The sequence below is a fragment of the Sipha flava genome, unplaced genomic scaffold (genome assembly GCF_003268045.1).
Source record: "Sipha flava isolate LNK unplaced genomic scaffold, YSA_version1 237_pilon_pilon, whole genome shotgun sequence".
Taxonomy (NCBI): Eukaryota; Metazoa; Arthropoda; class Insecta; order Hemiptera; family Aphididae; genus Sipha; species Sipha flava.
In genome coordinates this window covers 1,208,838-1,280,926 of record NW_020272879.1, presented here as the reverse complement: position 1 = coordinate 1,280,926, position 72,089 = coordinate 1,208,838, and the positions used below count along the sequence as shown (strand labels likewise).

The following is a 72,089-nucleotide window of genomic DNA, read 5'->3' as shown; positions in this document are numbered from 1 at the left end:
ATGTTTACCAATGATACAATGGTTGTTCCAAAAGAAAGTGAGTGGTTTGCTTTCTATACACCAGGTCAAGATAAAGAAATTATGCCACTGGAACAATCTGCAATATATCTTATTGTAAATAAAAGTAATAGTTAATTAAATTATAGGTGTGCTTATTAAATTTCTGTAGGTATAATTTCATGAATATTATTGAATTTCTTACTAGATGTATTTATAATTATCTGTAGTAATTTTTTTTTATTTTTTTTTGTAAAAGTTGTACTGCAAGTTTTTGGTTATCAAATTTATATTTTATGATTTCTTCATTGGTGTCTACATTTTCCTTAGCATTTTTTTCTCATGATTTTAGGTTATATGCTTTTGTAATTTGAAACATTTTCCATGCTTGGTACTTAAAAATTCTTCATACCAATTTTAAGTCCTAATAGCATAAGTAAATTTTAATGGTTTATTATTCAAATATCTATACCTGAAGACTTAAATTTTTGTTTTTAAACATTAATAATTATATATAAATGATTAGTTGTTGGATCATCACAGGGGCAAATCCAGACATTTTTCACAGGGGGCTTATAATCAATATATATACAAATAAGATGTATGTGGTATGCTGTAAAGATGGGTCGGTGCGAACGTTGCTATCCCGGCTTTCCAACAGTTCTTTTTGTCGTAGTGGGAGAAAATCGTGGCAGCCGTCATATTGACATGCAGGTGGCAGCACACAACGGCAATATAAATTAAAAATTACAACTTAAAACATACCTACGCAAAATTACGATTACTCGTTTCCTAGTGATTTAAGAGAAAAAACACCTATTATAAAATCTAAAGTAGACAACATTTTGGAGAAAATGTCATATCCGATTATTAATTAACTTAATATTTTGAACACAATCTAACATTTGGAAATAATTTTTTTTACTTTTTTAAACGATTGTAACTTTGTTATTTATTTGTTATATGTTATTTAAAAAAAAGGATATGTCATTTTCTTCAAAATGTTGTTAATTTTAGATCTTATAATAGGTGTTTTTGCTCTTAAATTACTAGAAAACGAGTAATTGTAATTTTGCGTAGGTATGTTTTAATACTAAAAATTGGAGGGAATCACGTCCTCTTAACTAGTTAAAAAGTTAAGTTAAAAAATTAATTTTTTTTTAACAATCTAAATTAACTAGTTAGTTTATTTTCTAATAAAATTTTTAACTTAATTAGTTAATATGGTAGTTGAAATAACTTAGCTTTTCACAGTTGATTTAAAAATGATCTATCAAGTTAAAAAATTTTGAAATTTTTTGTTTGTACTAAAAATATTAATATAAAAATTAAATAAACATGTAAAGTAAAATGGTTGCATACACTATATAATCAGAGGTCATATTAGATTTTGTAGGTTGGGGGCTCACCTTTGGGTATTGAGTTCTGGCCGTGGATATAGAATGTTATGTATAAAGAATTTTAACTATAAATTTAAATAAATACGGTAGTGAGTTGCTCCTTACTAAGACAGTCACTTTTAATTTGATCTACATACTAATTAAAAAAAGTAGATTAACTTTTTTTAAACTGAGTTAAGTTAATATTTTTTTCTTTATTGACTTTTAACTTATAGATCTTGTGTTCTCTTAATTTAACTTAACTCGAGTTAATTATTTTCATTAACTTTCTCACCTTTGTTAAGTTGTATCATCAGTGGCGTAGTTACGGGCAGGGTGTAAGGGGTTTCCACCCCCCCACAGATTTTTTTTTTATTGATATTTGATTATTATTTATTAATATTTATATATTATAGTAAAATATTTTGATTTTACTATGATTAGGTATATATTAAAAATTGAATAACAAAATAATTTTCATTAATACGGGACATAATAACACTATTTTAAATGTAATATTATATATGATCTCGTTTTAAGATATACTACGAACACTTAAAAACTTACTCTTAAACACCCCCCCCCCCCCAGAAAAGAATTGTATCTACGCTACTGTGTATCATTAGGAATAAAGTTAAATTTTATAAACATTTAAGGAATGAAATCACATAATATTATGGTATTACAAATTATTAGTATACTTTATTTTTATAATGCAAAGTCAAATTTTCACTGTTTTTCTTTAGAATATCTGTTAATTTTTATGTTATTTTCTCTGTCAATATTTATATCTTTATTGGTATTGCATAAGAATCAATCTTGTCAACATTTCTTTTCCTATTCTTGCCTTCAACCAAGTTTTAAACAACCCTAAATAAGAAAAACTTCTTTTTACTTTTCCGATAGAAATTGATAATATAACTTAATTTTTAAGAAATTATTCATGTATTGGATAGTAATTTTAATCTAAATGATTTAATTGCTCATGAACAGAATTTATATTTTTAAACTTAGAATTTACTAATAAAGAACTATTTTTTCCTTCACGGAAATTACTTAGACAAAGTGTGATGCATAATGGTTAATGATTTCCTGCAGTTATGAAGAAAATGTTTTGATAACTTTTATTACAGTAAACTGGATCATATTATCTATTGATATAAAATACAATACAATTATTGAAATGTGACTTGTTTGTACAATTAATTAAAATTGGATCTGTATGACTTAAATTGTTTTTATTATTCTATTAGTAGACAAAAAGTTTAGGATTCTTCAATTATCAATAAAAAATAATTAAATAGCTTTTTTTGTCATATATGTCAAAAACTTTTTTGAAGGATTAAGCGCTATGCGTCCTCTTTGCCTTGCTCCTCTCCTTGAATTTATGCTTGGATCATCATTTGATTATTTGTAAGAATTTAATATTAATTAGTAGGTAGGTATTTTTAGATTTATATTTTTCATGGAAAGCTTGATAGTATATTTTATATTTACCTTAGGTTGGTTTTTAACTGAAAACTTTTTGGAGCAGCACTGTTATCTTAGTCTTTTTAATCACTTTATTCTTCAAATCATGATTGAATTTATATGTTTAAAATAATTATATTACTTCTCTACAAATGTAGTAATTTTTCAAAATAACAATCTACATATATGCATATGCACTATAATAGCTTATCTACTATTGACAAATATTTAACATAGTTGCATACCTATAATTTTATTTTTTTTACTCTGTAAATTTTTATTTATATTTTAGGATCGGCTTGGCTTAAAAATTTTAGAAGAAAGTGGTAGATTACATTTTCTATCTGTTCCTGGTGATCACCTTCAGTTTTCCGAAGATTGGTTTTTGAATGAAATCATTAAAAAATATCTTTAAGTAGTCTGATAATGTTAACTTTTGTTGGTTGTTTTATAGTCAACATTTTAGATGATTCATAATTTTTATAAAATAACATTTTGTACACATTTTTTTTATAAAATAATAAAAATGTATAACAATTATTTATATTTTATATTTTTGGATTACTTATTTATGTGATTGTAATTTTACATTAACTATAATTTTTATAATTAATAATTACTTATCATTATTTTACAAATTAATATTGTATATTTTTTCATTTAGTTTAATATAGAATAAGAAATTAAACAAAGTTATGATTTATGGACTTAGAAATGTCTCAGTATAGATGGTATATAGGTATAGTAGAAATATGGTAAAATTTATTGCTGAATTCACAGTAAATTATTATTTAAATTAAATCATTATGTTTACCGTAATAAAATAATATTGGTGGTATGGAAAAAATAGAATAGCAGGATACAAGAGGTGTAACATTTATTAGAGAGACTATATTGACTATTATTTGAATGTCAAAGTGTAACCAAGTAAATGTTTAACAGTATTAGTTTGATATAACAGGAACATGGTATAAGTCGGTAACGATCCAATATGCGACCTACAAATGTTACTCGACCTACCGATAAGATTGTGTTGATCAACTTACCGCGGTTAATGTCGTTTTGGGGATTTAATTCTATTTATGGGAATATTATTTATGTATTTTGGGACCGAGAAACTATTAAAATAAAAAAATAAATAGTGGAACGATAATTGATAGTGACCAATGGAAAGCGTACTCAACATTAAATCATCATGGATATATTCATCAAACAGTTAAGAATTAAGAATTTTTATTGACCCGGAAACAGGAGTACACACTCAACAAATCGTCACTTAAGAAGTAACACCGCCTATCTAAGTTTTATCAATTTTACAGGAGAACAAAAAAACTAAATTCTGTGTAATTTTAATCTTAAAATTTTAGATATGTTGTGTTATCATTTTATCGATTAGTTCGTTATCTATTGACTTTATTCTAAATCTGATATCACCAGTGAATTCCGCGCAAAATTTTCAATAAGACAGTATTGCTAACACAATTTATCCAAAAAGTGAGATAGGCGGTGTTACTTCTTAAGTGACGAAATTGAAGGCTTATGGAGAATTACAAAATCCAAATATAATATTAAAAATAATGGGGTGTCTCCTTTACTAGATAAACAACTCCGAGAAAAGTGGTGAAGATTGTATCAAAATCAAAAAACTATATTTGATAACTTTTTGATCGATATGAAAAAGACATTTCATAAAAATATGGACTGGAACAATACATTTATTGACGACACTGAGAAGTGGAATAAAAAAAGGTTAGTTAAAATTATTTGTATTTTACATTTATGATGTAGGTCGCATATTGGACCATTACCTATAAGTCTATAGCTATTATTATGACACTAGCATCTTACGCAGTATTAGAAATTAATTATATCATGTTTTTTAAAAATATTTGGTCATTGTTGTTCTATTTTAGAGTCTAACCTTACTTGCATTGTGTATAATTTTATAAATGCTGTGATAAAGTGACTGGACTAAGTAAGGCTTAGTAATGACCACTATCAAGATAATAAGACATTTTTATACATAAAGTCGATCCTGAATTATATCGAGTATTCAGCGACTATTCGCCACCCCCTCCCCATGCGGTGCAAACCATCTGCGTCCATCACACCTTTTTTACAATGCATTTGCGCCCGAAATATTTTTAATAAAAATATATTAAACCCGTACAACGTTGCCAAACTGCACTCTGGAATACAAGCAATACTAATTAGTATTAAATACCTTTTAAAGTTAATATTATTGTACATATTATTTATCAGTTTTAATTATTTTTAATTTTTATGTCACACTCTCTTGTATGCGTAGTGCAACTTTACAAACTACAAATCCATAACTAGAATATGATACGTGAGTTGCGAGTGTATAAAAATGAATTTTAATATAATAAATCAGGGTTTGAAACCCCTCCCGGAAAAATTGGTTATCCGGTTTAGAGAACCCGAAAATTTTTTCGGAACCAATTGCCGGTCTTCGTGGTTTTTAGAAGTAGCGGTAATCAATTCCCGGTTACCAAAATAACTTTAACAAATGGGACTACTACAATATCATCAAACTTACCGATAACCACTTTTAAACCGGGTTTTCGTTTTTTCTCAACAGCCGATTTTCTTTTATTGAACTTAAATCTTAAATACTCTTAACAAACCATTTATGCATGTTGGTGTGGTGTGACTGTAGGTAAGAATAGGCATACAATAAAAGAAAATACTACATAAGTAAGTATACTTATATCTCTTTTTTCTTTAAGATACATAAAAACTTAAGAATATAAAATAAATGATAATAGTTTGATAAACATGAAAAAAATTTAAATACAAAGCATTCTATTCTAATCAAAGTTCAATCTTAACACTTGAAAAATTTAATATAACTACCAAAAAAATTAATCTGTGTATTCCATAGTGTATCATTCAATAATGTATATTTATAAAAATATAAAATATTAAACTTAAAAAAATATATTAATTTTCCATACCCATCTTATTTGCCCTTATAATAATGATTTCATTGAGCAAATCAGATGGTAATGATGATCTTAGGTCACTACATATAAACTTGACCCCAGAAAATGTACGTTCTACGGTAACAGTTCAATCATAAATAATTATATAATAATTAATTATACGAGTACAGCTAAATGCCTATTAATAATTACTATAATAGAATAATATACTAATCTACTTAATTTAAGTATTTATCATGATAAAAATAATCTATATTATGAATCACAATGGCAACGTTATAAGTGAAATGGGCGCATATGGGCTATAAATCGGCAGGTAGTACCTTATCTTTCGGGCGCATCTGTCCACATTCCTCGGGGCGTAAATGTACTACTCTGGGGTGCAAATAGGCTATAGCCTCTAGATCAGTAGAATATTTTCGAAACTATTTTAAATATGATTTTTAAAATTATTAAGTATCAAATATTTATAGAACATTTGTAAATGTTATCATTATGATAAATGGTACCATAATGATTGAATAATTATTAATTATATAATTTTCAAACATATTTTTATGATTTCTTTTATTGCGAAGAATTAATTATCTACCTTTATTAATTCAAATTAACTTTAAATTATATAGATAATATATCTAGTAAATATGTTTTGTAATGCATAATATTTATATACTTAAAATAATATAATTAAATATAATACTTATATAATATATACTTTATACTGTAAAGTATAGTATAGTAAAGTATAATAGTAAAGACGTTTTATTGGTGACATTTTTTTCGGTCAATGGTAATCAACATATAGATAAAATGAACATTCTACCAACTTGATTAATAATTAATTTACTAAATTCGCGACATTATAAACATATTTAGTAAATTAATTATTACGTATTACGTAAAAATAAAAAATGTAATGATTTAAATCTTATGCATTTAGAAGTTGAGATTCTGTGGTAATTTTTATTCGTATAATAAACGGTTGTAAATCTTTTTCATTTTCGACTGTAATATTCTGTTATATTAAACTATCGATGCGCGTATAATAATAAAATATTCATTGTTATGAAAAGTTTATTTACACAATTTTTTAGACATATAAATATATTTGTGTTCATTTACAAAAATAAAACTTAATATATTTACTGACTATATTAATACTTGATTTATATTATTACGATTGGTATAAGAAAGTAATTGAAATAAGACAAAAAAAAAAGTTGTAAGTAAATAGTTTTTGTAGAAAGTATTATGAAACGTAGTGTTATCCACTTTATTAATTTATAATGGGAAAACTTCACTGGAACAAATTCAATATTTTATGGGTGAACTACTTTAAAACATTAATGCCTATTATAATTTATAATACGTGTAGTGTGTATAATATTGGCACCGAAGTTTATGATGTATTTTTTAATATTTAAAATTGAAAAATAATAAATTTGAATTTATTTTAAGAGAGATGTGGCATGTCCGTTTCTAAAGAGTTGTATAGATACATATGATTCAACCTAACAATGTATCCACTATATTGTATATGTACAGTACTCGTTCGAAAGAACTCGTTCGACAGGAACGGTAAAGAATTTGGTTAAAATTATACCTAACAATCATATTATCTATGTCTACTAAAATATTATATTTTATTAATTGTATTAATCAATCATTTTCAACTTTTCTGGTGCACTAAAAGCTTTTATCTGACGATTTTAGTGCTATAGTTATAACTAACTATAGTTAGTTCAAACGTGTCTATTTAAATATAATTGGTGTTTAATTCATTTATTTAAGTATAAAATATATGTGTCGTACTTAATTATTTAGTAATTAACGCTGATTTGATTAGCATTTAAGTATATAATACAGTAAAGGTAACTGGATCCCCATACAGTATACAACCGTATACTATTTAAAGTTCTTGCCTCTTAATTTGTGTGTGGTTTGATCATGTTGAACATTGATCGTTCATCATCCACGGCAGCAAATGAAAATTGAACAAATCCTATGAATTACGAATAGGTTTTGTTTCGTTCATGTCGCTCTTAAATGTTACCTCTCTCTCATTTCCTGACAATTATAACGTGATTGACTTACGTGTCGTGCTTAGCATAATTAGCACCCGGTGCCGAGAATCATTTTTAACGCTCCCACCATATCTACCAAATATTTTTATACCTATAGGCTATAAGGAGACTACATAAGAATAGGGGGTTCTATATAAATACTTAATTTATATTTATTAAATTAATAAAATAAATAATGACTAAAAACTGTATAAGTAATATAACTCAAACTGTATAAGTATAACAAAATATGTAGATAATAAATAACCTATCATACTAAACCAGTATAATTTATTTACAAATCAATGTATTTGATTGCACAAAAAATAACTTACCTTTAAATAATTGCCGCTGAAAAATAATTAGGTACCTATGCAATTTCGGCGTTCTTGAACTATGGTTTGAACCAGTGGTTGCTTAAATTTTTTTTTCTTGAATCACATTTAATATTTTTACACTATTCACCCTAAACAAATTTTCACTGCTCTCCAAAAGGTGATTTCATAGGTTTTTAGTGAATAAAAGTGATGGGTATTTAATAGTAATGTAATGTATATTCGATGCTATAATACCTAATTTGTTTTATCCGTTTTTCCATGACAAGCTTTTTAAACAATTTATTATTAATAAGTAAGCCATATCTACACAACTAAAGATATTGTATGTCAATGATTATTCGACTTCAATACGAAAATAGTTCTTATCTTGCAGGTACTTGTTCGTAGTTAACTTTATTTTACTCGTTGTAGCCGATAACTCGTAATAACCATACTCGTTGTAAACGTATATTTTAACATACAATCATATGTACCGTGTCGGAACCTAACGTTTTGTTTGTTGTAAGCAGTATTTCGTTCTAAGCGATGCTTGCTATAGTGATTTATAGTTTTACTGTATTAATAATAATTTAATTATGATATTCGAGTATTTTGCACAATCTTTATTTTTGTATTTTAATTGCCCTGTCAAATAGTAAATATCGCTGGCTTCGAATCAGAGCCCAACTTAGAGGGGGGCTAGGGGGGCTACAGCTCCGGGCCCCGGTATTATTTGGAGCCCCAGCCCACTGTTGTCAATTAAATATTTAAGTGGTATTGTAAAATTTTAAGATATTTCTTATGTTTAACATTTACAAAACAAATTAGTCATGTTTCGTAATGGAATTTAAAATTATTATCTAATCGATAAAATAAAGCTATTAAATTTTGAGATAAAGTTGGCCAAAAACACTTTACCATTTATATTTACCCATTCTGTCACCTAATCATTAACGTGTATACCTATAGGCCAAGTTTAAACACTTGTATGATAACACGAATCGCAACATTTGTAAGCCGCGCATTATTTAAAAATATCTCGGGTTTTTGCGAACGCTCAGTTTATCTAAACGTGGGTATACACTATATAGTCTACTGTTTACCTCTACCAAATCGTTAAGGTATTTTCTATTACATACATTTTGTTGGTTAGTTTTACATCGTTAATACAATCGATACGTTAGTTAGTATTCTGTTGACTGTTGTAACTTGTGATTTTAAATTGGTTTTAAGTAGAGTTCGTGAGTTTTGTTCGTTATTAGTGTATAATAAAAACTATTAAAATTTGAAAATATCAGACAAAAAAAGGATTTATCTCAGTGGTTATGCAAAACGAAAATTAAAGAAGGAGGCTGAAGATGCAGTAAGCAAATTACCTAAATTAACAAATTTCTTTAAAACTGTCAAAAACGAAGTAGAAGTAGAAGCCAGTGGCGTAGCCAAGGGGGGGGGGCTAAGGGGGCTAAAGCCCCCCCCATGAGCCGTGTTTATATGTATAATGTATCTTGACTATTTAATAGAATCAATGGATGCTCGTTTTAATCAAAGGCTTATTGATGTTATGCCACTTGAAGGACTTATTCCGGCCAATTTAAATATGTATGACGATAAAAATATTATAAAAACTGCTAAAATATATGTCCAAGATCTCCATGATGATATCTCATCTACAATCAGAGCTAACCTGTTCATATGAAGGCAACAATGGAGTCAAAATACTATTCCAAAACCGAATTCTGCTCTTGATTCACTCTCTCATCAAACCAATCTTCGACCTAACATTAAAAACTTTTACAATTATTCGCCACGTTACCAGTTACCTCTTTCACTCCGGAAAGAACGTTTTCAGCACTTAATCACTTAAAAATTTTTTTAAGAAGCACCATGTCGGAAAACAGACTGAATGGGTTAGCTATGGCTAATATAAATAAAAAAGAGCAATTCGATGAAAGTGAAATAATAACTGAATTTGCCAGAAATTCGCCTAAGAGGATGCAACTGTCAGAGTGGAGTAAGTGACTGAACACTGAAACTAAAATTATTATTATTATTATTATTATTATTATAAATTATATATTAATAAATATTTTTAAGACTATACTAAAATGCTTGAATTACGTTTAGAAACTTGGTGGTAGATGGTGAGGGGGGGTAAGGCTGAATTCTCATATCCTCTCTTACCTTACTTATCCAAAAAAGTTTTGAGCCCCCCCCCCCCCCCATTTAAAAATCCTGGCTACGCCACTGGTAGAAGCTAATGCAAATAATAAAGATGATTTGGTTTTAAATAATAGTTATCTTGATGTTGAAAACATAAATAACGATAGTAATAATATGTCTAATACAATAATCACTTCAAACTATGATGCTTTAAATTTTTTTGAAAATGAATCTGACAATTGTTCTGCAGTAGAAAATTCAGTGATTGCTACTAATTTTAATTAGGATTTTCATAACTTTGAAATTGATATTGAATCATATCAAGATCCGGGAATGTGGCCTTTAGTGTTAAACAACACTTTTATAGAATTATGCTGCTTAAAAGGACCAGCATTTTTCAGAATATCGACCCAAAAAAATTTCATTCTTCCGAAAAAAAATTTAAAAATTATAATCGCTCATTAAATATTTCATTATTAGAATTAAAATTGCCTATTGGTGAAATACACTTACGTAAATGGCTTATGTTTTCTGAACACACTAGCAAAGTTTACTGTTTTGTTTGTAAATTATTTAATAAATCAAATAATTTAAGTTTTATTAATCCTGGTTTTAACAATTGAAAAAAATCTTACGAAAAAGTTAAAGAACATGAAAATAGTGCAAACTATCGTGAATCAATGTTAACTTGGTTAGATTGTGTAAACACTAAACATCGTATAGACAAAACTATGGCCTAAAAAATATTGAATGACCGTGTAGTATCTGTTGTTAAATTTTTGGCTGTTCGTGGGTTAACATTTGAGGGTAATGACTCGCAGTTGGGTTCTCCGAGTAATGTAAATTTTCTTGGAATTCTTGAAGTTATTTTCGAATTTGATCCCTTTTTAAAACAACATATGAATGAACGCGCTAATAAAGGATCAGGCAATGTAACTTATTTTTCGATTTGAATTTGTAACGAAATAATTGACATAATGGCAAATGAAGTTTTATTTAGAAATAACTAAATAGTTACAAGAAATTAAATATTTCGGTCTAATTTTAGATTCTACTCTAGATAGAGCACATAGAGATCAATTTGCTGTTGTTATTAGATACTGTTATAAAGGGTTAGTTGTTGAGCGATTTTTAACATACATTCATATATTAAGCCATACTGGTATTTCAATGGCCGAAGAAGTAATACATTTTTTGGAAAATAATAATATTAATTTGCAATATTGTAGAAGTCAATCATACGACAATGCTAATAATATGACTGATATATATATATATGAGGGTTTACAGGCTCAAATAAAAAAAAATGTAGTGTTGCTTTATTTGCACCTTGTTTTGCTCATTCCCTAAATTTAGTAGGGTCACATGCAGTGAAAAGTTGTTTAGAAGTAATCAATTTTTTTGATGTTGTTCAAAAATTGTATGCATTTTTTGCGACCTCAACACATAGATGGAATTTGCTTTTGACTGGTCTAAAATCAGAAGAGATAAATAAAATAATCGTTTTGAAAACTAAGTAATACTAGGTGGGAGTATCACGCGGAGTCTTGTAAAGCTATTATCTTAAATTATGACTAAATAATATGTATATTAACAGATATTTTTGAAAATTGTAATGAAAAACAAGAAAATAGTCATGAAGCTAAATCAATGAAAAATAAAATTATAAAATTTAAATCAACTTTTATGGCAGTTATGTGGAGTGAAAATTTATGGTAGTTTAACTGTGTTAGTAAATACCTTTAAAAACCGGGAATAGATTTATTTACAGCCGTAAATTTATTGAAATGATTAAAAACTTATGTTAGTTCATTAAGAGAGAAGTTTATAAATTTTGAAAACAAAGCAAGGTTATTATCAACAAATATTCTGTCCTGTGTTGAAAAAAGTGTAAGAAAAAAAAATTACCACTTTTGTGGTATAAGAAAGTTAGAGATTGATACTTTTTACGTTATTATTGATCGTTTAGTTATTGAAATTGATAAAAGATTAAACACATATGATAATATTTGTAATATTTTTGGGTTTATTACAAAATTTGATTCAGAATTATTATCAGAGACTTCTGCCGACATATTCATTAGCACATTTAAAGATGATATTGATATAACTAATATAAAACAAGAGATTGTGCACTTTTCAAATTATGTAATGCAGTTAAATTTACCAATAATTACTCCTCAAAATCTTTTCTTATATATGTACATGAAAATAATTTAAAAAAAGTCTTTCCAAATGTGTGCATTTCTCTACGAATTTATTTAACTTTGCTAATTTCTAATCGTGAAGCAGAAAGAACAAATTCAAAATTAGAACTTATTGAAAACGCCAGAAGAACGTTCATTCAAAAAAAATTAAACTCACTCGTTCGTCTATCTGCTGAAAGGGAAATAACTGACATATTGGATTTTTCAGATCTAATTCAGAAGTTTAGTGTACTGAAATCTCGAAAGAAACTATTGACTTAAATTTTTATTTATGTAATTTAGTAAATATTAATAAATAATTAATATTTTTCATTTTTACCGGTACTTAATAATTATTTTTAAATATAATACGAGTATTAACAATTCATTTTTGGTCTGTAAATAAAACTTTTGTTCACTAATGCAATAATGTTATTTTAATGTTGACTGTAATTTTTAAATTACATTAAACAAATATTAAAGGCCCCTAAGATTATATTGCCCCGGGCCTATATTTCTTAAGTTGGGCTCTGCTTTGAATCCACTTCTCGCAGGCCATTATGCACCATAAGCCATATAATATTATTATTAAACGTTTTGTGTAGCGCGAAAACTTAAACGAATAATTTTCGTTACGTATTGTATTGCAGCATCGAATACTGATATTCGAATAATTCCCATCACTAGTGTTCAATTAGTATATACAGTAAATACATACAGTATATACAGGCTTGAATTATTTAATTTTTTTTCACACACTTTAGGTAAATATAAATAGTTAAATAAACGGCGTGGTATTTATTTTTCATGTTTGTTTAATCGAATATAATGAGAACAAACAAGTTATATTTTACAGTTACATTCTGATTATTTAAGTATTAAAATTATATCTCCTAGTTATAACTTAAATGCGTTGGTTGTGTTGGAGACAGATTTAACATAAATTTAATAATACAATATAAACATAAAGATATTTTGGATATTTTTAAGAAATGGCTTGGCAAATAATTACAAGGTCTGAGTACCCCTAATATTCATCCATATTAAGGGGTAATACTTAGCAAATGGCTAGAGAGTGTGCTTGATCGTATTTTGATTTGTTTCTTAATGTTTTGGTACTCAAATGCTGATGGGGTTGTACAGGTAACTGTTTGGTCATATAGGTCATATAGGTAAGTACCGGTGTGGTGCTTGTAAAATATCTCAGTCCTGATTATCTCTAAGGCATCATATTTAACACATTTTTATTACACAAAGATATTATATACTCAAGAAAGTTAAGTAATGTTTTTTTATCTCTGTCAGCAGAAAATTATTTATACAATAGGGGAAATAACTCTTTCCTGAGCGTATCGAAATGAGATAATATCATAATATATTATAATTCGATAAGTAAAATTTTAAGCAGATGCAAAATTATTCTTAAATAATTAAACTGTAAATATTGTTTAAGCAGGATTTTTCGTTTAACGAAAAAAAAAAAATATATATATATATATATATTCATGGCCTCAGTTGCATCCGTTGCTCCGGTCAGGACCACTCTGGATAATATTGTGTGTCAACACCGCCTGCCAACACCTGTATACGAATAGCAGTAGGAGGAATACCAACTCGATTCATATTGACGGAGAAATTGATTTTTTTTTTTTTTAACAAAACGCGACTAGCTTAACCTTTCCTATAACATTTAGAATAATATTATATAGGTGAGTTATAGGCGCACGTGCAATATTATTGTCGAAGCAAAAGAAATATTGTCCATAAACGGCACACGCGAAATGTACCTATGTACAGAAAAATAATATACGGTTCATGCGGCTAAAATTGATTTAGTCCCTCAGCTCGTTGCTGTTGTCACTATTCTCTGCCCGGCTTGTGTACCTATCAATATCTATTCGCATGAAAAATAAATATCGCAAGGGTTGGTGTGGTATGAAATGGTGGTGGTGACGGAGATAGGAGGTCCGTAGGTAAATTTCTCGGTTTTAATATTCTGGCCGATTTATCAACAATAATACATAGTTTGCAACTGTTCCAAAATCTTAATTCACTCGTGTGCCTATATACAGTACATAGATGTCCTACGAAGATTTACCAACTGCAATAATATTTCCTATGATAAAAAATATGCACTATTTTGAATTTTTTCATAAGAAATAATTCGCCATGAAATATAGTAGTTATTATCCGTTAAATGAAATTCCCGATTGAAATGGCGTATATTTCGGGACTATTTATTGTTAATTATAATTCCAAGAGCGTATAAAAATAAAACGAAAAATTATAAGTTAACAAACTTTATTAATATTATTAATCAAATAGATAAAAAAAAAATTAGTATAGGCATACATACCTATATTAGTTACATAAATCATAAACAAATATATATAAACATATCCGTCACATGTTTTATCTCAACTTTGACGTTTACATAGATCTATCTTGGTTGTGCATCACATAATTGATATATTTTACCATTGGCCCGATAATTGTTCGGCACATCATCCTGTATTTGTAATTTATGAATACAATATGGCGTTAATATAGTGAATATATTTTAAATTTTGATCTAATAATATACAAAATGCTGTACATAGTAGTATAATGTACTATTATTTTACTTCTATGTGCTTATTGTCGTATAAAAAAAACTGTGCATTAATGCCTATTAAATTACCCGATTTCGTTTATGTTCTTGTAATTATCCAAGGTTATTTCGACAGTCCATATTGTAATTTTAGAAAATAGTGGTTTAACGTGTACTCCTATACCATTTATATCAGCTATAACATTTGAAAATTTGTCACCAATTACTTGTAGTACCTGTAAAGTACAGCATAAAAACATTTGTGTCATTTTAATAATATTGTATTTATTCATTAATCATTAAGAGCCCATATTATAATTATATATATTATGTATGATTTCGTATATTAAATTTACTCGTATATTAAAAAAATAGCTAATTATTACAATACAGTATAAAGTTATTTTATTAGCAGTGCTAAAGATTCTCATAGAAGTAGGAAATATTCAAAAGTTATTGATATTTAAGTTTTTACTTTTGATAATATACTTTATTACAGTGGCGTGTTTTCGCAGTAGGGGAGGTTCCCGGGTCTCAACTCCCTCAGAAAAAAGAAAAAGGTTCGAAAGTCATGACTTGCTACTAAGGTATAGAAAAAGAGAACATTAATTTATGTTATGTGGTTGTAATGATTGTATAAAACTGAACTTACTTGTATGTATATTATTATTGGTATTATATTATATTTTTTATTACTCGTATATTATATAATCGTTTATTGTTAAGAAAAATTTCAAACCCCCTCAAAAATTTGAAAATATGCAACTCTTCTTATATTATACTTAAATGAAAAAAAAAAAATTATATTTCTTCTTAATTTCTTATCATAGTATATTTTTAATTCATTTTAAACGCATAGTGTTAATATCTGTTATATCTATTTACCTATTGTTAATTTACCTGTGAATAAAATTATAATGGACCTGGCAGAATCACTAAGCCCCAAACCAGACAATATCGTCAAGCTCTGCCAATTCCTCACAAATACACACCTCATCAACCTCCTGTAACCAACCTGCACCAATCTATTTGTTTATTTTATGTATTAAGTTAAAAAAAAATTGTAACGTCCAATGGCCATAGAAGCCGCGGATATATTATATAATAAAAAAAAAAAAAAAAATTATAATGGATTTATTGATCTTACAAGCTATAACACGATTTAGTATAAAATGCTATTTTTAAGACACAATTGATAAAATTTATCGGCATAACAAAGGATATAGAATTATAAAAGAAATCTATACGATTGAGCATAAAAAACTAGAGCTTTGCACCCGAATCAACCTGAACCCGTAACACCCCTAAAATCCCTTAAAAAATAAAACACCCAAAACCCATATAACCCGTATGATTTTTTTTTTAAACACCCGAATTAACCAAAACGAATAAAATATTGGTTTTAACCCGAAACTCAAATAATTTTTTATTTTACAATCTTTATGTGATATATCATTTTGTATGTATTTTTGTGGTTATTTTAATTATGTCATTAGTTGTTTAATAGTAAAATTATTATTCACAGGAATAATTTCACAAATAATATACAAAATTGTTAATTAATATAAATTTATCTAAATAAAGACAATAGCAATACATCATATTGACAGTTGTGCATGAATCGTATGAATGGTATGTTGAATGTTCAAGTGTAAACAACTGGGTTACTATTTTTAAAATGATCCAAAGCGGATACGTTGTATTATTATAATTTAATAGTTAATAGGTCTTCTACGAATCACCAAGTCGTTATTTATTGCAATACTGTAAGTTTGAAATAGAAATGATGTCTGCGTATGATTACCTAAATTGCTGTTCACGTTATTCGTATTTGTTTACTGTATGGCGTGTAGTACTATGTCTGTGGCGTGTATTGTCAATTTTTGTTGGTGTAATAATTTCATCGTAAAATTCATAAGTACAAATTATTATTATTTTTGTATTATGCTATGTCTTAGCTAGTGCGTTTTTAGTGTGAGCACGCACCACAAAACATAAGCGGAAATTTGGTGAAATTTGTAGGGGGGGGGGGAGCTGAGCGTTATTTGCTTATTATACCTATAGATTCCACTGTGCGCAATTATTTATTTCAACAAGGCAATTTACAAAGTTTGATAATTTAACATTTTTAATCAACAATTTAAACAAAAAAACAATTAGGTGCCTTACCTTAAACATTTTTGGAATAGTTATTCTAAACAGAAATTATTAATTAATGAAATTAAACAACCTTATACGGGTATTATTACATATTATTAATATTACATTAATTGCGATCGTTCTAAGTCATGAAAAAAAGTTTGTAAAATTTTACAAATTTGATTTAATTTTTATCATAGAATATTTTTTTTACTTCAGTTATTAAAAATGCATTTTACAATTATAATAATTATTGTATTTTTAGTCACTTAACAATTTTTAGAGGTAGGGGGGCTAAGACCTGTTCTTTATATTTTTGGGGGGCTTAGTCCCCTTAACCCTCCTCCCCTCCCCTCACGATTTCCCCCTATGCCACAAACACAAACGCAGAATACAAAATTGTTTTTTGTCGCATGCGATATGCCCGCATTAACTATGAGTAGAACATAATGTTAGTATTTTTAATCTTAATATATATTATAATTTATAAGCTTCATACATATATAAAATAACCCCCTCTTCACCGAAAATAAATCGTAGTTACACCATTGCTACACATAATTATAGTTTGGTCTAAAAAACTGTTACATAGTTGTATAAGAAATTTATATTTTATTACATAGGTAGGTAACAAAAAATATAAATATTTCATTAGTGGAGGGGGGCTCAGCCTCCCCACCAACCTCCAACAATGAAAAATAATATTTTTCCTTGACTACTCAACACACGTATTAACTAATATTAACCCGAATAATAACGGTTATTAACACCCAAACGTTTGTTTAAATGTTGTATTACGGTGTTTGAACACCCAAATATATTCAATACCCGAAACCCGAAAGAATTATTCGGGTGCAAAGCCTTGTAAAAAACTGCGATGTTGCCAATTTCAAATTTGAACTACATTATACAAAAAATATTTAATTAAATAATTTATTTATTATTTATTATTTAATTTAATTTATAATTTATAATAATTCAAAATATAGTACAAATTATGAAAATAGATAATTTTTATAGGCTAGTTTTAATAATAAAAAATAAAATAATAAAAAATTAATAATGAAAATATTTGAAAAACCATTAAGGTTGAAATTGATAATAATAACGAATTAAATTGAAATATATTGATATCTGTTTTTAAGTTTATTTAAATATAATAATAAAGATTCTGTATTTTATGATTTAAATATTGTTTATAAGCTTTTACTCTCTTTTATTCTAGTTTTTTAACTTCTTTAGTGGATTCTACTCGTAATTGTGTGTGTTTATTTAGAATTAAAGAAATGCTAGTTAACATTTCTACTTGTGTTTCGAGCAATACCCTTTTCAACAAGAAAAAAAGTCACTTAAGAAAACACGTATATGTGGTATAATTTTTTAAAATAGGTATCTATAAATCGATTTTCTAGTATCTAGGTTATTTCTTAGTTAAATATTATCCGGCCAATATTACCAATAAGTTTTATAATTAAAGCTATGATATATTGAACACTAACTACTTTACTTAAGTAACATTAACCATGTTAATGTGAAACATATCTTTAGAAAATGTCAAAGTTTTATACATACCATATTATTCCATACATTATGCAAATTTTGGTTATCATTCAATGTGATTACCCAACGTCCTGCATTTTCATTGCTTTTATGTTCCCACGCGGGTATGCTCTTTTCATTGAAAATAAATAGACTTCTGTGTAGCGATTTTAATGACGGTTGAATGACGTGATTAAGAACCCTAGGCATGTATGAATATATATGTACACGTACAGAGTGTAACAAAAGGATGTGACAAATCCCATATTAAATGTCAGTAATAAAAGTGTCTGAACTACCCTGTTACATCTTGTGTATGTGTATAGATATATTTATATATATAATAGGTTGGTACTTCAATTTTTGGTTGTAGGCTAAACTATAATAAAGTTTGATAAAAACGAATGAATATACATTTGAATTTAAAATTATTTAGGGATAACACAGCGTGGTGTATACCAACGAAAGTTCGATAATTTATAATCAGAACTTTAATTTGAATTAAGGAGAAAAAAAGGGAATATATTTTAATATTATTAAAGAAATTTTATTCTAGAAAGTATTTGGATGACCATGAATGTCTTTATCTTCGTGAAACTTTATAATATATAATGCATATATACATTGACTTCTATTTGTTTAGGTTAATTTATAGAAAAATGGGAAAACTGGTGGTCCACCCCATACTTATCGTATTAAGTATCTATACAATAGGTCGATAGTTTGTTATTAATAATAACATTTATAATAATAATTAATAATAATAAATTGAATCCATACAGCTAACTATGATAAATTTGTATGTTGCACAATAATATTATTGAATATATTTACTCACTTCCATAAGTGAGTCACATCACGAATAGTTTCTATTTTGGTCAAAGATTCTTCCCAAGGATTTTTTCCATGCATTTTTGTTGGATCTCTATACCAAAATATCCAAGTGCTGTTTATTGGATATATTATTGCGGTATCTGGGCGTGGTGATTTATTAGAACTAAAAGTGTTCTCTTTAACATATACACATTTTATCAATTTTTGACATTTGTCAATTATACTTGGTTCTGATTGAACAGTTGGTTTTTTTTTGTGAGGATCGGGGATAATCTGAGAGTACTTTTTCTGTAAAAAATATACCAATAATTATGATAAATATGATAACTAGTATTTAAGATTTAAAATAATAATGAAGGTGTATATTTAATTCGTTATAACTTTATACGGCTGGTATTAAAAATATTAATTTTAGCCCATTGGATTAATCAATTTTGAACAGGCATAGTCTACAGAGTAAGTAAGTTATTATTAAGTAGTATACAGATCATTTGCGCATTAAGTTAGGAACATATAATTTACGTGAATTTACATACTTCTTCCCGAAAATTGATTCTCTAGTAATTTTTAGTTTCTCGTTTCTGGTATAGAATATTAAAACCAGTTACTCTGTTTAGCGATTGAAGACATAAGGGGTGGATCGGAAGCTTGTTTAAAGGAGGGGGCGAATAGGAATATTATTATATTATATATAATACTATTTTCTATTTATATCATGAAGCTACCTATTCAAAGATATACAAAGTATTTGATAGTAAATATCTATAATTATTTATTATGGATATCTTTATGAACGTATAACTATATTAAACATATTAAATAAATCTGTGATAAAAAAAGCTCAAAGTAGGGAGAGGCAAATAGTTGTTTAGTTTTTACTGCGAATAAGGCTAAGAAAGAAAAATACGAAGAAGGAAGTAAATCAGCTTCTTGTGTAGGTCCCATTTTTATCCATGTTGTTGCTACAGGTATATAAAAAGGTTTTGAGATGACAGATGGTATAAGATGATATGAAACTACGATTAATCGAATTTCAAGTATAATAGATATAAGATCTAACATTTTATTTTAATTAGTCTAAATTCGCTTTGTTAGTTAAAAAAAGAATCAATATTGATTTCTAAACAGATAAATTAGTTTAAATTATACCTGATCGTGTTTTTCTAGAGGAGTATGTTCCATTTTAATTTGTAATATGAATTCAGTTTAAATTATTACTGGTACATAAATTATCTAATAAAAAGTTACGAACAAAAATACTAACAATATTTTTAATCTTTATGGAAGTCAAGGAAACATAATATGCGTACCAATAATATACAGCGCGTTCATGCTTAAAGATATTATTAAATATTTTAGTTGAATATCTTATACAGGAGTAAATTTAAATGTTCTAACGCTGTCAGTATGCACATGCGCAATAAAGCAATAAGCTAGCTGCTTGTCGAGAACTACGGTTATATACGCCAAAAATCAAAATAAGTTCGACTTAGTCACTGTTCATTTCAATATTTTTTTTTACATTGATTTTCACAAGACTAATTTAAAATTATCTTATATTTATTACTGGCCAGGGAGAATAATTTAACAACATTTATTTGTAAAATAAATTTATCATGAGTTGGAATATTTACTATCTTAATTATTGGCGAATGTCGCTGAAGTTCTCAAATAGGTAAATTGCTAAAACAAATAAATGTTTTTTTATGTTTTATCTGTCTACAAACAAGTATTTAACAATAACGAAGATAATATTTCGATTTTCGAGTGTTAGGTTAGAATTACACGGGCATTATTTTATAGCGCGACATATTTACCGTACCGTGATTTCACGGCGCGTTTTGTTAAAGTACATTAAAATTAATAAAACTAAACACGAGTGTCGCGCTGTAAAATTAACGCACGACATTTCGGAAACTGTCATGTGCACAGTGCCGCAATAATCAAAAGTGTTGCGCGTGTCAAACACTAACCTAACGTGGCCCCAGTATGCAATAGGACCCAATAATAATAATAATAATATTATTTGAAAAATATGTAGATAGCAAGAAAATAAAACCATTTTGTAATAATTATTAATGGAAATTGAATAATAATTAATTGTTTTGTTTGGTACACATTATCGTACATCAACCTTTCTTTTGCGGCCTGTGCAATCGAAATTTGAAATAGTTTGCTCACAATTGATTAAAGGTACGGTTTCCTTGCAGTGTCCGGAATTAGGGGGGCATTCATTTTGTTTACACACGGGTTCCAAATTAGTGTAGTCGGGGCACTGCGCGTGCACCTTGACTTAACCACATGTTTAAAATATCATGCGATTAGTACTTTTTGTAGAAATTCATTAAAATTATACGCGATAATAATACGTTTATCTGGAAATAATTTAAAAAAAAATCACTGGAACTCTTCTGCTACTTTTGAAAATTAAATTAGAGGCACATTAAGAAGGACGTGCAATATTTAAAAGAACACACATATTTCTATTAATTAATTTTTTTATTTTTAATAAAAAGTTAGTTCCGTAAATAAACACTAATATGTTAATATGGATTTAAAACGCGGGTTATTTTTTTCGCGTTAAAAATGTCGTGCGCTAAAATAACGCCCGTGTATACCTAACCTAAGTTGGATATAGTTGTAATTTCGTCAAAAACAGGTTATTCATAAATATTAGATTTCAATATAATGATTACTTGGCCAATTATTTTATTTGAAAGAAACTTTATACGTAAATTGTTTTAAAATACATTATCCTAATCTGTGAAAAAAAAGTGGTGTTCCTAATTAAAAAAAGGTAAGTTGTATTGTATATACGTTTACCGAAAGGGTTAAATATTTTACATATATCTGAAAATTTGTATTTTTGGTACTTTCTTTCACTTTCCGAATATCCCATTTTAATATAGGTTATCTAACTGAAATAATTAGTGGTACCTTTTAGCATAAACACACTTTGATTAAGCAATAAAAATTATGGTATATATAATTAATATAACTATACATTTATATTTATAAATTAGTATGGTAGTCATATACATAAAATTATGTGCTTTAATTATCATTGTAAAAATTTAGAATGTATTATTTTATTTGAGTAATTATTACCAAAATGTGTAATCGTTAAAATTAACATTTTCCTTAATATACTTAAATGTTAAGTAATAAGATTTTAATTCGAATGGTTATAGATGTAATTTATTTATTATGTAAGAGCAATATAAATATTATAGCTGCATTAGCATCGGACGCTATTCAATGTGTAATCTTTTGGACTTTTGGACTTTTAGACTTTTGGAATTTGTTTATAATTTATCTTTTAATAATATTATGGTTTTACCAATTGAGATTGGTAGTTGACCGAAAAAATGCAAGAAAATTTTAATACAATGTTTAAATATATGAAATGCAGTAGGTAGTAGAGAATCCGGTCGATAATTATAAAATAAGTTAGATTTCAAGAGTCCCGTTGACGGCTAGTTATTTTTTGTTCTTGAATCTGATTAATATTTGTAATTTTTTGAATAAATTTTAATACGCCTTAATTTTATTTATAAAATTCAATGTAAAGAAAAAAAAATGTGAAATTTAATGTTTTAGGTACTTTTGGAATATAGTAATGACGGACATATGTATAAGTACAAATTGTAGCCAAAAAGGGTTTACGTTTTGAATTTTAGAAAAATGACTAAGATTTTATTTTATTAATATGTGCAGTAGGTACCTTTATATATTGAAAAGTAAAAAAAGCAGTTTTGAGAAATTATTTACACAATAAACAAATTCCCTGGTAAATTTATATAAAATAGTTATTCCGAAGATTACTCTGGACTTCCGAAAAAAGTCTTATAATTTTATATATTATAAAAATCCCCCCCCCCCCCCATAAGAACCGCTCCTAAAGAATTATTTTAATAATATAGAAATATTATGTTATATTTGGTTGTAATATTATATGTGATATGAATACAGATATATTATCTGTTATATGCAGTGGCGGCTTTAGCCACCGCGAGGCCCTGTGCGGCACGTGATTTTCGAGGTTTAATGCTTTTTAGAGCAGATTTTCATCATTACCGTTGTTTAACGACGACTGTAAATTGCATATACAACCTATAATATATTACAGTTTTTTTTTTTTTTTATTCAAAAAGTGGTTTGTTTTTTATGTATATAATTAATTAATTTAAATAAAATACTTGTTGGGATATTTGAACAACTTATAATTAAAACAAAAAGTTAAATAGAATAAAATATAATATTAGCACAAGGTACAGTACGAATCTGTATTTACATTACAGTTATGGTTACATATGCTTTCAAAAATAAACTCTTCTACTTTTTTTCTGACTGAAGTCTTCAATTAAATGCTCAAAAGATGTAACAAAAGCGTTATCACCTTATAATACAAATAAAAATTACCATCTTCTTTATTTTTTTATCAATAAAAAATGTTTGGTTTAAGAATTATTTAGAAAATTATGACTAAGTGTTCTCAAGAAGTACAAATTCATTATAAAAATATTTTAAATTTTGAGTGATGTGAAGGATCTTAGGTTTTACAATTATGTTAATTATTATTTTTCTTTCAGTAAACAATTCATTACGCGCTATCGGCGTGGGGAATATTGAGTTCCTACACGAGAGTATCAGGTAAACAATTATATATGCTAGTTCCTACACGGTAAAAACTAGGTATGTATAAATGTATGTATGTTACACGGCGAAAAAAATTAAATATGTTTATACAAATCTTTAAAAAAATCTTAAAAAAAAACAATGCATAGAAGTGCCACAGCACCAATAGGCGTATCGTTATGTTGGATTATTTTTTATTGAAACTTTGAAACATACAAATACTATATTAGAGTATAGTATAGTATAGTATAGTATAAATATATAGAGTATAGTATAGTATCTGAAAAACGTATACGAAATTACGGGAAAATACAACAAGCTACAGGCTGATAATAGTATCCCACCTCGACGTAGGAAAGATAAAATATCTTATTATTATGATTAAAAATTATACAGTACTTGATTTTGGTTTGATAATCTTATAATTTGTTATAACCGTATATACACCGTAAAATGTACATCTAACTTAAAGTATTGTTAGTATTGTTCGAATCATCCGTGTGACCATACATATCCGTATATATCAGTCATAATGAGCGAAAATGTATCATTATTATATTTACATTATACATATTTTTGTTATTTAGTATATTTTTTTTTTTGTCTAGTTTTTACCGTGTAGAAACTTACATATGTACCTTTTTCTATCATGTAGGAACTAACGTACATATTTTTTATACCAGCTACTTTCATGTAGGAACTTACATTCGCTCATCGGCGTAATGTTTAATTGTTATCTAGCGTGTTCAAGATTACGACTACTTCATGGTAAAATTTAATTTGAAGTATTTGACAATAATAAACGGTGTTCGGGTTCATACTTGTAAATTTTACTCCGGGGCCCCGATTTTTTGTAGTAAATCGTGAATTAACTACAGATTTTTGTTCGACTTTTTGTTAACTATGGGGCCCCAAAAAGCTCGGGGCCCTGTGCCACCGCACAGCTCGCACAGCTCGCACACCCCTAGCTCCGCCACTGGTTATATGATACCTTTTAGGTTTATTATATTTTTGATTTACGATCATTTTATAGTTAATGGATTTTGTTCAGTGCAATTCTTCATATTACGAAATATTTTGATTAGATACATTTCTATGATAATTGGTTTCTTTTGTAATCTAAATTAGAAAAATATAAATTTTCGTAAAAGCATTTTAATTTAATATTAATACGCTCATCGTTATATTTTTCTTTTCCCCCCTTCAACATTGTTATTTCTTTCGTAATACGAAACCTATAATTTGTCTGATCGTTAGGTTCCCACGTTAAGTTGAAATTATCAAGTGCTTTGTCTTCTTTCGTAATTCATTATTTACAACTTGACCCTTTTTTCGCATTCTCGTGTTTCCACGGGCTCTTTAATTTTTCAACCACGTTCTTTTCCAATATAATTATATATGTTTATAACGGTCAGTCCAATTGGTATATATTCACGTGTTTTTTATAGCCAATACCTCAAAACCCTTTGCCGTGTCCTAGGAACTATTTACAGGCTGAAGGGTATCAGGCAATCGGCGCCGGACATGAAGCATATCAAAAGGAAATGAAATATTTATCGTTTACAAAAATCGAAAAAAAAAAACTTGTAGTGGTAAACAAAAGAAATTATTGTTATATTGTATGTATCTATGGTTATTATTTTTCGGTTTATTCGCAAACAATGGTTTTTTTTTTTATATAGCACGGCAGGAAAAAGTTGCGAACAGAATAATACCGTTCATATTGGTAATAAATTTAATATTTTTCCCTCAAAAAACTGATCCATAAATATAAAATTAAACAGGATATTTTTTTTATGTTTTTATCTGCCTTGTCATATAATGTGAGATTTCTACTATTATACAGCTTTATCCACAGTTTTGCCGTCAATTTGCCATGGTTCATCCAAATAATTTATATTATTGTTGTTTTCCCGTACACCTGGGAACCCTTATACCTTTTTCTGACAGCAGAACCCTTATGTATGTAGAGAGGCGGAAATCATTTTTTAACGCTCAAAATCCAATGCATCATTCTTCAATGTCAAATGCATACAGATTTCTTTGAATTGTGTCAATACTCAGACTTGACCTTTGTTGGTTTGTGTACATTTTATTTCAACTTTTATAACTGTTATTGATACAGTAAATATTATTCACGTAGTTCGCTAATTATTTTATACATATATATATATATATGACTTAACTGTATTTAAACGAATAGTATATACAAATTAATTCATTTAATATGCCTTTGAAACACATATAATTTGTGTATAAACATTATAAATTAAGAAAAACTTGTAAAAAACGCTAAGATTTCTATTATTTTATTTTGAATTTTAGTAAGTATAATATTAATAGTCATATAATTATTACTATTCTCAAAAAATTAATAAATATAGAAAATTTTTTATACCTATTATATTCCTAATATATACCTATATATTCGATTCACACTCATTGCTTATTAATATGCATCTTAAAACTTTTAATACCTACCTTTTTTATATGTAACTCGTATATAAGTATTATATTAAAATAAATTCTATAGTAAATAAATAAGTGTTTAAAATTTTACCAGAAAAATAACATTATTTAATTTTGTAATTTATTTAAGTTTAATTGATAATAAAAAATGGGATAATAATATTAATTATAAAAATCATAAGGAGTTTCGAAGTCTAAATAATAATTCGATTAGCAATAAGTAATATTCGAAATTAGGCGTTAGATCATAACACACTAAAGTCGTTAATCCACAATCATAACTGTTAATATTTCTTGGAATTAAATTTAATATACATTTGAATGAATCCCTCAGAATATTATTAATCTCATTGGAAAATATTTTATCATAATCGTCTTTTACCAAAATTATATATCATGCCGATCCGTTCGAAGAAATACTCAATAACACGTTAACTTTAAAGTGGCCTAACTCATTCTAATAGCATATGTGCACATTTTTTTTTCTGAAAATATACTCTATAGTATCTTTCCAATTATATGTATATTAATATGTATAAACTTTTAGCTTGTAATAATACATAGTATTATACGTGAAGATATAAACTTAAACTAATAATAGTATTTGTATAATTTCAAAGTGTATTTCATAAAATCGAAGTACTCCATTAGAGGTTTCAATCACTTTGAATTTCAACTATAGTAATGTTGCATATTTATTAGTACCAAATGCATATTTTGAGAGTATTCGAAGTGGTTTTTAATCCATACATGCAAATTCTAGCAATTTCCTTTTTAGGCTGTATATATAAAAAAAATCTGCATATTATAATATAATAATATTATATTCCGTCGAATATTAATGTGTTGTAACTGTTGTCGAAACTGAAATAGATGTTCACTCTTATGTATAGTTTAAAACAATGATAAAAAATATCTCATGACGACTTACGTCTTAAATATTCACTATTAACTGTTTTTGATTTATTTAAAGATAATCCATTTTAATTTCACTTATCCCGTTAGCCAAATACTAAAACTATCATGCCCATACATATTTACATACATTTCATGTATTTAATATTGATTTTTGCCTAAGCATTCATACATAATACTATTATAATTTACTCAGAAATTACGAACGTAATATAGTATAGCGTTAAAATTACTTGTTTATTTGCAAAATACTTTTTCGTTGTTAAGAAGCGGTAACGAAACTGGTGGATTCAACTGTCGAAAATAAATGTCCAATTCCATTTAGTATAACTGTTGGGAAAAATACGATACATTTGGTCGAGATAACTGTTCTTGGGGAAAACACCTAAGATACCTCGAGATAACTACAGGTGCATAACGGAGAGCAACAGATTTATGACGTCGTATATCTTTTCGTGTACGATGAGAGAATGGGGTGAAGGCATTCCCCTATTTTATTGAGTGATCAATCCTTTTACCACGCGTTCCAAGCCTATTGTTCGGTAGCGTGAGCGCGTGCGTATACGTCGTATAATATGTGTTTGTGTTAGAGCTTAGAGGTAAACGTTAGTTTATCATTCTTATCAGCTAACCAGGGGGAAAACGTGTTATCAAAAGAGTACAAAAAGATGAGCGAATAAAACGTATCGTCGTTCTTTGTCCGCGGGTTCTGTACGGGCGTAAGTTTTGATATCGATACTGTATTATAAGTCGTAGAAGGCTAAGTGTAAAACAACATTTAATAATGTACTATATAAAATGAGTACGTACTAGTACTTGCTCTTCACTACATTGTACGTTCATTGTTCAGTTTTCAGTTGATATTTATGAAATTTTGTTAGAAATTTTGCATACGTTAAAAACTGATGAAACCGTAGCGTCACATAGTAGAAAGTTCAATATGAACGAATCTAATGTTCGAAATAGAGTATTTTTTCGAAAAATATGAAAAATGAAGAAATAATACGACGCACTGTTATGAAAAGTGCTTCTATATATTAAATAAAAATGTACTCGTAATCTAAAAAAATACATATTAACGTTATTGTGATTAAATCAAAAAAAATTATCCTAACCTTCTTTTTTATATTGCTTTATGGTCACTTTAACCACGCAGCTTTACCGGAACGTAACCTTAGCAGATAATGAGGGATTAATGTATAGCATTTTAGCACATACAAAATTTCAATAAACGGAATCTGGAAAAATGTCTATTTATTAAGTCTCTTCATTTAGGTGATCCTATTATGGGTTATACCTTAAGGAGTGTCTATATTCAGTATTGAGAAGTATAATAAGTATAAGGTTCTGATAGCGTTTATATTACGGTTAATTTATCGAAATCACCCTTAGTCAATTAAAACAAAGTTGATTCGTGTTTTTCCTGCAGAGTATTTAAGTTTCCGAAACTTTTCTCATTTTACTGAAGTTCATATAGTATTACCAGCAAATTATTCGCGCGTGCTCAAACATCACCACAACAGTAGATTTAAACTCAAATTCTAGTCCTCGGGGCAAGCGTCTTTTTCCATTCGTGCTTAGATCAAAATCAAAAATACACGCGTTTGTTCGGCATAGAAAACCATGATGCGTAAAATACGTATTTACTCGGTTATGATGGGATGTTTCATTCTTGTCTATCATATTTATAAGATGACATCGGAACTTTTGCAGTTCGGTAAAAAATAGACGACATTCAGATAAATATAATATATATTTGCATATACATGTATAACCAACCTATGGTACAAGCCGCAATTGTGGATGAAAGATGAAACTTAGCCGAAGTATAATATTAGTGAATATTCTCAGAAATATTTTCGTTTGAAGACCTTATGGAATGTTTGTGGAACGATAATATGCGTGTGATGTTTTGATTAATTTACGGTTATTCTGAAGCATAATACGATATTATCATGACGTTATCGATGCAGAATATAATATAACAATATAATATCAAATCATCTAAATTTACGAGTGCCGAACTTTTTTTAATGATAAAATGCTGAGGTTAGTAAATTTTGATCGAATGATTATCATGTTACTTAAAAAAAGAAAATATTTTGTCGTTAAAATATAATAATATCGCATATGTGTACCTTGTAAAACCACACGGAATTTGTCGACGACAAATATTGTATTTTCTGTATCGGCTGTAATGGTACGTAAAACGATTTTTGTTTTTCAACATTTTACGAAATATTATACCAGGCATATATAATATAGTCTAAAGTTACAATAAACCATATAAAATCTTATTTTAGACCCCCCGCGGGAGTGGATGGGTTGAACGGTTAGCACAAATTGAGTTATTCCGCGGAGATTTTGTACCCGCAGAACGGTGGGATCCACAAGGGATAAACTAACCGTTTGGTAACGCTATTAGATAACAATATTGTAGATAAGGAAATCGCAGTAAATATATACGTACGTATATTATATAATGTAATATGCACGAAGCGTACAAAGATTTTTTTTTTTGATTAATTTTTCACTAGTTTAAAGTAATAATAATGACTTTAATTATTATATATTTATATAATTATAATAAATATATATATAGTAAATAATAAGTTCATAGTTGTGTAAAAACTTTATGGTTTCGTTAAAAAATAATAAAGGTAAGTGTTTTATTTTTGATAATCGTGTTTATAATGAAATATATTAAGACATTAGAACTTCTTTATCTTATACTAACATCAAAAAATATTGATTGTTTTCATTGATAGTGGCTGAAAAATATTTAGCATACTACAGGCAAGTAAAATTTCAAATTAATACAGTGTCTGCTAAATTAAAAACAAGGAAGTTTCAATTTAATTGTGGTGTGTTTAATGTTGAATGTGCGGGGCTTAGAGTTTTAAACTCCTGAAATTCGCTTTAGTACTTGGAATTGATTGTGTTCAGCGTCATCACTAACATGATACATTTATTATATTAGTACATTTATATTATTGTTTTTTAATAACGCAAATAAATTAACTTATTTTAATTTTAAATATTATGATAATTCATTCCGTGGTGTGTATAAATAGCTAACTAATGATATTTATTTATTTTTTTTTTTTATAGCAGATATTTATTTTATTATGTATTAGAAATAATACTTGGTTAAATCAGCTATGCATAACAATACCATACTCATTTTAAGTTACTTAAATAATTGGAAAAATGTTAAAACCATGTAGACACGAAATATAATAATAAGTTTACCTATAAGTTTATACACGTAATAATAATTTCGATAACATTTTTTGAAGAAAGATACTTTTAATATATTTTTTAATTTTAACTTTACTTTTATAGTAAAAATTATGTTTTATTCAATTTTACCACTGGTTATATTTTAGACTTCGTAGAAGACAAAAATCAAAGTTTATGATAGTTTGAAAGCTAAGTGTATTGAGATATTAATTAATTTTATATAAAAGTTCTTTCCTGTAATAATTTTTATTTTATTTGATTGGTCTACCAAATAGGGTAAACTCTAATTTTTTTGTTAAAAGAGAAAGGACGTAGAAAAGGACAGCAGTATTATTACGCTTTCCTTCACGCTAATCAACAAAACGGGCAAAAATAGTGAAAAAAAAAAATGAAAACACACCTCTCGGAGAGGTCTCTGTGTATACAATCATCCGATGGGATTTTTGGGTCGGATGGCGTCATACACCTCTTTGTTTGCTTTAAGGGTTCCGTTAAATTACACACGCGCACCCTGGCCGTTCAATACGAAAACCCACGAAAGCTTTTAATTTAACCCTTTCTGTTTGGTCTCTTCGCATTGAGTTGAATCTCTGGAGCGGCTAAGTGGGGTGACACACAACTATATATCATTTTATATAGACAAAATGGTGTTTTCTATTCATACGCGTTGCGTGCGTGTTATTGTTATAATTTTATTGGTTTCGGTTCGACGCGAAGCTTTGCCGCACCGTAGATCGTTTCAAACGCTCGCCTAGTTTATTTAACGTGTGTGTTTTGGTGAGTGTAATACGCCCGATAGTATCCTCTAGGAAGGACTGCTAAAGGATATTCTTCACAGGCCATAATCTGGTGGTTAACTCTACCGGAAAATTATGGTAAATTATTCTGATGCAGGTTCGTATGTATGAACATGTTGCACGTAGATTTGTTTGATATTAATAGGCGGCAGGTACCTTGTAAATATTGGAATAAATAATTCATTATGTATTTTTATAAATCATATAAATATCCATTTTTTTTGGGGCAAATGTTTGCGATCGATAAAAAAATTAATTAATGAAAGAGGTATCTAATGTATGAAGTTTAAATGTATAATAAGTATCAGCAATTACCGTATTTAATTTGTAAAATTTAAACGAAAATATAATACGTATGTTATGTGTGATATTTAATAATATAAGTGCTGTAAAATATTGAAAGTATTAAAAATCAAAAAAAAAAAAAGTGGACTTTAGCTCTTTATTTTTTGGTATATAAAATTTGTACAGATTATTTGTTTTACTAAAAATAGTTAGATATTAACTCCGAATGTAAATCATTTGCAGCGTTAGTCGTGCTTATTTGTATAATTTTGTGTTATAAAATATAAAATAGAATAACATTAAAAAGAGTTTAAAAAAAGTTTCGTGTAAAATAAATATTTAATATATCTCTTTAATTATAGTATTTTAACATTTATAAGAATAATCAGTAATTCTTATTTTATTTACAACTAATCGCCGTCGCTACGAGATTATATAATTATGCTTGTATGGTCGCATAACTTTAAGTGATTTAAACATATAATTTAACATTATTTTAATTTTTTTTAGTTTCAATTTTTAATATTAACATAATTAAAAAAATGAAGACCTACACAAATGTACATCAATGTGGCGATCTACTACAATATTTTTCATGCATATTCTGACTGAAAAATTTGTTGACAGAAAAAAAACTTCATTATTAAACCAATACATTTCTGATTATCTCATTATTTCACTCAAAATTATATTTTTTGTACTTATATAATAAATTGTAACATTCTAAAATATTTTTTTCTTAATCTGATTCTTTGTAAATAATTTTAATTTAGATTTAATTAATAATTTGTACGTTGATTTTTCATACAACATTTATGTTATACATATTTTAATACTCATTTTCTTTTATTTTAAATCTCATAGGCTTATAATATAAATTATTATTATTTGAACGTGTAGTTTTGTTTATTATTCCGAGCATGATGCAACAAAATAGTGTTATTTCATAATAGGTTCGATGAATTTCGTTCACAGGAATAAGCTATTAATCATCTAGATTTGTTTAAATTGAATGTATTGAGTATATTAATTTAGATTCTCGAATGAATCAATTTCCATTTAGTTTTTATCTTATTATTCTGAACATTTATAATTTTATCATATAGATATACAGTAATGTAATTTAAATACACCAATTGAATGAACGAACTAAAAGTTAATTTTTTAATTTCAAAAGTATTGAATTTAAGGGAAATTAACTTTTTGGGTGTATGAATTTTTCATTTAAAATTGAATCTCAAAATGACTCCTCGTTTTGTTCTAAAAATCTGTGTACCTACATTGAAATCCATGGTTCAATATTACTAAACGAATCACGTATCATGTTATAAATCCTATAGGGATTTTCCATAACCTCGGGTGATTCAGGTCTACATTACCTTCTATCGATTGACTTACCTGTGTGGCACGAGCATTATATGGTATAACCCTTAAGTTTAAGATATTATATTATATACCAAAAACATTTACTGTGCCAATGGCTTGCATTTAGGAATGATTCAATTATATAATATAAAGCAGATTGTATAAGTCGAGTGTTAACGACGCAGTATTTTCTATTAATTTGAGCCGTGTTGCAGAATGTTTACAAAAAATAATTACATTTATTGTAAATTATAATTTTAAATATCATTATAAATATTGTTATTATATAATACAATTCTCATTTGCTAAAATGTAGTAAATAATAATAGTAATATATCTGCCTTTATTAAACATTTCAAATATTTCGAAATTTGTAGAATTAATGTTTTGATGGCATATTTTATAATAAAATAATTCATATTTGGACATGAAAATGTTTGATTATTGGTCGCATGGGTGGATATTGGTGGGGGGGGGGGGCTTAAGCTCCCTTGAACGTAATAAAACCACACCAGACGTCAAAATAAATTGTGTATTTTAATTTGATATTTATAATTTTCATTTTATTTTGTTGGTATGCGAGAATGGTCTGGAATAATTACGGACCATCGTTATTGGGGAAAACTATATTTTGTAGGTAATAAAGGTAATAAAGAAATATATTTATATAATTAAAATAAAAAAAAAAAATGAGTAGCTATTCAACATTTTATATTTTTATGTTCCTGTTACCTGTATATATTTGGTGCTTTAACTAGAATAAAGTGGAAGTAGCCACTAGTTAATAAGTTGAAGTGTCTAAAAATGTTTCTTTACCCTAATGGATAAGACAAAAATGTTAAGCCCCCCTCGGATATGATCAAATATCCACCTATGGTTGGTTGCAATTCATACATAACGTAACCATTATTACCTATACCCACTACAGACCATTTGTATCACATAGTCTTATTTTAGCGGTCCATTTAATTTAAATCTAAACCCAATATATTTTGATTTCTACTGTGCGTTCCCTGAATCTTTTCTTTTCTCTTTAAACACGGAGAATTTAATAAAACGCTTGGGAATCCGTTATTTTGCGGTATGACATCATGTTTCCGTTTCTCATGTTTTGTAAACGCACAAACTTCTGATTCTATCGTGATTCTCTATTCGACTGTTTCCAATTTCCTGCGTTCTCCCGCATACATCCTGCTAGGTCAAATGATATGGTTGAGGAGAAAAGAGGTACATATGCTATATGTAATCGGAATTCCATGTTGTACTTCTTTATTCAAGACTCGGCGGTAATCTGATTGATAACTGTAAATCTACATTACCTATATTATAATTTTTAAATATATAAGTTCAAGGCTTAAATAAAAAGTATTATAAATAACAAAAATTTTTTTTTAATCGTATGAATTGTGTGAAAATAAGTACATGTAATTATATACTGTTATATATATATATATATATTTCTAAGTTTAAGAATCACAGATTATGCATGGATTTTTGCATTGGTAATTAGCAAAATATGTGCGGGGAATTTATTATTCTGAAATATACACAAGATAAATTTTGAATTAACTACCTATATAAATTATATTTGTTGGTCATATGTGTTATTTAAGATTTTAAAAAAATAAGAAATATATTAAATACATTTCTTTTAAAAAACTGTTAATATAATAATATATGTATATAAATTAATAGTTCTATGACATTACATTTGTTTGAATAAAAAAATGTAACATTTTAACAGAATATGTATTAAAAACATTTATAAAATAGATTCAACTTGTAATTTAAATATGTACCATAAACTTAATTATTTTTCATTGAATTGTTAAATAGTTAAAATCACTGGTGTAGCAAGTGAGGGGAGGTAATGGGTTATAATTATCCCCAAAGTGTCTCTCTTATTTTGTAAGATTTACAATCATCTTAAGACATAGGTAGAATGTTATCATCAAACAATTTTCACAGTTTCAAGAAACTAAATGATAACAAATGGTTGTGTTATGTTTTAACTTTTGTTTAATGGACTTATTAAAATTTAAACGTTAGTACTTAATTAGGAGTAATAATTGAAAATTTAAACCCCTTATCTCTTAAAAAATATTTTTTTGGCTACGTCACTGGTTATAATTTAGACCGAATTTATATAACAGTATTTTTGATTTCCGAATAAAATTCATCGATAGTGTATATCATTATGTTAACAATCCTGGTTTAATGTTATTTTTAACCAACTGAGGAAGGAGAGTGATGTGTTATTCTAGTACTCTATACATGATGATTTTACAAAATAAAAATTGTGTACAAATGTAGGTATATAATTATATTTGATATACTATACGTAGACCTATTTTTTTATTATTATTAATGCATGTGTTATTGATTTCAATACGTTTATGAAGAAGAAAAAGGTCACAGTATGAGTTAAATTTCCAGAAAATGAATTCAAACTTAGAGTTTAAGTATATTTTATGATTTATGTAAGAAAGATTTAAAATAATCAATAATCGTCTAAAATTAAACACTTTTTTAATATGTTTTTTATCAAACAGTGATAGAACATTTAATTGGTTATGATATCAATAGTGATCCAAGAGAATGAAATCCTATATTTCTATAATCCTATATTCGGTGGAGATTTACTTATTTATTTATTTGAAAATTAAATGGGTTTGACTCAATTACATATTTAGATAAAATATTAAACTAAACATTTTTTTTTTGAAACGGTTTATTTTAAATTTGGAAAATGCATATAATAATTATTTGGAAAACTAAGTGTTATGAATAGTATTTGATTGTTGTCATTATCATAGTAATATTTTAAAATACTATTAAAATAGGTGCCCATACTCCAAATTTCAGGTAAAAGAATTGTACACGATTTTTGAATATCTTTACATAGTGTTACTAACTTGAATATATATTATTATTACGTATAATCAAATAGTAATACAATTTATTTCATTAATAAATAACGTATGTTTAACACTTTAAAAGCATTTTTTAAGAGTATTTTAAATAGTTGCAATAGTTGTTAAATAATTCAACTATTTATTGTTTAAAAAAAAAAAAATGGAAATAATTATCAAGGCCCAAATGTTGATGTATTTTGCAAATTTTTTAATCATCCTAAATTATGTTTTCTAGCCAGTGGCGATCTTAGAAAATAATTTAAGGGGAGGGGGTGAGAGAGGTTATAAAAGTTATATATTAAGTATATTTAATCTGTAATGATGTGCATCATTCGATTGTAAAAGATGGCACAAATATTTTATTATGTATACTATTTATATGTACGTGATTTTTAAAACTATTTCAAATAAATAAATAACGGTATCTTCGATACCCGCGCGAACAACACAGGTCGAACAATAAATACTATTGACATCCCTACATTCAAAGGACCGTCCAAGATCCATGTCACCGCGTGTCCCTATATAACAGGGACACTCACCATCCTTCACAGAGCTCTTGATCTTAGGTCGTCAGTGCATGCGCACCGATCGTAAAATAAACGAAGAGTTTATATATGCGATTTATTTTGACTTATAATTTTAATCCATTATCGACTTGTGTTTTTTGTACGAGTATTGAAGAGTATCTAGATCCAGTGCAATAAAATTCTGCATTTGTCCTTTTTCTTTCAACCTCGCATCGACATCTAAAGGTCTACGGCAAAATAAGTAAGTGCTGTTCTATTTAGCTTGGTAGACTGTACAATTGCGCTGATTGGTTCTCGAACCTTCTCAACCCTGAGAGCCCGGCTGCAACTTGTTTGCGCACAATTCATAATTTTTACCTGAAAAATCGGAACTCGTTTGCGCACACGGTTATGTTAAATATACAACTGGTTTACTACATACACGAAAATAATATTTTTTTGAAGAGTAAGTCAATTTCAACGTATAATACAATGTGGATAACAATTCAGGATCTTTGTGTTTATACGCTTAACCAAGAAGTAAATATTAAAGAGTTCCATGTAGATTTTGAGATATCTGCACACAATGCTTTACTAAATCTTTATTCCGATTATAAAATTGTGGCTTGTACTTTTCATTTAGTTCAAAGTTAGTTTCACATTCAAAGTAACAAACAATTATTTCATAGACGTTTTAACCAACAATTTTACACTCCACATCCCCACATACACCAGGTAATAAGCGTAATTCTTAAAATACAAAGCGAAACAGAATTAAAAATAACATCAATCAACAAAAATATAAATAATTATCGCCGTAAGGAGTCAATAGAATCAGTTGAACATCGCATAAACTAATGGAAAAAATATAAATCTGGCGAAATAGACCAAATTAAATACATTCAAATAATGGGAAACTTTTATTGCAAAAAATAATAGACACGTATATATTATCCTATACGTATAAATACCAATCGTATTATATTAAAATTAAAATTAACATGCATTTTTAACTTGAACAAGTATTAAATATTATTTATTACAATTATTAATAAGCAATTAACATACATTTTTAACCACACCTATGAATACATTCATAGACAGTCCTAAGTCTATTAAGGGGGAAGGAAAATGTATGTAAGTACTTTAATAATAAAGAAATATTAATATGCAAGGTATTAAACTATTTAAGTCTAAAAGGTAACTGTGCGCAAACCATGTGTATGATTATGACTCGACTGTTCCCAAACGAGTGGTAGTTTTGTGCCCAAACAAGTTGTCTTTTTGATATTTGTGCGCAAACCAGTACCGCCCGAGAGCCCTCCCTTGAACAAGGAGGAAGGTAACAACCCTTTAATACATTAATACCTCACCGCCATTCACATATATACCATCTCCCCCATCTCACCTTTATCTTCACCTATTTTATTTTTTGTATTTTTGGGTTATTATAAATCGATATCTTAACGTATCTTTATGTACGTATACTCGTATCATACTATTTTATATTACGCTGAATTAACTGTTTTCATTTAAACGTCTGCAATTTTTTTGATTTATCGTGCTGTACTGTTGGGTAAAATACATTTTCATGTGAACTTTACCAACTATACATTTGGTGGGAGGTTATAACCCATTAACTCCTCCATCGGCTATACCAATGCTTCTAGGTTAAAATGTATTCCGATAACATAGGAACCTATGTGTTACATTTGAGTAACAATATTTTATTTTTGAAGATATTTTAAGTTAATCATTTGTAATTTTCGAGAATTACTAACTATTTTCGATTGATTGAAATTAAAAATGATGAATTTATTATGTTTATATTTACCACCCGTAAAAATGCATAGGATAGCAGCGATAACACAACAAAATATAAGACGAATAATCCCTAATGGGCGAAATTAACGTTCAAATGATTAATTTTGCATTGAATCTTTATATTTGTATCCGATAGAAATGGGCAGATAGACGAATTCTGCCTCGTCTAAGAGGGGAAAATTGTGTAATGGGAGATGTTTAAGCAGTGGGCAAAAGGGTGACAACTAGAGGGAGGTGGCTGAAGACATAGAAAGGTGAAGGAAAATATGTTGTACGAAACTGTTATAGAATTTATGGAAATTCGATAAAAAAAAAAAAAATTTAAGTACTTTTAATACCGGGAAGCGCTTATAATTTTCTTAGAAGAAATATATTTATATAGATAGAAGAAGCGTTTCGAAAAGAGAATTTCGGTTCATGCTAACACATTTATTGTGGCTTTTCGTTCCGTAAATGCATTTTTTCAAGGTAAGTCCGAGAGCCTTAGTAACCATACATAATACACGGTAACCGTTTATTTATTTTTTCGTTTCACTACGCGTAACATGCAGCATGTCGGTGGCGGTGCGGTCCGTAGCGGAGAACGGACGGAAACCTCTAACCGACCGACAATGATTAGCAGAATCACGAATGTGTGTCTGCGCCGCGTAGCCGGGAAAAAGTTTGCCGATAAAGTTATAATAAGTACGCGCGCCGCCGGAACATTTAACCACGCCGGGGCCGAGATAAAAATAACCGTAAAAACTTTTTGGAAAGTGTTGGCGGGCCGACGTAACCATTCAACTCGTGCTTAACAAATAGATGCGTAAATCGACATAACCGGAGTTCTGGGGTTCGTTAAAACTTTTGTTGGTTTTATGCGGAACACACACACACGAGCACGCTCGATGTATACCATCCGGGGTGATGTGGGAGAGGGGAGATAGAGGGAGGGTAAACTATAAAAAAAAGTATATACGCACGGGGTGATATTTTGTAACTCCGTATAAGCCGCGGTACAGCGGATGAGTGCACCCCTCGCGCTGGGTATTATTTTTTTTCCCGGAAAAAAAAAATTCGTATCCATCGTCGGCGGCGGCGGCGGCGGCGGTGGTGGTGGTGGTGGTATCGCTGTCGTGTACCACCGGGTTTCGCTGATTCTGTGCAGACGATTCGCTCAACAATGTATATTTTTATGCATCACGGGCGCAACGAGATACGCAATAATAATAATAATAATAGACACGCGTACGCGCACGTACAATATACAACAGTGGTTCTCAACCGGGGTGACATGGACGTAGTGTAGGAGTGGCACGAAATCTCCAAAGGAAAAGTAAAAAATAAAAATAATTAATTTTAATAAAATCATGTTATATATCATGTAAATAGCATACCTTAAAGTTTGTGTCTTTATCTTTAGATCCGATAAATACGTGCAGTATTTTTATTTGCGAAATCGCTGCATTACCGATTATCTTATTGATTTAATCGTGGTCGTTAGTCAGTTATTTTGCAGTCGCAAAATTATTATAACTCTACTCTAATTAATAATTATAATCTAATTAACTAATAATTATACTCTCTAATAGTTATAACTCAACAACTCTAGAAAACAATATGAGACTAGGTCTTTCCCCCATCAGCCCTCGATTTCCTCAACAAAAACTATCAAGGCCAAATTTCTCATCAGTTTTCATACAAATTGTTATTATTATTATTATTAATTTTTTTTTAATTTGCAAATTTAAACTTTTAATTGTCAATGTTTAATGAACCCTGAAATGTTAGGTTTACTTATCTATTATTTTTCTGTGTACTGTATTTTTTTTTTTTTTTTTTGTTATTTCAAGAAATATTCTTAAATACACGGTTAAGATTATTTATTATTTTGATGTTAGGGTGACGTGGTGTTTTATTCTAGTGGTTAAAGGTGATATGAACGAGAAAAGGATGAGAATCACTGATATACAATACGTGCGCACGTTCTTTTTGATTTTCCATTCAATTGTTCGACTTGTGGCCCCGACGTAGCCATAGCGATGCGTACGGTGTAAATAATAACGTATAGTAATGTATCCCTCCCGTACGCCCACGCTCTCGTGGAATGACAATTTTTTTTCTCAAAAATGTTTCGTTCGCAATTTCATTATAACGCACGGCGAGTGTAATAACATAATTGAAACGAACGAGGAAACTACATATGCTGCTCTAGCGTAACCTAACCTGACGAATCGCGTAGACGTAATTTAAGTCGAGTAGGTTGTTTTTTATTTTTATTTTTTTATTTGTACATTATTTTCCCTTAGCTGTTTGACGTTTTTAAAAGGAATAAGTTTCAACATATTAAATTAACATCAAAATGTTTTACACATATCACTCTGTCCATGTGTACGTATTATTGCATATATATGTGATTAAATAATATTATTTAAGTAACAAAAGTTACACACGATAGTTGTTCATTTTTTGTCGGAATGCATTCTTGTTTTTAGACCAATGTTAATGTATACGTACGCTAAAATCTGCAGTCTATAGCAGAATCACATAGGTCATAATAAACATTCATTTTTTAGACGGGTTTCTAGTAAATGATATCAGTCAAATTGTTTTCCACGGGACAAAAACGCTATTTCCATTACAGACAGGTTACCAGCTTATCCGTTTTAGTCGGGACTACGACTTCAGGCCGAAAACCATAGGGCTAACGATTTACTAGGGTAACAGACAGTATAATAATATTATACCGGCTGGACAGACCGCACTGCCGATGGACCTAGTTAAAATATTAAATATTTTTTTTTAGTAGATTAAAGATAAAAACCGTATTTCTAAAATATATGACTAAATATAAGTATTTGATAGTCATATTTATTAAAAATGTATAGCAAAAATAACATTTTAATTCGTCGTACACAATTGAACGTAGTGTAAAATATTTACCACCTAAAATAGGTTATATATTTATAGATAATAATTAAATATAGTTATTTTTTTTTTTATATGTTGTAGGTTATAATTAATAATGTTATAGTAACTATAAAAAAATATATTGTTATGTCGGCTCATCGATGCGTTCCCGTTTTAGATAGGTATTTTTATCATTTTTATACTTCTATTTTTCATTGTTCTAATGCTAGTGATGGTTATGAATATAAAAATTAAGGTCACATATTTATATATTTATGTATTATAATAATACTATAAATCACTTGTTATGTCTTTTTTTTTTTTTCGTTAAAACGTGACAATATTACACCGTAAACTTATTGGACTCACCCGATATTCAAATAATAACAACGAGAATTACGACAAGAATTCGTGCGTTATGTGATCCATTTTATTATTTCAAAACGCACCGTTTGATATTATATTATTGTACTAGGAAATTTTATGATCTGGAAGTTTGACGTACGTTGAAAGTATTTCACATAAATGGCTGAGAATGAAATATTTGCCTGGCGATCGAGGATCAGAGTTACGTATTTGTTTACGGATGGTAAATAATTCTAGTTTTCATCTACCTCAAATTCGGGACAGATTAGTCAGTCGTGTTAAGTGTATAGCGCGAGTTATCCGTACGCTAGAGGACCGCGTGCTGTAATATTATATTATAAACGAAAATTATTGATTAGAATAGGTTTATATATTTGAAGGAAATAGAACGAGACACGATACTGTACGTACATGAAATATTGACGGTTTAGCCAAAATAAACCACAAGAACAATTTCTACTCGGAGTGCTATAAGTAAATAATATCCAGCGCGTATATCATACTTCATATCACATCTACGTTTTGAAAAATTACGTTAAAAAGAGTTTACAGTTTGATTCACGCATAAGACTTGATATTTAAATAACTATAATATAGTTATAATATACATACTATGTATATTTTTTAAATTACTTGTTATAACATTTATAATAGTAATTTGTGTTGCAATTATTATAAAGCGTTTATTTAAAACTTTATAGGATATGGTTTTGATTAAAGTTATTAAAGTGAACTGAAAATATATTATTGAATTTTTTAACTTTATTTCACCTGTGTCCCGTTTAAAATAAGAATAGTTTATCGTGTTTACCAATAACTTAAGTCAGTCGATTTAAATTTCATAAAATATAACGTTATTATTATAATATTAAATATTGTATACGGTATATCTATTAAATGAATACTTCATTTTTTGCATAAAAAATTTATATTCATACATGGGCGCCCACAGGAAATTTATCAGTAGGGCCATAATTAAATCAAACACCAAAAAGTATATTCAAAAATGTATCCTTAGCAAACAATAAAATATATTAGAATTATACGCACTAGTCGTTATTAAATAAAAACTGAAGTCTTCACAGTTTAATTAATTTTTTCTAGAGGGGGGGAAATGCCACGTATTGCCCCCTTTCTAGGCACCCATATATTCATAGTTATATAGAATTAATAAATTACAAGATTATTAATTTAATCGAATAAAATAAATATATAAAATCAAGTATTCAAGTTCTTGAAAAATGATTTTTTTTTAAAATATTAATAGGTACGTTTTTTGAATGATCACTTTTGGATTCTACCCATTTTTTATATTGTTTTATAACTGTATATGTGGTAACAATATTTTTTAAGATGACATACACAATCAATAATGTATTCACTTTTCAAAATAATATTGTTATTGACACTGCATGATAAATCACATGTTATACTTCTTTAAACCAAATACGAATTTCCAAAAAAATACAGACGTAATAATACAGACGGAATTCACCACATCCTTGTTCGACATCGGAAACACGCACGATTTTAAAGATTTAGATAGACTCGTAGTCAGTGTTGGGAATGGATAATGCAAAATTTATCTTGATAAAGATAAGAGATAATATGTCCAAATTCATCTAGATAAAGATAATAGATAAAAAAATTAAAATATCTAGATAAAGATAAAAGATTATTTCATTTTTATCTAGATAAAAAAAAAGATATTTTCAAAAAATGTTATTTTTTGATCAATATTTCATATTCTAATAATATCTACGAAAACTCAATTATAATCATTATTATCAATAGGTATCTAGGTGTTTAATGTTTATTGTAGTAATGTAGTGTACCATTAAGCAGTATTTTATATAATGTACAATATTTAATGATAGTTAATCACTAAAATGTTACACAAAAAAAAAAAAAAAAAATAAAAAAAAAAAATCGCTCTGTACGTATCAGGATGAATACAGAATACATGACAAATTATTTTAAGTTAACAATATTGTGTTCCATATAATATTAATTTGATGGTTTTCATTATTCTATAAGTAGTTACGACTTTACGGGTTCCAAGAGTGAAGTAATGACTTTTCAGCATATGAATGACATGTGTATACTTAAATCAAATATAATACTTATTAATATAAGTATAATATTTGGAACTTCCATGGAAAAATAAGAAATTAAGTTTAAAAATAACAAAAATATTTTCTCGACATGAAAATACAAATAAAATGTCATACCAAGAAATAATAATTACTTATTAACAATACACGAATTATGATTATGATTACAAAATCTATATGTACTAAAAGAAAGAAAGTCAAGTTATTTATAGAATTTATAATTCAAGAACGGCTGGACCGATTTCGATGATCTCTGATTTGTTGGATTCGTCTCCGTACAAGAATAAAAATAACTCTAATCTTGGCAAGAATACATATAATTATCTAGATTATTAAAAATTTTATCTTAGATGAGTAATTAGATAACTTAGCGTTATTTATTTAGATAAGATAAAAGATGACAAAAAATTTATCTATATAAGTCCCAATACGATTCTTGGTGTATACAATATTATATAAACTTTGGCTATAGTTATCACTTTTTAGGCGGACCGGACATACCGTCGTCAACGTTAAATATCTATTTACCGTAGAATAAAAAAATCTCTACACCTAAACAAGAAAATAATTATTTTTCGTGGTTATTTCCCTTCCCAACCACGTTCGAATATGAATTTATGTTCTTTGCCGGATCTATAAAGCATAATGACACCCGTTGTCACCAGGATACAGTTTATAAAGAGGGTTACCTTTACTTTGAAATCAATTACTGATCTATCCGTACTAGAGAGGGGATCGGGTTGTGAAAGCTATATATTTATGTAATACACCACACACATAATTATATATATATATATATAAATTAGTTACGTGTACTTATTAATTTTCTCGAAAATCCCACTTGCTGGGACTCTGTACGTGACCAGAAATGCGTTTTCCGACATAAAGGCCGCTGTAAGGGCATCGTACCAGTGCGGGGGAAGGGTAGTTGATATGACAATGTCTGTTCGACTTCGGAAACGGAAAATGTAACCGACTCGGTTTTCGTATGAAACGCAAAGTGTTTAACACACGATGTACGCGCAAGGGGTACAATTAGTTGTGGCAGTGAGATTTTTGGTTGAGACTACTTCACTCTGACTCTATCGCTGCCATCCCTTTCTGCCACATCATCATTGACGCGATAATCTTGTAATTTTTTCAGAGCCAAAAGTGTCCATCCGAAAATATTTATTAATTTTTATACAATACCGGAGTTAAGCATTTACGATATTAATTTATATCTGAAGTTCGGTGTTGACCTTCAACACGGTCGTACGTATGAGCGATTGTCCGCTCCGTTATGGCTAGTTCATGACAGCTAGACTCAATTGAACGCATTTTCTCTTAAAAACGGATAACATCACTTCTCCAAAAATTTCCAAACTCAAACAGTGGCTGCCATCATTTCCTAATTCACCTAACCATACAGGACGAAAAAAGACTAGAATTATAAATTATAAATTTATAAATTAAAAGTTATAAATTTACTGTTCCGGCGAACGACGGGGACAGTGAAATCAAATTCGACATTTCTTGTGATACTTTCAATATAATCGACGAATATCACTCACCATAAACAGGACAGCTCAGGGCTCCGCCATTCTATGTCCAATCTTTATCAATATTGCAAACCAAAATCAAAGTCGAGTTACCCTATAGGACTAAGGGTATTCCGTTTCAGTGTGGTAACTGTCAAAGTTACGGACATACCACAAATTACTGCTATCACTTATCACACGTGTTAAATGTGGAGGTAATCACTCCTTAGACATTCCCACTAAAGATAATAGTAGTCCTGCCATGTGTGCCTTTTGCATGGCCAATCATGTTTCCAGCTACAAATGATATCCAATATTTAAACACTTCTTAAACGTAGCAAATTAACTGATATAAAACCATAACATTTTATACATTATTCATGTCCCCTCACCTCAAAACTCCTTTTACATTCACAAAGTTTCCTACGTTTCTATCACCGATTTCAATAATATCCTTTTACATAAAAGTCACACTAATGATAAGTCATTTACTAAGTTTATCTCAGAACTATCTACATTAATAATTTTCATCATTAAACTTCTTATAGCTGTTCTAAATCAACAGCTTATTCTATAGTCTAAATATTATCCATACCTCATTAACTAAATTAGTATAATATTTTTAATCACTGTATATTATGTTAGCTGTAACTTGTTAATTTTTTGGATATTCAATCCACATTTATTTCTTACACTATTTTATAGTATTTAAAATATTATGTTCTCTATTATTATTTGTTATGTATTATTTTTATCTTATGTACCTGTATATATATAATTAAATAATTGTTGAGCTATAATAGAGTAATACTAAAGGCTAATAAAAAAAAAAAAATTAAAAACATAAACTGTACCTACATTTGTACATAGGTATTTGTTTTGGTTAAACAATCTGTTCAATTTATAACATCTGTGATAACTGTATAATCTATAGTATAATAATGTAACTTGACTTAACAGTTAATTAGTAACTGAACTATAAAGCCTAAGGACTTTAATAAACAGCTATAATCAATATCTATTTCAAGAAAAATATTCTGTTTGAATTGTTGTCTGATCATAACATATTTAATACTAACGTGATATATGGCACCAATATTTTTTAAAATTAATACTATGAATATATGTAACACAGTAAGAAGAGCGATACATTAACGATACACATGTGTAAACTATCTAGTATTTTATGATTTAGTGACTAAACTTTGGACTAGATTCTAGTTCATGGTCTTAGAATATTTTGCTTGTAGGTAGACTATAGTTTGAGTCTTGAAAAGATAATAATATTTTTACAATATTTAAATTTTTAAAATAACATACTCGTGTTTCTGTAATATTAAATAAACAGTTGGGATTAAATCTATAGAATATTTTCCTTGTTATCAAAGTATTTCTTATGATAGTGTACAGACACACACAATCGGTGTTAAAATTTGAGTCAATTATTATAGTGTAATAAACCAAGTTCTATGTTTTCTATCAAAAATCGTATAATTGTGTAGGAGATGATTTTCTAAAATAATTCTCGTACACTTATAATTAAATATAAATGATTTACAGTTGTACGAAAGATTTAGATAAATATTGGTGGGATATAACTCTTTTAGATCCCTAATTTACGCCAATATACTAACTGTAAATATTTTAGTAGTATTTACTAACTTTGTGTTTAAATATGTTTGCGTAGTAACATAATTTATCTGTCTTTATAGACTTATACAAAGTATTATAAAAGAAAAAATTAGAAAATATCGATTTAGCGTTTAAAATATATCTTGGAGTAATATTGGCGGGCCATCAAGTGCACACTTTGTTAGTTGACATTTTAGTATAATACGAGTATATTTGATTTAGACATTGAATTCTGAACAAATAATAATTAAAAAAAATAAAAAACGATTGCTGTTTTATATCCCGTTTTAGCATAAAATCGAATAAAATTATGAAATGTGACTTGTTCGGAAAGACATTAATTTTGTTTTGTTAATAAAGTAATTCTTTATGAGTATGTTTAATTCGCACACAAATGTAATTAAAAACTTTAATTTGATATTTGTAGACTTAAATAACATAATACTTTTACACGAGTTGTAAAATTAACTTAAAATGTATTAAAAATTATACCGATCAATAGGAAATGAAAAGTGTTTATTTCAAAGTAAGTCTCATATAATTTTTCAGAAAAATATTGTTTGTTATTTGATGTTTTTCATTCATGTTTCTCTGCCGTATTTCCCACGGGAGTACTGAAGACTAGGGATTTATTAATTTTCACGGGCAATTAAAAATCGTTTTCTCCTTGACTACTTTTAAAAGTAAAACAACAATTACACCATATTTTCCTTAAGTAACGGATGGAAAATATTTTCTTTGTTGCTAACTAAAATCTTGTATTTAGGCTGATAAAGCAGCGCATTCTATGTTCCACTATCGTAGATGTACAACTTGAAAGTTTATTAATCCAAGATAATGGAGTTAGAAGTTTGTAGACACGTGATACTAGATTGTATATAGCTACTATAAAATTTACCTACGTCAAATATTTGAATTACTTAATTTTTTTTAAAAACTTTCTTTTTATTTGTTATACATTTTTAATTACATTATTTAAAGACATTTAAAATTGTTATTTATCATGTATCGAGGCTCATAATAGAAAAAAAATCCTAATCGATTGGGAAAAGAAATCTTAATTGTAAATAGTTGATTAAAAAGTATTTAAAAGTTAATTGTTAAAAATAAGCAAATTTTCAAAAATATCCAACGTTTTTGGAATTCATATTATCCAAAATAAATTTAATATTGAATAATATTATAATTATTTGACTTAAAATAGTTTTTAATTAGGGTTAGTTATTTAAATGATTATAAATATTTTAAACGATGAATTTATTTTTTATTTTATAAAAACATGTAACATACATTAATTTTCATTGATCAGTTTTGTATACTATGATAGTGTAGTTAAATTAGTAAATTATAAAAATAAAACTAGTTTTTATAGTATTCATATCCAATAATTATATGTTACAACTATTATATTTTTTGAATACTTTTGTCGGAGAATTTACATGTTCTACCATTGCATCCATGATTGCTTGTTAAAAATGTTTTAGGAGTGAGACAAAAAAATTCATATGAATTCAAAACATTTTATTATAAGGATAAAATAAATACAAACAAATTTAATACTATTCAGTATTAATAAAAAAAACCTGTAAATTTCTTTGTTTCATTCCAAAAATATTAATAATATCCAAAATTAATTTATCCTTATTCATGTTCACCCTTTCACGATGAATGCTCAACATACCTTGGACCAATATTTTTCGTGGAATGATAATTGTTACATTAAATATATAACATAATATTAACTGTATAATTGTAACAGTTGTGCATTTAATATTTATTTTCTATACTAAATATTATTAATGATAATGATATTTTTAAAAATTACTAGTTCATATTATTTTTCAGGGGGTGAGACGAACGTTTTGCCCTCCTTAATGGACGCCTATGATTATATATATTAATTTAAAAAAAAGGAGATAATTAATTTAGATGTTTGTGCTGTTCATATGTGTACATTTTTTGTCAATAAATATTAGGTATTTTGTCACTTAACTGAACCAATTTCAGTTTAATGTAAATTTTACCGTACATCAAGCAGTGTCATATTATCTCATAGCTAGAGCATACCATATTAGAAGTGTACACCGAGTTAGAGTTAGTGTTTTCTCGAGGAAAATATAACACTCTCTTTGTAAGTGTGAAAGATTTCAGTAAACATAAATAATTAATATTGAAACTGAAACTTAAAAATATTTCATGTATTTAACTATGTAAGGGTAATAGTGTTAAACCATTAATGATAAAAATCATTCTATTGTAAAATGTTTGACGACTCTTTATTAAAGTGTTATAATTAAACAATTAGTTAAGTGTAATATGAAAATGATTATTGATCGCTTTAGAGGTAGAATGAAATAATGTATTTACGATTAATCAGCAGATGAAAACAAAGTCATTTAACCACTCAGAATTTTGAAGTACTTACACGCGGTGAAAACCATTTTATAGAGTGCTAATTCAGCATTTTCCACTTATTGATAAAATTTTAATTTTGAGTTTAATCACAAAATTGAATACTTTTATTATTAAATAATAATTGTTGTTCACATATTATTTAAGTATCCAAAAATATCGAAAAATATTAAAAAATTTTAAATAAAATTATAGGCTGGTTTGATGTTTTTTTTTTTTTTTTTAATTTGCCTTTGGATGGTTTGATGTTAGTTATCTTATTTTTTAATTAATATTAATGTTCCTTATTTAGAAACTATTGTTAGGTAACATTTTTTTTCTATATAAAACATAATCAAACAAATTATGGTACTGAATCTACGCCAATTAATATGATTCTTTTTTTGTAAATTGTTATGCACTGTAGTATAACATTTTCATACTTATGGTACTGTAAGATTTCGGGCGTTTATCTCTACTAATATTTAATATTGATAAATTCTACCAAATTTAAAAAGAGGTATCATTGAATCATTGCAAACAGTTTTGAGTGAAAATAATCACCTCATACAGAGCTTCAGATTTAATCTAGAATCAAGGTCCTTTGATGAGTTGCAAAGCTTTAAGCTAATTATTCACCCTGATTGATTTCTTCAAGGAGAACACAGAGGTCAATATAATACACCTACAAACGATGAAGTAGCTGTATTATTAGTTAATGAAGATAATGATCCCAGAGATATAGTTCTGCATAGTCGGGGTAAACATTTGTGTCAAGTTTCCGAATTGAATATATCTTATGATGCATTGCAATAACCATTAATGTATACTAAGGGTAAAGATGGATATCACATTAATATTTTACAGAAAAATAACTAAAATCGAACAAAAACTGTCTACTGCATCTAATTTTACTCTTAAATATTTATGGTTAGAGAAACAAGTCTAAATCACCTACATTATTACAATACCTTTTGTTTGCCGTTTTCATTCACACGACTTCATTTTCCTATTAAAGTTTCTTTTGCAATTACGATTAACAAAGCTCAAGGTCAATCATTTAGGTACGTTGACGTAACAATCTTCATTCAGAGTGCTTTTCATATGGAGTACATGGGATTTTCTCAAACTGCAGACCCCAAAATCATCTAATGATTTTTATTTCAACAGGAGATAGGAAAAAAACATTTTATACTCAGTAGTTTTATAAAATTTTTATTATATCATTTGTTATCAACATTTTGTCATTATAAACATATTCATTGCTATCAACAACAAATTAATTAGCGTTTCTTTTGTATCTGTATTAATTTTAATAAAAATATAATTATCATTAATACTGCTAGAAACATTTCAACAGGATTTCATTAACCGATTTTTTTATAATTACTTGCCGATCACATTAAACGATAAAATTTGAATAAAAAATTCTACATATTATCGGGCATATCCCAGTTAAGTTTCAGATAATATTTATGATAAAGATAAACAACTAATTGGGTCCAATTATAAAAACAATAACATATGAGTTCGGTCCAACTAAATAAATTATAACATACTTAGTTTGGTTCGACCACTACGACGATAAAATCTGTAACTTACAAGATACACTTGATAATATTAACAAATTAATAGATTTGAATTTGTAAAAGCTATATCATTTAAATTTTTACCAATTGTGTAAACTTTTATATTTTTAATAATTTTATTTATTTATTTACCATATACAAGTATTTTAATTTTCAACTAATAATTATACACCATATATTAGAAACTTAAAAAGAAAATCATACTGGTATTCAAATTTTTAGGTAACTGAAAGTCTTAAGTCAGTAGAAATGAGAAGCGACATTTTTTTTATTTAGATTTAACTAGAGTAGTACTTATAAAATCGTAGGACCCAACTAGTGTACTACCTGAAAAATACTGGGATTTAATTAGACTAAATAAGGGTCTTCGGGACCCAACTAGTAAACGCCGATGTCATCGTCCGAAGGCAAAATAAACATCCAATCACGGGCGAGGCCGTGACGGGTCAGCTAGTAAATAAATAAATAAATAAATAAAAATTGTTCTAATAATATTATTATACTTATTGGAATCAACTATTAACTAACAATAATTATTATGTAACACAATTACACAATATTGTATTTTAAGTTTTTCGATTGTTTAATTAACTATAAGAAGTTAACAAATAAAATGTATAAGTATAAATAAAATATAACTCAATAAGATATTATGCATATATGCATATTATGCATACTATATGCATATACAACACTATAACTACACTTATATTTTTAAAATATTCACACTTTATTATTATTTAAATTAATTAATTTTACACCGTGAAAATTGCTATTAAATATTTAATACTTAATAATTAAAACACTCGTACTATAAATATTAATACAAACAAAAATAATATTTTTCAATTTGTAGATTAATTTAGGATATTTGATTAATATATTTAACCTAGTAATGTTTATTTTATGGTTTCACTCGCTTTAGTGTGTTCAAATAAAATCCTATTATCCAATGTGCTTGGTGTAAAACCACTATATTTATGACCTCTTTGGGAAGGATGAAAATCCATTTTAAGTTCGCTTCGGTACGTCTATCTTCCTTCTTCCCCTTAAATAACAATCCAGCGTTGCCCGTAATTCTTAATTAAATATTAATTTCGAATCTACTCTGTAATTTTTGAAATTCACCAGTCATCTAGATAAGCCAGGTTTTATTGCTCTCAACACAAATTATTGCTCATTGTCAAAAATTAATTATAACATAAGAGAACAAAAAATGTAAAACAAAAAAAACTATGCTTGGTAATGACTAGTTATAACGAATGACAGCGATAATTTCAAGGGACTTTCGATACAATACAGAGAGAGGGGGAAATCCGGTGTATTTGTTGTTTGTTATAGTCAAAGGGTTCGCTGCTGTTTTCCTTGTTTCCAATCACATTCCATTGGTGAAGACACTCAAAACAATAAATCTAACCCAACTTTTGTTCAACATTGTATTTTTTAAATTTAATCATTTACATAATATAAATAATGCCATAATAACGTACACTAAGTCATACAGATTTTCACGGCTTAAACATTATTCAGTTCTAAATAACTGTTCTAGGAAGTAATTATTTTAAATATAAAATTACTTTATATTTGTTATTAACTGGTCATGAGAGGCAGTGAATAATAGTTGTATGTAGTTGTAATACAATAATATTAAAGTCAAAACATTTTCATTACTTCCTGATGATAACTTTCAGCGGTGATTTTATTTATTTTTTAATTTAACATTAATTTATATGTTTTAATGTCCATATAATCTCACGTATTAAAATCAATGAGCTCTTTACTTATAACCTAAAGAAAAAAACACTACGCACTTGTATAAACATTAATCACTATTCAGCTAGTATAGCTATGCTTTGTATGATGATGCTGATTTGAAACTAATAATATGTAAAATTAGTATTTTTGCTGGCAGAAGATCCGTTAATGACGTTAGTCCAAACAAATTGACATATAAACTCCAAACATTTGTCAATATTTTGCAAATTATTTTCAAATAATTGCAAATTTATTTATAGAATTTGCAAATCATCCCCCACTAGGCAATAAACATTTTTGATTGGAGGAGGGGGCTAACTTTTTGCAGCCTCACCAAGTTGACCGATTTAATCAAAACCAACACCAATATTTTGTAAAATAATTGCAAATTGTTTTTTACGATTTGTAAATAAAATCTCAATAAATAAAATAAATAATAGTAAATAAAATTTTGACGATTTTTTTGTGAATTTTTGCCAGCCTCACCAACATTACCGATTTACTTTTTCAATCTCAGATAATTTTGGATAGTTTATTTGAATTTACAATATTTATACATAGATCACGAAGAGATTTGTTAATTATACAAATTTGTAATTTCTGCTTATCTTTTTGTTAAGACTGTCTTTTTAAATAATTACCAGTTTACATGCAGCATATGAATAATCACGATTTATTTATTAATTTACATATTTGTATAACTTCTATTTCATTATCATGATTTAAATTTACTCTTACTTGAATACATACATAAATAAATTTGGATGTATTTTTATGTTACTTACATCAAAATGTAAGTCAAAACACCGGGTATATTTTTTCCGCAAGTCATTATAAACGTCCTAAATTCTGTCGATGTGCCTAATTTGAACAATATAATGTCTGGGGATATATGCCACGACTCCATACAATACATACCTAAAAATTAAATAACATTAATTATATTCATAGTTAAATTTTCATCCTAACAACAATTAGATAATATTATAATTTATAACTTAATAAGACTAGATTATTATTATACATTATCTTCGTGACTGAACAGTTACTTCAACTGAAATGTCTATTAACAAAGAGTACAATGGTGCTCATGCATATTGGTTTGAATAAATAATTGGTTATGGATTATTACTTCCCCAATAACTTTATTGTTACAATTCGGACTTATAAATGATTTTTCTTGGACATACATATCAATCTTTTTCAAGGTTTATATACTTAGGGATCAGTCGAATAATTATTTTTAGTGAGATAATTATTCAGATCCTTACCAGTTTCATTTGTGTAAACATTTACTTGTGTATCTGATGGCTTATCTTTTAATAAACTTGTTAGTATAAAAATTACATTGCATTCAGCATTTATTAATTTAACATCGGTTATACCTACATATTCTTTAAATATACTTTTTAAAATATTTAGACGTTGTTTTTAAATAGTCATACTAGTTTCTTTAAAAACAAGATTCTTATAAAATACCAAGAATTCGTTAATGCTCATTATCATTAAAATAATTGGGTGTCTTTTTTATTAATGTTATTAAGTAAAGTCTACTTTATTCCGAAGGATTAGGTTCAGTTTTTTCTTTGTCTATTATATATATATATACAGGCCCTTATTTAGGGAGGCGCACAGGTAGGAACATGCCCAGGGGCGTCAAGTCTCAGAGACGGCAAAATATTTTGGCAAAATTAATTTTAAAAATTATGTACTTAATGAAAAAAAAAAATAAAACAATAAAAAAAACAAAATAGTATATTTTATTGTGTTATAATTTGTAAATTAAAAAAATTTGTATTTTTATTATATTATAATTTTTTAATTAAAAAAAAGGAAATTGTATGTTTTATCATGTTATAATTTGTTTAATTTGTTAATTAAAAAAATTATTAAACAATTTTCATTTATAAGTTATATTTTAATATTAAAGAGTCTTGATTAAGGACGAAATAATAAGTGTTATATTATTATTATTTATATTTTGAGGGGGGCATAAATTATATGCTCGGGGGCGACAAATTTTTAAATATGGGCTTGTATATATAAACATAGGTGGACCCAGAGTTTTACATTTGAGTGTGACCTGTCAATTTTGAAATTATTTTATTTAAATATAAAGGGGAGGTTATAAACAATTAAAAATTATTATTGAACACAAAGTTAACGATAATAATATAATTTTACCTAGTGTCTGTGAGTTCCTTGATTCACAGCACGTTGAATGAAATCAGAAATATCAAAATTATTATTTTGTCAGCGCTGTGTTTGTTTCCGAAAAAAGGCAATTTTTTAGCCAAACTACCACCATTATTAAACTTCTATTAGAGCGAGATTTTCATTTCGACGATAATAACATTGAATATAATTTAACAATAATAAATTATTATTCCTACAATTTATATGCAACAAGTCCCGAACCCTAATAATAATAAACAAGAACGTATAGACCATGTTATAATAATTTAAATTCTAAAAATAAAGGCTTCGTTAATAATGTAAAATAACGATTGGTAAAAAATACTTGTAATTATTATTTCAGACTTATTCTGAACACTTGCAAAATTACTTACAAAAAACTAAAATTTAATTAATGTTTATGTATATTCTTTATAGTTATTATTCAAATTTTTTATTCACATCATTCGCATTAGAGTATGCCAAGGTACACCCGTCACACCCGTAGATCCGTCTATGTATATACTTGTATATATATATATATATATATATATGATTTTTGAAAATCACGTTTGCTTGTAGAGGTTAATAAGAGCTTGCAACATTGAATATAAAACTCCTTTTGTCTTTTTTTTTTTTAAAAAAAAATTTTAGCACTTTAAACGGCAACAATTTTTTATCATACATCGATTCTTAAATAAAACGGAGATATTTCAGTAATTTTATTGGTTATCAACGTAAAATATTTAATTATATACATTCGTAAGTCTAATTCTAACCTAACTGACCGTATTATTATTATATATCATAGATATATAAATGGTTGTATTAGTGAAATCATTTAGGGAAGACCCATAAGTGTTAAGTGTTATTATGACGTCAACACCATGTGCATGATGTATGATTTTGGTCGGTCTTCGACAAGAAAAAACCATTTGTTCATTAATTTCATGTATTTGAATTAATTCTTTTCAACTAATCAACCATTTAATATCATTTTTTAAAACTTAAATGAATCAACGATATTAGCGTAATATATTTAAAGATGATTGTAAAATATACCTTCTTTCCAATAACCACTTCTTTACTAGAAAATTCGCTCTTAACTAGAAAATTCGTAAAACAATCGCTAAAATCAGAGATTTGATTTAAAAATTGTATAAACGAATTTGCAATTATTTTGCAAAATATTGGCATAGGTTTGGAGTTTATCTGTCAACTTGGTGGGCTAACTTCATGAACGTGTGGAAGACTACCGTGTCATGAAACGATACCGTCTCCGATCGCAGAATCGGGTAAAAAATTCTAGAATATTGTACTGTAATAACCCGCAGCGCTGAGCAAAAGGTAATTTATAACGAGCGAATGGATTTTCAATTAGTTTATTACAGTTTAAGAGGTAGATAGATGGTTTAATCATACTACGAATGTTATGTACATGGAAGAGTAGGGTCGAAATTAGCGTGGTACTACGTTCATATCTGTGTAAAATTCAGAAGTAATTAACCTTTTACAAACTACCTGGTGGAAAATGTTATACAAAATGCTTTCGATCTATAAAAATGTATAGTGACCACGTTGTTTCGTGTACAAAAAATAATTCATTACTTCCAATCAAGACATTATATTGCGTTGTGTGTAAATAACGCGTATACAATAACGTTAAGAAATTTTATTTGTTTTTGCTTTTGCAAATGATTTTGTATATTAATTTTTAAACACATCGTATAATTAAAAATAGTAAGTATTATATATTTTGTTCAGTGGCGTAATTAGAGCTTTGATAAACCGTGACAAAATAGGAGTAATCCAGCGGGCTTGGTTTTACAAAGACTCATCTTGCTAATAGGTAATAAATAATTAAAACATATCACTATCATTACATACTCGTAGTATAAAACAAAGTCTCTTCCCTTTGATTTTTTTCGATTATACTTAACCGAGTTCCTATTCACTGCGAAGGAACATATTGAAATTTCATTAGTTTTTTTTAAAGGCACATCAACGTTTTTTTTCCTTCATTTATTCTTAAATATAGGTGATATAAATAATTATTAAAATTAAAGAATTATTTTTCATAGCTTCTCATAAGAAATTTAGTTATTTAATTGACTGAGCTATTGACTATTATTGTAATTATTATTATTTTTATTATTATTATATTTTTGTTTTTATAAGTAACGCACAGTACAATACACCGAGTACACAGGTCAGTTGAAGCAATCGAATTTATTTTAGAAAAAAAATTTACTGTACTTGTGCCTTTCTCGACATAAGCGTTTGATAGAGTTTGGTACGATGGTCTACTTTTCAAATTAAAAAAAATATTCTCCCTCTCGTTATACTTGTTGCTAAAACCTTATTTAACAAACCATCACTTCCATATCAGGATTGGATCTTCAGTTTCAAAAATTGAATACATTTTCGCTGATGTTCCTCAGGGTGGAATACTTTTCTGCTTTTTATTTTATATTTACACATCAGAACAGCTTATCTCCCAAAATACCATAGTAGCCCATTATGCGGATGACAAAATCATAGTTTTAATAGACAAAAATCCTCATATTGCTTCTGCAAAACTCCAAACTCATCTAAATTTAATGTTAGAATGGTACACAAAATGGCGAATTAAACCAAATCCGAATAAGTCAGTACGTTCACTTTGTATCATTCTTTCTGTCCAAATGTCTCTTTATATAATGTTCCTATTCCAATGTCTAACACAGTTAGATATTTAGGACTTAACTTGGATAAACGACTTACTTGGAACGCCCATATCCGTATCAAGATACTTGCATTAAATGCTCGACTCTGCAGGTTACAAACAATAAACGTTCTAAATTAAAAATTAAAGTTCTTTAGTATAAAACACTTCTAAAACCAATGTGGACATATGGTCTTCAACTATGGGGCGCTATAAGCTATAAAAGTATCTAATACCAACAAAATCCAACAGTTCCAAAATATAGCTCTTAGAAAAATTATAAATGCTCCACCCTTTGTGTCTAATTACACCCTACATAAAGACCCTAAAATGAAAACTGTGACAGAGAGGAAGATGCGCAATTTTACAAACGCTTCCATAATCAACTTCAAACCCACCAAAATTCATTGATAAAGAACCTCTATATCCAAACTATACCGGGGAACTGCGGGCGTCGTCTAAAAAGAAACTGGTACCGTGACTTGTTATTAAAAAAAATAATAATAATAAAAAAGAAGAAAACGGGGATATAGATTCTAGATATCGTTAATTCCCAGCCGAGTCTGTGTGAGATCACTGTGTGAATACAATTTTACTAAATGTAATATAAATTAAATTTTAAAATGGTTTGTAAAAAAAAAAATTTATTTTAGAACTGGGAACTATTTTCTTTCTGTCTTCCATCAAACTAGGAATGTTTAAGAATTCATTTTCTTTTTGACAAAATGAACCTAAACGTGAACTAGTTTCTTTTTTAAATGAACTGTCCATGTACAGGAAAATTCTAGAATAATTACTTAACAAATAAGCCAATTTCTACTGTCATTGTTAATTTAAATTTGGCATAAGCAGTAGTGAACCAAGATTCATTATGTAGCACTTGTATTAAATTGATATACTTATCAGTATATTAAAGTTGTAATTTTTATTTTAGTGTAGGAAATGATTTAAATAAAATCAATAAATTGTTTTTTCATCAAATTTGAAGAAAGCTATAAATAGAGAACCGATTTATATGTAAATGTATATTTTTATTAAAACGAGATATTTAAGATTCGATAAGAAATGTTTAAGATTTAAATCATTCCTATTAAAATGATGATACTTTTATTTTACATATTTTTACATATTTTGGTATAATTAATATTTTTACATATTTCACTAATTTGTAAATATTTTTAAGCATATTTTTATCATTTCATCATTCATACGTCTTCTTCGTACGAAAATACAAGAAATTATTTCAAAATTAGATCCAGAAACTTCTATCGCTATTGGAAAAGCTTAAAATATTATGTGCAAAACGAAACATTGCAAATAATTTAATTTTAATTAAAAATAAATCAACAAAATTATTAATAAAAATAATGTCCCCAAATGATAGTATGCAAATTGTTGAATTAGCGATTAAAAATCGTAAGCGGACCAATAGATTTTGTAAAAAAGAAAATTCATGCTGTTACAGAAAAATATTCCAGGCTATATTGATTTTAAAACAATCAATGACATAATGAGTGACAAATACCCTTCTGAAAATTTGGAATTATCGCTTTCTGATAGTATGCGCTTGAAATATGCTTTTAATACATCGGTTAATGTGAAACGATAATTTAGCTGTTTTAAAATATTTTGATACCTTATAGGTGACATTTAAAATTTGATAATTAAAAGATATTTTATTAATTCAATGCGAAAAATCATTTTGATAATTTAATAATAATAATGATTTTTTTTTTTAAATTTTTTTTCCCCACATATTTGAATGTTTTTAGCACATATTTTACAAATTATACATATATATATATATATATATATACATATGTACATATTTCTGTATTTTTATTACATATAAATCCATTCTCTAGCTATTAATAATGAAGACTGAAACTATACCTCAACTGAATTATTAATTTAGATGTAATCATTAAGTTCTTCGGAAACACTATATTTTCGTTGCAATGGTGTTCTTTTCATACAAGTCTCTTATTATTATCCTCGTCTTAACTGACAGCTGAAATTATTTTGTCAAAATGTACTATTCGGAGACTACGGTACTTTCGATTAGAGAATATATTTAATGTAAGATTAAAAAACTTAAAAATTAAAATATCTCAAATTTTAGATACTCCATTAAATATAACGTAAATGATGGTAACAAAAATAATAATTGTTCTTTATTTTAATTAGAATAAAATCCAAAGTATTTAATATGAAAGGTTATAACTATTGATAAATGACTGCATCAAGTAGAGAGGTTAGGGTAGGGAAATAACACTGTAAAAATCTAGACTAATATTACAAAAATATCACTTCTACATTTAACTGTAAAACGTTTTGCGTATAGGACTGAACAATAAGCTATCACCGTACAACCAGCGTTAAAAGTTTATATTCGACGTATAGTGTATTAGACATTAAGTCCTTCATTAATAATTAAAATAAATATAGCTACATACAATAGACTTGAAAATACTTGAAGATTTATTCAACGCAGGAGTGGCTGAATATTTATGGTTAAAAACGGCCAATGTAGACTACATCGTAGATACATTAATTTTTATCATTGAAATACCGCATAAATTGATGGTTGTGAGTTTGAATAGTGAACATTTTAGAATAGGTGACATTGTTTATAATCCAATAACAGAAACATTATTGGAATATTTGACAATCGACAAGTGACGATTACATTACATAATACTACATACATAATCCAATTCAATGTGTTACATTGATAAATTATGTTATGTGCAGTGGCGTAACTAGAACTTCGACTGTTCGTGAGAAAATAATCCATTGGTCTTACAAATAACCACCCCTGCTAATAGGTAATTATTATTCAAAAACTTATATAATATACAATTATGAATATTATCACTTTTTATCATACATTATATGCATCTTATTATTTTGGTTTAAATAATACAAACAAGGGAATAATATTTTTTTAAATAAATAACTTTTTTTTCGAAGAAATATTCTATTTTTTTATGAGATTTTTTTCATCCTTGCATTTGCTTCAGAAAACATTTATAGATTAAATCTTTGAAGTTAACCTCTCGAGCAATTACTTTTTTGATTGACAGTAATTCTAGGCCAAAAACGATATTCTATACTGAATATATCGATAACGAATCGGGTAATCGACAGTAGCAAATACGGTTTCCTATATGTTATACTTTTGTATATTATACATAAAAATATTGAACTAGAAGTTATACTATTCAAAATAAGGAGTGTGTTTCCTTGTTTCTCATCCAAAATTATAATTATATTTGTTTATGCATATACACGTTCGAATCGTCGTGAGAGTTCATTAGCGGCCTCAACGGTTTTATTATTATTATAAAAATATTATCTTATGTAAATTATGTATATGTTGCGCTATGCACCATGTACTGTGCATCCGTATCTTTGTTTTCGTTTTCCCTGTTTGTTAATTATTTTAATCGTGTTATTTTTGTATTTTTGTAAAGTGTCGATTGTGATATCGCGCTGCCGGCACAGTCTTTCGCCCACCTTTTCGTTTTCGTCGTTTTTCCGTTCATTGTCTCGCTGTCGTCGTGTTGTGCACAACAACTTTGTTTTTCGTTCCCGTTTTGCAACAATCTTTTCCAGCAAACCACATTTTGTGATGTTTTTTGTGTTCGGTTTTTTTGATCACTTGACCAACGGCCATTGTGATTAACGTGGTTTCTATCTTTGTCGTCTTCGTGTATTGCAAACGGGAATTGAATTTTCGCGTTAGCAGTTGGTGATTTTCGATCGCACGTACGCGGGTTCAATCTGTATTTTTTATTGAATTTAGTCTATTACTTACGGAACCCGGTACGGTAGCGTAAGTGTAAAACCAGTCGAAGGTCCCAACTGTTATGTGAGTATTGGAAAACATTTTCGAAAAACATTTTCGTTTTGTGTTAAGCCGCCAAGGCAATAATTGTCGAATTATTTTAAAATAATTAAATTTTACGAGAACACAATTATTGGTATAAAATAACAATATACTAAAAAAATATTAAAAACATAAATTTGAAAGTCCAATATTAATATTAGATTGTTTGAAACACTTGTTATCAAAAAAAAAAAAATAAATATTAAGGTGGATGATCTGCGAGTTTGAAAATATTATTATTAATATCATTATGGATAAATATTCTTGACAAATAATAAAACTACTCTATGTAATATTTACTGTACGGCTGTACGTGAATAATTTATAATGCACACCATTATCATCCTCAGTTTTGATAAATGATTAAATCCGTTAGGTAGCATGAATTTAATCAACTAAAAAATTGTTCAGTTGTTTCAAGTTTAACAAATAATTATATTTATTGGCTGGTTTGAATTAAAAAAAAAATGTAAAATTCAATCATCTGGTACGAATAATTATTCAATTAGTCGGTATCGTGGAAACAAAATCAACAAATTGTGTTTTCATCAACAATCTTAACGAACGAATATATTTATTCACTAATATTGGCACGTTAAGAGATATCTGACCTCGACTTGCTATATAATATTGTCTTATAGTATTTAATAGTAACTTTTAAGTTTCTTTTTGTATTTCATGTGATTCGACTCTTACTCCGCTGTAATTATATCAGTTTAATATACAACGAGTATTTATCTAATCGCACGAAAAGCAATATCAAGTGTTGTGAAAATGAAAAGTCAGCTAGAAGAGTTTTACAGTTCGGAGATTTCTTGTCCAGATAACAAGACCGTCAACCATCGTAGGTCCAGTTTGAAGAAATCTTTTTTGAAACTGCCTCGATGGATTTACGGTAAAATAAAACCGAAGAAAAACCAAACACCCGACGAAGAATTCAAGGTCAGAACAATCATAATGAAACAAAACGTTCTTAGATTTTTTGAATGATTTATAACCAGAGTATATTTTGAATGTATCTATAAAGATCGACGGTGAAAATGATTTGGCCGCAACGACGGGAGAAGTGTCAAAAAAACATACTCCCAGGAAGAACAGCTGCGGTGATGGCGATCTGGACACTGCCGGTAATATATGATATACGTTTTACGTAACACGAACTAGTTATTTTGACGGTTTCTATTACGTATTCGACTTTACCCTGAACTATTATAACAACGAAAATATGAGATATAATAATCGCATGAAACCAACGGTTAATATTGTTTTCCGTCCATTTAAAATCTAATGTAGGAGAAGAAACAAACATTATTGGCGATACCGGAACGAAGGCCGAACTAGATGCGCACCACATGGCTTTGGATAACACCATCATAGGTAGAATACGATAAAACTTTAACAGTTAAACTTTCAATTTTTTTTATTTTTTATGTTTTAATAACAATTTAACGACGGTGGTTAGTTGTGACCAAGCTTTATAAGGCTAATATTCATATGGCGAAAGAATTAGCGTTAATGAAAGAAGGACAGTGCTTATTCGAACAAAAAATACAAGCCATTCATGGTAAAGAAGATAATAATTATATAACTATATTAAATTAATGAACAAAATGTTTGCGATAATTTCCATACAAATATGCAGATTTTTACTCGGTGGAAATAACAAACAAAGATGCCAATTATAACCAGGTAGTGAAAGAGTTGAAAAGTTTAAAGGAAAAAGTTATGAAAATCACGAGATCCGGTGTACAATGTAATTATATAAAAGAAAAATATGCGTACAAAGAACAACGAGGAATACTATATTCTTATCTATGTTTATAGTTGTCGAACCTGAGGACGATAGCAAAATGTACTTGGTCAATGAATTGGATCGTATACAGGAAAAAAATTGTATTATGGAACAAAAGTTGTCAGAAATTAGCAGTACGGTTTTATTATTAAATTAAAATGTTGATAAAATAAAAACTTATAATATTTTCCTGGCACATATTATACAGGTTTTCTATTGCAATCCATGAACAATTATAAAAGCGACTACAACAGATTTGAGGAACAATTAAAAACTTGTATGCAATTGAGTGTTAAAAATTCGACAGACAAAGTTAATTGTAATTAAATTCACCATAGTCATATTGTTTACTCAATTAAAATAAAATATAATACAAACTTATACGGTTTAGCTATTGTAGACTTGAATGATAAGATCGAGAAGCTACAGAAAACGGTGGACGAATTATTAGTTGAAAAAAATGCGTTAGTCAAAGCAAACAGTAGTTTATCATTAATGGCTGCAGCAGAGATCAACAGCTTGAAGACGAAAATAGCTATGGTTCAGCGCAAATGTATTTTCATCGAATTATATACATTTTTTTTTTCTCTATTAAATTTGAAGTATAAAAACAAAATACACCCGAATCTAGGTAATGGATCAAATAAGGCGAAAAAAAAACAATACCAAGACTAATATTAAAAACAAGAAAAATTATATGAAGAAAAATATCAATGACATAAAAAGGATTTTACAAAATTCAGAAAGTAACGTTTAATTTATTTTCTATATCTAAGACAATAATAATTACTTAACACATATTATATTGTTCATAGTACGTCTAGAACGTAGAGATTTAAAGAACGAGAGAACTGATCATTACAATCGAAAATATGATAAACTGAAAATGCGACTCTGCATGATTGAAAGTTAGAACCGATATATATATATATATATTAAATCGGTTATATTATAAATAACCTTGAATTGCATTTCTACTTTAATTATTATAAATAATTCGCAGAAGAAATGATACATCGATCGGAACAGTCCATGCAGAACATGGTAATGATGTCAACTGCGTGTTTGAGAAGAGGAAATGATCAACAAACGTCAAACATTGTTTACGATACAAAAGTTCAACCAGCATCTTTTTCACCACGAGCACAAGAAACTGCATCTCATTCGAGATCACCATCAATCACTCCAGGGCCTCCGCCTCCACCTCCATTTACACCTCCGTCACCACCTCCACTTACACCTCCCCCACCACCTCCACCAATAGCAAAATTACCTCAAACGAAACAATATCAACAATATGTAATAAATGATGATTTATTAAAAGACATGTATAAGCAGCTGAGAAAACCTGGTAGTGAAATTAGGAAAATACCAAAGCGTACAGATATGAAAATTAATTGTTCAGCCACAACAATCTCTGAACAAACGAGTACTCCATCGGAACCAGCATTACCAGTGACTCAAGATCCTCAAATTGCAACAAATTCTACCCGACTGGAGCCTGTATTATCGCAATCAACAGAAGAAACTCTATTAACTCCTCCATCGCCACACGCACCTGAAGTACCACCAGCTTTTCCGTTATCAGAAGAAATTCCAAAACTTCAAACTACTCCGTCGTCAGAATTATGTGAATTACCATTATCTTCTCTATTTCCGTAAGCACTTGAAGAACTCTGTTAGGAACAACCTGAGCCGTTTAAATTAGGCCTTTACGCGTCTCCCATGCCATTCCAATAGCCCTAGTCTACAAACTCTATTTCTAGTGACTTGTTCATATCTAATTTATCCAGCTTTTGGAGCGTGTAGATCAGGCATGTGAAACATGTTAGTATTTTTTTTCGATATGCTTGGAGAAACGTTTCTATAGCTCCCACACTATTTAACAAATTTCTTTTAAATTTAACTCGTATCATTTCTAATTTTTACTATACAAATTCATACAAATTCCATACTAAATATTAATGCAAACATTTTTAACAAAGTCATTATAATGAGGGGCTGGAGAATTGTACGTATTTAATAAATATTATTATATTCATTGAATTCATTGGCGGTCTTCGTAATAAATATTTGATTCAGTAATTAATTTAACTAATGGAACCAATAAAATATAGATTACTATATGGTTTTTGTTTTGTTTATCAAATATGGGACAGTACATTTAATGGATTTGTAATTAAGTAATTCAATACGGGAAATACGAGATTAATATAACAATCGTATTATGTAAAGATTTTCTAAACACATGACTCTGTAGTGGTTTACTAAAATATAATTGTCGTATATTATTTCTGTACCGGATAGGTTTATAACTTTGTTTTAATGTGGAAATATATTATTTTCTCATAAATTTTAATATTAATTCTCTTCATTATTTTAGTAACTTGTATTTATTTTTTACGGTGTGCATATAATAAGTATAATATGAAAGTACATTTAAAAAAACATTAATTGAAAATAAGGCTTAATATTAAAATGATATGGATTGATATCAAACAAATAGTTAAATTGATTTTAAAAATGTAAAATTATAGTAAAATGATTTTATATAAAATTATAGTAAAATTACAAACTTTGGTATGGACTTATAATATGAGTAGTTCCCAATAATATATCATAACCAATATTCGATAGTAGTGGCTATTAGCTATTAGCTCATAATAAAATAAAAAAATATTGAGATAATTGTCTATATTTGTACTATAACAGGACATTACTCAAAACGAGATATATACTATGAATAATGATAATATCTAAGTATCCGATGTCATTTGGTAAGTAAAATGTCTATAGGAAAATTGTAATATTATAAAGTGTATTTTTACGTATACATTAAAAACTATATGTATGTTATGTGATAAGTTAATTCACTCAGGCGAACACACGTTTGTAAATGAAATATAAAGGGAAACAGAAAAATACACGCTAAAAACATACTCGTATCGATTTACTTTTTAACAAAGTTGTAGAATTATGTTGTTATATCAAACATTTTTAAAAATTTGTAATCACTCAAATTGATTATATAACATGGCGATCGAATATTTATTCGTCTAATTCTTTAAACAATAATATTATCTTTGTTAAAAATAATACTATTGGTACAGTTTTGCCGCTTGGTTAGCTCATTGTACAATGTAATGTTCGTTTCGTTCAGTGTTACATATATGAATTTTAGGAGTGTTATTTTTTGCCTGTTACTTGATGGTTATTGACGATCAGAAAAAAAAAACAATTAAAATAACCGATATGTTACGTTTTATAAGAACAAATATTACATATTGTACACATGAATCGCTACCGCCGCCGGTTTATCGTAAAGGGCACACAAGATAGACGTGTCCACAAACGTGCTTGCTATCTAGTGCTGTCGATATGATTGATGCACACACATACGGACGCTTCTCCCGTTCCGTATACGCGTGTGCGTGTGAAGGGTCAAAGTTTTTGGATAAGCAATTTACGCTATCCGAGGGGTGCGTATACATTCGATCAATCATTTATTTATTTTGCTTTTTTTCTTCCTTTCTTTCTATTATTATTATTATTATTATACATGACGTTGTGTGTACGTGTGCTTGTGTAGGTTTTTTAACTTTTCGCAGGTTTCGGCCCCCATCAGTGGGAGGACATCAAGGTTTTTGATGCGATGACAAAAATCGGAGTGTCGCCATAGCCATCTGTTTGCAATATAAGTATTGAGATAGCAAGCGACAACGCCTCTAAAAATATATAGGACAGATATTTAGAAAAAAAAATGTGTATCACCAATGTGTATAGTTTACGTCGTTTTAATGCAATATGTAAAGAGTAAAGACGTTTAGAGTCTTGTAAAAATAAAATATGGCAAAATATAATTGCTTCTGTTGATAACTTGAATTTACTAGTTTTTAATAAAAAATATATATATATAATAATAATAAATAAAAAAAAGGTTTATTATTATGTCATTTGAAAAGTTCATCTCTATTAATTGTATTCGATCGGCTCTATCTTCTCAGTAGTTTGGTATAGAGTATTCAAACATTACTATTATAAAAATATTGTTATTATTTTTATAATTCATGAGTATATATCATTATAATTGTTTTTCGTTGTAGTTTGAACAATATATTATATTTCAACAATTTAAGTAGTATTTATTGTAGTGCATAATTTACAATATAAAATAATACTTTTTTGTCGAGTTATCGTAATTGAGGAGTAAAGTAATATATTTTTATTAAGTATTTGAATTTAAACTAAAAATGTACAGTGCCTTCTTGGTCGTTAAAAATATTAATAAATCATTATTATCAATAGCGTTTAAAGAAATAGATATATTTACATAACATTTTTTAAGAATAGCCGTCAAAATAATAAGTGTAAGATTGATATCAATTTTGAATCAGAGTGAATCACTGATTTTGATGTAATCGATAAAATCAAAAATTTGTTGTTGAAATGTTTGAATACTACACATATCACGTGCCAATTAAACATGTGATTTTAAAATGAAAAGGTAAGATATGCTTTCGTGAAAATCATTAATGCACTTTATCGTCTGTTTCATTAGTTTGGTCTAGTGCTTAAAATAACTAAAAAGTATTGCTTTCCATTAAACGCACTGTGGTCCAAGACTTAATTTTTTTTTTTTAATAAAAATTTTTTTTGTATGGTATGGCTTCATTTTTTCAATTTTAATTTTCATCATTAAACCGAATTCGGCTGACAAGAGTTGTGAAAAATCTTAGAGAAGTTATGGACATAATATGGTATTGTACTGATATTATACTACTCCTGTATGATCAAAACAAAACAGTTATCTTAACATACGATTAAACGATTTGGAATAATAAGATTATTCCGCAACACGTTGTTATTAATGATTAAGTTTTCTCAATAACTTTGTAATCGTAATAATCTTAATAGAATATAAACTGGAACTCACGATTACGGTGTTATGACGTTGTGTTGCTGTTTGCAGGCTGCGTTGAAATTGTGTATGATATTCGTTTACTTATTAAAAAATATTCCATTAATTGAATCGGTCATTTGGAAAAGGCCATATATCCATAAAGTGAAAATTGTCAGTAAACGTAAAAAACTGTTTTTAGAAATAAAACTTAAATTTAGATAAAAATTAAAAAATGTTGAATTATTGAATTCTCTTATAAAAAACTAACTATAATATGGCGGTCTCGCAGGAAATATGCATTATTATTAGTTAAACACATCTATCACATAAAACTAGTTTTGAAAATGTGTGGAGAAATGACCAATTCAATTTTGATTCAGCCCCGTGTATATTACTAATTATGAGTGATGTAATTTTTAAAAATTATTCATAATTTTATTCATAACACTTAAATATCAATGTACATTAAAATATCATTTGCTTCATTGCTTTTTCTTTAATGCTTGGCCAATATAGTCCATTTAAATCTCGTCAGAATCTACTGCTGTGTCCTGTATTTTGTACCATCACATATTATCTGGTCCGGGTTGACGTACCAACTTCCACATTCTGAAACTTGTGGTTCTTACAGGCCTGGATCAAATGATAGGCGATATAAGTTCACGTCTAAGGTGGCATTTAACATTTTTATATTATAGGTAGTTTTTATAAGAAAGAATATAGTTCCTATTTATATCAAATTATCATATGTACCTATATGTATAGTAAAAAATAAGACTCTATACATTGTTTGCTTAATTTAAATTATAAATTTGGTTGTAAATAAATGTATTGATCTAATAAATTTTCAAATTTACATAAATAAATAAAATAAACTCAAACTTAAGTCTATGTATTGCTTATGTAAAAAAAATATTTTATGTAATATTTACATGTAAAGGGCTGCAAAACTTAAATTTGCTTAGGTATGATTAAACATTTGAGTTGAACCTGGGTACTTACATGTAAGGTGTATGTCAATCATATTCTATGTATAGTAAAAAAAACTGTAATGTAAGCAAACACAATTCTTGGTGGTTAATTAATAGTATAGTAATAGTAATAGTATTAAACTAATAGTATACGGCATAATATATGATATATTCTATGAATACATTACGTATCACAGTAAAAAAAAATGAATTAAACTATCAGTTTTAAATTAAATATTTTATTATTTCTCTCAGCAAACGTATCTACAATTTTATTAATATAAATATTTGAAACTAGTTCACTTTCAATGTTTAAAATAGATAAGTCAGTGAAACCACAGAACATTATAGAAGCGACACTCGATCAGTTGATCGGGCCACCACTACTATATGCCCTACTATATGCCCTACTATATGAAGTATATGAATTATTGAACTCTAAAATTTGAACCATATCCGTAATTTGATAAGATGTTGGTAACGTCCCTGTTCAAACGCGGTACGAGTTTTTCTTCTAATAACACGGACGCTCCAAGTTGTTCATCGGTATCGAAGCTCTCATCGATGTTTCCTCTTCCATGGTCTTTTGCGAGTTAATTGGCCGTGAGCTTAGCCATCGGCTGCTGTGTTTTTTTTTTGGTCTTTTTCGAGATGTTGAATCGTGTGAAACGTTTGTGTCCGGGTTTCCACGTCGGTACGATTGTGCGTTTTCCGATCCACAAAACCTCACGTGTGCTCACGAGCTTCTATATGTTGTCGCTGTGATCAGTCGGTTACAGACATCGTTGTCTGTGTTGTACCACGGATAGAATCCGCGTCGGTTTCTTCGTGATGTGGGAAGAATTCTTTGTCGCCACCGTTCCAGTGCTGTGCCGTCGCCAAACCAGGTCCATCAATTTGTTTAACTCATACGTAAACTACAACCGGCCCCATACGTGGGCCGGTTGTAGTTGTATATGAATAGTTTCAAGTTTAAAAGTTGTTACTTGGGTGCCCATTAATAATATTATATTTTCGTATACTACGCCAGTTAAATATACCTGTTTCCGACTCATAAAAAAAATTATTTAACCAGTTCATTTTGGGTAACCTTTCTCCGTTCCCAACCGCAACACAATTCGCAAGTCGTTGCCGACAACCGCCATACTTGAAGGATCGGCAACAGCTCAAAAGTCCCTATACGTTACGATATTATGAAAAATGGAAACAATTTTCATATGTAATAGTACATATATATTGTTTTTACCGTATTAACTATATACAGTTATATATTGTTCTGTGATATAATTTATTTAAGAGATAACATATGCTACGCCCCTCTGGAAACCGTGTTCAAGGCCACTTCACCCGATTTGACTTGTACACACGATATCTATGTCCTGGTGAAACGATCGTCAGTCATTGAAGAACATAACCAACTTTTTATTCTTCTCATAATTGAAAAGGATCTCTCACACGATTCTATACTTACTGGTATTATTAATGCAACCTCCATAGTTTTATGCAAATTAAGAAATATTATATTAGGAATATAATTTATTCATTTAAAACTGAAATTAAATCTTCTAATTTACAATTATTTTTTTTTAAACAATTTTTAGTTACAATAATTTTGACATATAATTCTTTTTCGTTTATTTTAAGTAATGAAGATATTTAATTATTTATGTTAAATAATAACTTATAATGATTAATAAACACAGAAGATCCTTGTGTATCGAGTCTTGACAATTTGTAAAGTGAATTAGTTGATGCTAATAATTCAGATGTAAAACAAAATTTTAGATTTCCTATTATATTATCCAACACTTAGTGGAATAAATGTGTTCTCCAAATTTTATCCAAACCTGAAGTATTTACGGAATTTTTATAACTATTTGATGATCTAATCGTACACTCAATATAATAATCTTCATATTGACCGCTATGAATTTGTTTTATTTTTTTTTTTTTAAGTAATTCCTTGAACTTCTAAACCAATACCATGGTTGTTAGAAAATGTCATTATGTCTTTCCAAAGTATATTTAATTTATTATTAACTTATTAACTTCTCGTTCATCATGTAAAGTTTTTATTACAGAATTTATAACGTCCATAGATTTTCCTAATAAAGTATTTTTACTCTGCAATTCTTTGCTTAATATATTGTAATACATATCGATATCGGTTAGCGCTTTAACTCTTATTAATAGGTTTCCAACAATAACTCATGTATATTACAATGCTATATTAAAAACACTAATATTGACTATAATAAAAGTAGTAAAATTGAAATAGATATAAGAATTTATTCACATACTGGGGGGATCTTTATGCTCCTTGCGTCCACCCCAATATCCGTCTATGGTTTTAACGTTTGGACCAAAATCGAATTACCTCAAACGTAAACATAAAATATATATTTTATTCAACTGTGCTATCGAAACGAAAGCATACCTATCTGCTGATAGGACTTTGATTGGTATATGAATATTCAAAGAAGAACCTTGTAACGAAATAATCGGTTACTGAATTAATTATTATAATACGTCTATTCTCGTTATGAATTTGTTTTATTTATTCAACGGTTAAATTTCAAGTATAATTTTTTAAATCATACCATTTAATGAATTCTTAAACTGATTTGAACGGTATTTGTTGTACGATAGTAAATAATAGCTACTAGTAAAAAAATATATTTTAAAAAAAATCTTCAATATTATAATTAATAATTTATATGACAGATATTTAAATATTTTTTTATAAATTGTCACAAACAGTAAATTTTAAATAACAATATTTCATGATTTACATACAGT

At 27.9% G+C, this 72,089-nt stretch overlaps 3 protein-coding genes across 3 annotated transcripts in view; 2 read left to right on the top strand and 1 right to left on the bottom strand.

Moving 5' to 3' along the window:
• Window positions 1–3,386, top strand: part of LOC112683867 (palmitoyl-protein thioesterase 1) — a 10,757-nt gene extending 7,371 nt beyond the window's left edge. The window contains exons 5-6 of the mRNA XM_025555056.1: window positions 1–114; window positions 3,139–3,386. The exon at window positions 1–114 is cut by the window's left edge and continues 163 nt beyond it. Of these exons, the coding sequence (XP_025410841.1) occupies window positions 1–114; window positions 3,139–3,261 (237 nt within the window). The 3' untranslated portion in view covers window positions 3,262–3,386. The remainder of the gene's footprint in view (window positions 115–3,138) is intronic.
• Window positions 3,387–14,968: 11,582 nt separating this feature from the next.
• LOC112683886 (eukaryotic translation initiation factor 4E-like) lies at window positions 14,969–61,414 on the bottom strand. Its single transcript, XM_025555073.1, has 5 exons — window positions 61,316–61,414; window positions 19,645–19,928; window positions 18,840–19,008; window positions 15,219–15,364; window positions 14,969–15,047 (listed from the first exon to the last, which is right to left on the bottom strand). The coding sequence occupies exons 1-5, from the start codon at window positions 61,412–61,414 to the stop codon at window positions 14,969–14,971; spliced, it is 777 nt and encodes a 258-aa protein (XP_025410858.1).
• Window positions 61,415–62,401: 987 nt separating this feature from the next.
• Window positions 62,402–65,081, top strand: LOC112683885 (leiomodin-2-like). The gene is made up of 9 exons (XM_025555072.1): window positions 62,402–62,569; window positions 62,655–62,754; window positions 63,090–63,191; window positions 63,270–63,380; window positions 63,452–63,553; window positions 63,628–63,738; window positions 63,811–63,972; window positions 64,235–64,327; window positions 64,423–65,081. Exons 1-9 carry the CDS (start codon window positions 62,402–62,404, stop codon window positions 65,079–65,081), a joined length of 1,608 nt encoding a protein of 535 aa, XP_025410857.1.
• Window positions 65,082–72,089: the final 7,008 nt, after the last annotated feature.

What these genes read in the sequence shown, in the direction of transcription:
- LOC112683886 (XM_025555073.1), bottom strand. Translation starts at nt 61,414, where the DNA reads ATGGCCGTTGGTCAAGTGATCAAAAAAACCGAACACAAAAAACATCAC. An exon ending in AAACGGGAACGAAAAACAAA is followed by an intron (nt 19,929 to 61,315) that starts GTTGTTGTGCAC and finishes TATTTTTTACAG; the next exon opens with AAAAAGTACTCTCAGATTAT. An exon ending in GATGTGACTCACTTATGGAA is followed by an intron (nt 19,009 to 19,644) that starts GTGAGTAAATAT and finishes ATACATGCCTAG; the next exon opens with GGTTCTTAATCACGTCATTC.
- LOC112683885 (XM_025555072.1), top strand. Translation starts at nt 62,402, where the DNA reads ATGAAAAGTCAGCTAGAAGAGTTTTACAGTTCGGAGATTTCTTGTCCA. An exon ending in CACCCGACGAAGAATTCAAG is followed by an intron (nt 62,570 to 62,654) that starts GTCAGAACAATC and finishes GTATCTATAAAG; the next exon opens with ATCGACGGTGAAAATGATTT. An exon ending in AAAGTTGTCAGAAATTAGCA is followed by an intron (nt 63,554 to 63,627) that starts GTACGGTTTTAT and finishes CATATTATACAG; the next exon opens with GTTTTCTATTGCAATCCATG.